Below are 72,089 nucleotides of genomic sequence, written 5' to 3'. Positions count from 1 at the left end.
GGATTGGTAAACTTGAAATAAAAGCTTCTTGAACTTTTAAGAGGGCTCTTGCTTAGGGTTCAAATGAATGCTTGAAGAACCTTTTCAAAACCTTATTTATTCACTCCTTTAAGTGCCTTTTATAACTTCAAATAATGGTGGAAAGTAATCTGGGCTGAAATAGAACCATTGGAGTACATTAAATGGGTATTAAATGCAGCCAAAATGAGCTGAAAACTAGCCGTTGCAGAATTTTTCCGTCACAGGGGTCGACTCATGCTCATGAGTCGACTCATAGGATCGACTTCTGTGGCACAGAATAAAAAATGACTGTTCTATAATTTTGGCCTACATAGTAGCAGAGGTCGACTCATAAGATTGACTCATGCTCAGGAGTCGACTCATGGGGTCGACTCATAGAGTGTGCCAGCCAAAGAATTCAGCATGTCGTTCAGCCCCTTTTGCCATGAGTCAACTCATGGGGTCGACTCAAATATATAAACATGATTTTCTTTCAAAATATATATTCAAAAATATTAAAATTATCTCCAATAGATTACAAATCTTGTGCTCTTGCTCTTGAGGCTTCTGAATCAGAACTTGATAAAATTATGATTTTGCCCCTGAAATATAATAAATTTTTTTCAAGCTAAAATCATTAGTAACCCCCTCAAATATTTTGTAATCATCAAAATCAATTCTAGGAGCAACAATCTTTTCCTTTTTGATGATGACAAAATATTTGAGCAAAAGAATATATAAAACATTGAACATGAAATTCAAATTTATGAAGATGCATCACTTCAATATCATAGCCAAGTATTTGAACGAAATGCATCATAAGCAGTTTGAAGATCAATTTGAAATTTACTTATAAGTTTATTTGCTTTGAAAATTATATAGAAAAGGAGCTGGCGATTTTGGTTCTTGATACATTTACTTAACAATTTTGCTTATTACTAATTTCTTTATTACTTATTGCTCATTTTTTTATTACTTATTGCTCAAATTCGATTTTGATTCTCTACTCTCCCTTTTTGACAGCATCAATTAAGATTCTCTACTCCTCCTTTTAAGGGAGCACAAAGACAAACATTAAACATAATATCTGATCTACTAGCAGTTAAATATAATAGAGAACCAATCATGCCTCTATAAAATTTTAAGTCTATATTTTTACCTCCTTCATCCTTGTCAAGCTTACATGATGGGCTCATAGGTGTATCAATTGCTTTGGAGTTCTCCATTCCAAATTTTTTGAGTAGTTCTCTTGTGTACTTGCTTTGGGTGATGGAGATTTCTTCTTTTATTTGTTTGATTTGGAGTCCGAAGAAGAATATAAGTTCTCCCATCATGCTCATCTCGAACTCCCCCTGCATGAGCTTAGCAAAATCTTGACAAAGAGTTGCATTAGTAGACCCAAAAATAATATCATCAACATATATTTGTATAACTAATATATCATTTTGATTTCTTTTAATGAAAAGGGTTGTGTCTATATTTTCTCTTAAAAAATTATTGTTAAGCAGAAATTTACTTAGCCTTTCATACCAACCCTAGGTGCTTATTTCAAACCATATAATACTTTATTTAATTTAAAAATATGATTAAGAAAAGTATGATTTTTAAAACTTGAAAGTTATTCTATATAAACTTCTTCAATAATATATCCATTTAGAAAAGCACTTTTGACATCTCTTTGGAATAACTTAAAATTCATAAAGCAAGCATATGCAAGTAGAAGTCTAATTGCTTTTAATCTAGCAACAGATGCAAAGATCTTATCAAAATCAATTTCTTCTTCTTGATTATAATCTTTTGCAACTAATCTCGCTTTATTTCTTATCACATTTCCATGTTCATCTAATTTATTCCTGTATATCCATTTTGTGCCAATTATTGAATAATTTTTAGGTCTTGAAACTAAAGTCCATATATTATTTCTTTCAAATTGATTAAGTTCTTCTTACATTATATTTATCCAATTATAATCTTTTTCAGCTTCATCTATGATTTTAGGTTCAAGATGAGAGATAAAAGTAAAATGATTGAATGCATCTCTAAGTGAAGAGCGAGTTCTTACACCATGTGTAGGATCACTAATGATTAGTTTCTTGGGGTGATTATGATCATACCTCCATTCTTTGGGTAGATCATTTATACCTAGAGGTTGTTCTTATTATTCTTCATCTTCCTTATCCTGTTTGTCTTCATATTCTTCATCATCTTGAATGGTTGAGTCTTTTAGAGTGATCTCCTTCATCACAAAAATTTTATCGTAATTTTTGTGATGAAAAAAAAATTTTATCATAATTTTTGTGATAAAAAAAAATTTCATCATAATTTTTGTGATGAAAAAAAATTTCATCACAATTTTTGTGATGAAAAAAAAATTATCACTAAAAGAAAAATAAAAAAAATAAAATTTATGATGAAAAAAATATTTTTAGTGATGAAAATTATTTTTGTCATAATTTTAGTGATAAAATAAAAAATTTCATTATAATATATAGCAAAATTTTGATTTTTTACAATCATCAAAATTTTTTAATTATTTTTTACTATAAAATTAATATTTCATCGCTAAACTAAATTATGGATAAAATAAAATATTTTTTATATTTTTAAAAAAGTATCTATTTTAATATAAATGTTCAAATCAAACATATTTAATATAAAAATATATTAATACAATAAAAATATTCAAATTCTTAATAGCAATTTCAAATAGCAATAAGTTTCATAGCCATCATTGTCATATACAAAAATATAAGTTCATACACCATTTAAAATTTAAAAAAACTACAAACTATGTATCATCAGAGTCGTTGGCCTCGTTCCCTCCTCCAGGCATCGATCCCTAGCCCGATGTGTCTCGATGGCTATGTAGAGGCGGCATCATGCGGCTGTAGAGGTGCTAACTTGGAGGCATCGATATCGAGCTGTCCTGCCATCGCAGCCACCATCCTCTCGAGCATCTGAGTATGATTCATCTAGTAAATAATTTGATCCTGCATCATGCTTATCGATGCCCTAACTTCCTTTGACATTGAGGCATCATCAGACCGATCGGATGACGAACTGTGGGATTTTTTTGATCTCATGCCATGCCCAAATCTTAGCTGCCGCCCGAGACGACATCCAGGATTGCATCATCTGTCATTGAATAAACTTGTTGCGATCCAACATCGCTGTTAGATCCAACCTCTCTCATCGCCTGCTCTCTCAAATTGTAATATTTTTTCTTCACAATAAATCAAATAAGACCATAAATTTATTTCAAAATCTTTAAAAGTATTCAAAATGTAGAGTAATGATACTTACATGACGTTGCCTCGTTTCCTCAGTCACAAACTCATCACTCTTGTTTTGATAGAATTTACCATAGGTGTCGACTTCGGATAGTCCCTATTCAAACAAAAGAAAAGAAAAAAAAAGATATCAAAGTAATATAAATATTTAATAAGAACAAATATTGGTTCATGCATGCTATCCTCGAATGAAAATTCTAAGATTTATAAATTTGTTATGCTACAATTAATATATTATTATTATAATTATTTTTATTTTTAAATTATGTTCAGATCATGAATGATGCTTCAGAGTAGAACAACAAATAATCATGCCTAACAACTAAAATAAATTAAAAAGGGAGAATAAAAATATAAAAAAAAATAAAAATAAAAAAAAAGTTTGGTCTGATCTTCAACTCTCCCATGAATCCCACACAAAGAGAGAGAGATGGGTACCGGCGACTGTGCAGCGATGGCAGGCCGGCGATAGCGACAGCGATGACGGTGCGGTGCAGTGACGGCAACGATCCTAGGGGAAGGAACAACTGTAAAAGAGGGAGAGAGGGGGAGAAATCGGGGAAGTAGACGCTGGTGATGGCAGAGGGAGGGCGGCGACGGTGGCGCGCTCGATCGAAGAGGGAGGATGATGGCACCGAGCTCGATCGAGAAGGGAGGAAGAGGATTGGTATGGTGGCGGCGATGTGAGAGAGCGACTGAGAGAGAGGGGCGACGGTTGGCGTGGTGGCATGGAGGGAGGACGTCGATCAAGAAGGGCTTCAACCCGACCAGTGGCATGCTTGATCGAGGAGGGAGGATGATGCCTGATGCCGAGCTTGATCGAGGAAGAAGGAACACGACCGACGGTGGCAGCATAAGAGAGCGAGAGAGAGACGGGCGATGGCTGGCACGGTGGCGTGGAGGGAGGACGGCAATTGGGGAGAGACCGGAGAGGGAGGATGACTGCCGGTGTCGAGCTCGATCGAGGAGAAAGCAAGGTGTCAGTGGCATGGGCAAGGAGAGGGATCATTTCTTGCATTTTGGGGCAAAATTTTGCCCTAAAACAACAAAACTTTTTTTTTTCAAGCTAAACAATCTTTAGCAATGAAATAATTTCATCGCTAAATATAAAAATTTTATTTCAAAAAATTATATTTTTGTAATAAAAATTTTTTCATCGCAAATAATTAATTTTTAGCAATGAAAAATCTATTTCATTGCAAATAATTTTTTTGGAGACGACGGTGGTAGCGGAAGAAGGATGATGGTGGTGGCCTCGATTAGGGAGGGCTTCAACCCGGCCAGTGGCATGCTCGATCGGGAAGGGAGGACGACGGCCGACATGATGGTGTGAAGAAAGGACGATAGCCAGCATAGTGGCATCGAGGGAGGACACCGATCGAGGAGGGTTTCAAGTCGGTCGGTGGCGCTTTCGACTGAAGAGGGAGGACGATGGCCGGCATCGAGCTCAATCGAAGAGGGAGGAAGAGGACCGGTGGCGGCAGCGTGAGAAAGTGAGAGAGACCCGCATGGTTGCATGGAGGGAGGATGCCGACTAGGGAGGGTTTCAATCCAATCGATGGCGCACTCGATCGGAGAGGGAGGACGATAGCCGGCGTCGAGCTCGACCAGAGAGGGAGGGAGGAAGAGGATTGATGGCGGCAGCGAGAGAGAGCGAGAGGGCGACTCAGCCGGCATGATGACGTGGAGGGAGGACACCGATCAGTCGGTATGGGAAAATGGGTTACCCATAGGTATCTCTGAATCTATTGGGTATGGAGATAGATATCTCTTTTCTTATCCGATCGGATATCGGGTAGGATTTGGGTATAGGATATTAAGTTCAGATTTGAGAATGAGTAGTATAATATCCGACCTAAATCCTATCCGTTGCCATCCCTTCCTCTAACCTCACGTCCTCTGGAGTCTTGCGTCCATCTAATAAATTCATCTATGAAGGCAACAATCTTCAAGACCAAGTGATCGGTGGTCGGCTGCAGCGATAGAGAAAGATGTTCTTCTACCGTCACAATTGCTCCTTCCTCTTCAGCAAATCCCTTCCTCACCATCTCTCCTCTACCGCCAATGATGATTGAGGGGACTTCCTCGATGAGGGCACGTGCAGGCCGTCCATCACCAACACACTCCGGTGCTACTCCTGGGATTGTGTCGTGGAGCCCCACTTCCGCTTTTGCCCATTCTGCAGGGCGGCCTTCTGAGTGAGGTGCCTCCAGCTGTGGTTTTGGGTATAGAGGTGGAGGTAAAGTGGAACTTTTGGCTTACTTTGCAAGATTTATGGCTTGCTGGGGTTAGGGTTTTAACTCCCTATGCTTTTCTTTTCCTTTTCTTTGATGCGGTTACTCCATATGTAAACTGAAGTTGCAGTATATATACAGAAGCCAGTCGAGTGTTAATGAAAATCCTTTTTTTCGTGTAATACAATGTAATCTATATTTTGTTGAAAAGAAAATAAGATTCCTCTAGTTTTCCTTTCCTTGACTCGATGAATCTTGGGTAGTTTTCCTTCGTATATTTCAAAGGGGAAAAAAAATTACGCTTAAATTTGGGCAAGTTTTTTATGGTAAACAGCTAGGTGATGATGGAGCATGTTATGGTACACCGGCACTCAAAAGCTGGTTATACATAAATAAATAAATGAAGTTGTGCCACTGGAACTGCTACTGATCTACTGTGGGTAAAAATTGTAAACTTTAATCCATACCATTGCAATCCAAATAACCATTCACTATTGACATGGAATGAAAGTGATTAAAGCTTGAAAAGTTTGTCAAATACTGACTAATTTTGACATGTACTTATCTCATCCACTATTTTGTGAAAAAAGAGTTCAAACAAAGGCTGATAAATCTGCTTCACCTCATTCCAGATCTTTTCATTGAATCTAAGAAAATTTAAAGGCCCAACGAGCGGACAATTAGGAAGAAGAGAAGGGGATAACTGGGAGAGGGAGACAACAAAAAAAAAAGGCTGAAACATCGAATGCAAAGCATCTTTGTGTGTTGCTTTTGCTGAGATCAATGGAAAAAGGAGGACTTTTCCTATCTCCAGAGGGTAATAAACCGGAAAAAAAAAGTCACGAATTCGGATCAGCAATTGAAGTCCAAAATCAGGATCAGAGCTGTACACAAAAAACAATCAAGGCATACTAGCATGCCCCAGCGTTCCGACCAACGTATGGTTTATTTTTACAGATATTTAGTTACCGATCTCTCAATTGATGCTGCTATAACAAATACTCTCCATTAACAAAAACTGTAACTCCCAATCCCTATTTACCGTGATCCAACAGTTTTAGCACAAGATGACTTTAAATAATACCCAAAATATCCTTTGAAACTCCAAACCCCATTAGGCAGAGAGAAAAAAAAAGAAGAAGAGACAAGACGAAGAAGACTCCCAGCGGGTGCTGTGCCCGAACTCTATCTTCCCCTTCCTGGCCGCCCTTCCCACCCTGGACTAACTGAATTTTTAATTCAGTGACGGAAGGCTTCTGGGCACAGTCAAATACTTGCGAAGTCAGAGTGTGATTGAGATGGGATTGACCACTTCAAGAGTTGGAGAAGAATGAGTCGTTGTATTTTAATTTAGCAAAACCTTGGCCAGGATAATCCATCAGATGGATTTGATATTTTGAAATACAATGTGGACAATCTGATCCGAGTTGACAATTGAACTCTGAGGTATCCTATGAGAATTTTGGTCAAGGGAATGAATTATATGAAAACTATATCCGCATGGGTTCTAAGGATGTTGTTCTACACATTCGACCTATCCGACTGTCAGATATTATTGCTAGATGGTCACTTCGATTGGCACAGAAATTTATTTCTATGCTACTAGCTTAGGTTCAGACCTATGAGATCACACACATTAGAGTTCATGATTCGATCGGATGGTTGATCAAAGATTAAGAATCGTTCTAGGGTTAAACGATCAATACGATTGACATTTAACCTAGTGCAAATGTTGCAGGAAGATCGATTAGCAATTTGATTGCTAATTGGCTTAATTTGATTAAGCCAATGGGCTGAGATTAAGTTTAATTGAATATGATTTAATTAGATTTAGTTTGGACTTGATTGGATCAAGTTCAATTAGTTTACTGGATAAGCCAAGTGCAAGAAAAAACTAGTCCTAGTTCAATTAGGACTTGGGTCAACCTAATTTTTAATTTGATTAAAAAATTAAATTAAATTTAAATCTAATTTAATCTGATTAAATTAGATTCTTAATTAGATTAAGACTTATTTTAATTGGGTTGATTTGGTTTGAGAAACCAAATTTGAACAAATCATATATTGAACTCCAGTAAAACTAGGATTCCACCTTGCGCCACCTTAGCCCCCCACGCCCACTCTCTCTTATTTTATGCGATAAAATCTTCTCTCTCAGGCCTTCACACACGTCCAAAGCTTTTCACTTTTTCTCTCTTACATGGAATGTGGTTGTGGACCAAGTCAAAGTAGGAATTAGTTTGGATTTCTAATTCTATGAGATAGAATTTTAGGAAACCAAAACTCTTTTCTTATGGCACTGATTTTATCCAGATTTTTTTTGATATTTTTATGGATTTTATGGAACATATTGTGCACCCTTTGTTGATGGTCCATGGCAGAAAAAGAAGGAGGGGGCGCCCAAGAGTTGGGTACCCCTTGTCTTGCCATGTTTGGATTTTTCTTGACTAGGTATTTGACCTAGACAAGGATTCTTCATATCTCTTTATTTAAGATAAATTTCTTCTTAAAATTTTTATGGATTATAGAGCATTGAGAGACCTTTGGGGCATGTGAAAATTAGAGAGAAAGAGTGTTGGGGCTTGGAGATATAATAGACATAAACCTAAGTATCTGGGTTAGAGCAAAGAAAAGAAGAAGAGGGTCTTCTTCTAGGGTTGCTGAGTTCACCTCTTTCCTTCCTCCATCTGTGAGTTTTCTGAGAGTGTCCTATATCTAAAACTCCTTCTCCTACTTCTCATCTTTGGAAGAGTCCAAATCAAGAAGAAGGAGGCATCTGATTAACCATTGAAGAAGGATCAGCACAGTACTAGCATACTGTGCTGATTTTCTGGACCAGGACTTCTGATCGTGATTTGTGGGCTCATATGGATGACTCCTAGAGGCCGGATGTGTGTGCGGCTTGCAACATCATCCTCAAGTCTGGATCAGCAAAGTTAGAACGTCTAACTTGTAAGGTAATAGATCTAATCTATTATATTTTACATACATTAGATGTAGTATAGAAACATGTTGATATGATCAACATGTAGTTCTTGCTCTTTATATTTTAATTTTTGATTTAATACCATATAATAATCATGTAATAGGATCTTAGATCTAGAAATTCTCTGATTTTATAAGATAAATTTTGATTTATTTTAATCTTCCGCTGTCTGATCTTGAAAATGTTTCAAGATCTAACCCTAAAACCCTCGATCTGGTTCCTTCAGTATGTTACTTGGAAGTCTTCCAGCAAATAGCTCTTCTATTCAGAATAAATATATAGCCTGATATGCTACTGCTATCATCACAAGCTGACTGAAAACTAAAATTAGTACATCCCACAAGTTTCAGATCAGTATCTCCATAGATAAGCCATTGGTCTTTAGTACTTCTCAAATACTTAAGAATTACTTTCACAGTCTTTCAATGCTTCTCATCCAAATCTGACTGGTACCTACTCACTATCCTTAGTGAATAGGCCACATCCGATCTCGTACATATCATAGCATATATGATAGATCCCACTATCGAAGCATATGATATTTTACTCATATGCTCTCTCTCTTCAGGAGTTATCGGACAATCCTTCTTAGAAAGAGTAATCCCATGGCCTATCTGAAGATAGTCTTTATTGTAATTATCTATGTTGAACCACTTCAACAAGATATCGATGTACATAGATTGGGACAATTCAAGCAACCTTCTAGATCTATCTCTATAGATCTTCATCCCTAGGATATAGGATGCTTCTCCCAAGTCTTTTATGGAGAACTATAATGATAGCCATAACTTCATACTCAGCAATGCTAAGATGTCATTTTTTAGTAACAGTATGTCATCTACATATAGCATAAGAAAGATGACTATAAAATTAGAAGCCCACTTGTAGACACAAGGATTTTCTCTGTTCCTAACGAAGCCATATGTTTTAATCATCTTATCAAAATGCATGTTCCAACTCCTAGACACCTGCTTAAGTCCATAAATAAACCTTTTCAGCTTACACATTTTTGACTCATCTGTGGATGTGAACCTTTCAGGTTGTATCATATACACCTCTTTTTCCATCTTTCCATTAAGAAAAGCGATTTTGACATCTATCTGCCTGATCTCATAATCTAAGTATGCAGCGATAGCAAGCATAATCTGGATGGACTTGAGCATTGCCACAGGAGAGAACATCTCGTCATAGTCAATACTATAACGTTGATGGTAACCCTTGGCAACTAGACGAGCTTTATAGGTCTCTACCTTTCCGTTCGCTCCTCTTTTTTTTTGAAAATCTATTTATACCCTATGGGTTTTATCTCTTCGGGTGGATCAACTAGTGTCCATACACCATTGATCTCAATGGACTCCATCTCAAACTTCATGGTCTTAAATCATTTCTGAGAGTCAAGCCTTTGCATGGCCTCCATATAGGTGATCAAATCCTCATCATTCTCATCAAGTTCGATGGAATCACCGTCTCGGACCAAAAAACTATAGATCTATTCGACTGATGTGGTACTCTACTAGATCTCCTTAATGGCACCTCTACTGACTCCAGATTTGATTCACCAATCAAATTTAATTCTATATGTGTCGGTCCTTCCACCTCATGAACTTCATCAACTTTAATTTTACAGGCATTAGCTCCTTCACTAAGGAACTCCTTTTTCAAAAAGACAGTCCGACTGTTGACAAACACCTTTTGCTCTGCAGTAAGATAGAAGTAGTATCTTTTAATTTTCTTTAGGTACCCTACGAACAAGCATCTATCGGACTTCGGTTCAAGCTTATCTATCTTTAAATGCTTGACATAAGCTAGACACCCTAGATCCTAAGGTGTGAGAGCACCGGCTTATGCACAGTTCATATCTCATACGGAGTTTTATCGACAGACTTGCTGGGCACTTTATTCAAAATATAGCAGACAGTTTCTAGAGCATATTTCCAAAAAGAGATTGGCAAACTCATAAAGCCCATCATGGATCGGTCCATGTCTAACATGGTTCGATTTCTCCTCTCGAACACACCATTATGCTGTGGTGTTCCAGAAGAGATCTACTATGAGAGAATCTCATTCTCTTCTAGATATGTTAGAAACTCACTATTGAGGTATTCACCATCTCGATCTGATCGAAGGATTTTAATACTCTTTTCAGTTTATTTTTCTATTTCAGCATGGAATCATTTAAACATTTCAAATAATTCTGACTTATGCTTCATAAGATAGACATACCCATACCTCGATAGATCATCTGTAAGCATAATAAAATAGTAGTATCCTCCTCTGATATTTATGTTCATAGATCCATATACATCAGTATGTATTAGACCTAGGATATCACTGGCTCTCTCACCTTTCTTTTGAAAGATGACTTAGTCATCTTACTAAGTAGATAGGACTCGCAGGTAGGTAATGATTCACAATCATCTATCCTAAAGATATGTTCCTTGATCAACTTGTTAATCCTACTCTTGTTTACATGATCAAGCCTACAATACCAAAGGTAGGATTCACTAACATTATCTAATTTAGGGCGTTTACTTACTGTGTACATTATACTAACAGACTGTGATATTATGTATATGCCATGTTTCAATTATCCATACATAATTATAGTATCATTCATAATGATATCATAAAAATCATCCTTTATTATAAACTTGAAATCAAGTTTGGTCCAAAGGCCTACAGAGATGATATTCATCATAAAGGAAGGACAATCATGATACTACTAGACTCAAAGATAAACTACAAAGTTCCTAAGGTCAGAACTGGAGTAAGACTTTTATCTCTAGCATTAAGGAACCACTTACCCTCTCGAAACTTTTTACTTACCTGTAGTCCCTACAACAAATTATATATATTAATAGAACTTCTGATATCTAATATCCAGATAATAGTATCATAAACAGAAAAATTATAAGGAGTTATCATATAAGTACCTTGTGCAGTAATCAAATGCTTCTTTTTCTTGTTCTTAGGCCTGTTTGGGTCAAGGGTAGCTATATAAGCAGGATAATTCTTTTTTCAATGATCCAACTTTTTATAGAAAAAGCATTCTATCTGGCTCTTGTCAACTTTTGACAATTTGCTCTGCTTGGGATCGACGACATGAGATTTATGCACTTTTTTCTTCTTTCTTCTCCTAGAGGATTGACGCCCTACAGATGAACCTCCTACTAAATTCACTGGCTCCTTTTGGAGCTGGTGATCCTTTTCAAAAGTCTGGAGTAATCCTAGCAAACTATGATAGTTTACCGCAGGCTTTGTCATTCTATAATGACTAAGAAAGGGTGGGTAGAATTTCGATAGTAAATTGAGGATAGCATCCTTGCCTAACTGTTCGTATAACAGAAAATTAAGTTTGCTAAGGCATTCAATCTGCTTAATCATGTACAATACATGATCGATGACTGAAGCTCCCTCTTGTATATGGACATTGAACACTGTGTAGGAGATTTTGTGTCTCTCCGCATCCTCAGGGATGCCGAAGAACTCATTCAATATTTGAATCATCTCCTCTGACTGCGCATCTTCGAACTTATGATTAAGTTTGTCATTCATAGTTGTCCTCATCATGCAACGTATAGTCGTGCGGTCATTGAGCCACTTCATGTAAGTATCTATCACAGCACGAGGAGCATTGACTGCAGGTTCTTCAGATGCCTGATCCTTAAGGACATACAAAATTCTCTCATTCTCTAAGACGATCTTCAACTTTCGATACCAGCTATCAAAGTTGGATTCGATGAGATTGTCGCTATCCAACAGCATACGAAGGGATAGTGTGTTGGCCATAACTGAAAAAAAAATATTAGCCTATTAGTATATGAATTACTTTTTAATCCTGAAGATATGAACTTTAGTCTAAAGATCCTCTCACTATTTTTATGAATTGGTGGCCTCTACCTCCAACTCAAAAAATTATACTAATTTCTTAGCGGATACTAGAACCCACACGGACTGCATTCGAGCCCGAATGTGGCTCGACCAACCCTAGTGCATATATGGATTGGTTCATAACCAATTGTTTCTCCAAACAAATTCTAGCAATTAAGTTTTTCCCCAGGCATCCCTTTAGCAGGCATGTGGCACCTCCACTGAAAATCCTGTTTAGGTCCAACCATTAACATGACACATCAAGTGCATCCAACAAATGGATGTCCAGACCCGAGTATGGCTCGACCAACCTGAGCATTGATCTGAAGGTACAATATGATGATCATATGATGAATGACCATTTCAATACGTAATAGACACCAAATGTGTGGCATCTCCAATGTCTATTTAGAATATTGGACTCTTTATCATGCACCTTATCTCATAACTTTATCACTTAATGGACCTAATAATTTAGAAGATTTGATTTTATTATTCTAAGAATAAGAAAAGAAGTCAATCTGCAAGTTGCAAATTCTCTCACTGACTTCACCAAGTCATGTAAAGGATTATACACAAGCTGATCTAAAGACAACTAAATTAGTCACACTAATTTACTTTAATGATATGGATTTACATGAATCGACTAATGATCTAATCAAAATATAATCTATCATATTAGCCAGGTAAGTGAGATCAGTGGGAGGGATGTATCCTTCACTCATCGTAAATGCATCTAGGTGAATAGCTCCCAATTAAAAATCACTTGATCAAATCTGCCAAACTTACCTTAGACATCAACTGGTTAATTAGTTTCAATATGGCACACCAAAAGATTCAGGCTCAACCACGAAGCCATGATCATAATCCATTTATTAGGATCAAACACATGGACTTAATCAAACTTCAAATATTGAGATTGATTTAAAGAAATACTGATTTGATCTAATTCAATACTTGATTAGATTTAATCAATTTTTCTACTTGATCCATATGTATTTTTAACCCTAGATTTAACCCATTAGAAGGACTTGATTTATGTTAACCCTTTGCCCATCGATTTATGTGGTGTCTTAATGATCTTCAATTCTTAAATCTAGATCATTCAAACTTAATTCATAATTAAGTATGTGAAACATGTATTTTAGACTGTAAAACTATTCAACAAAAATTTTTGGTGAAGCACACCATATGTTTTAATACATAAAAATAAATTTTTATAGTATGTTTAATAATTAAACATGCATAGGTATAATCTAAACATCATACATACATCTCATGCATCATGACATCTTTTAGATCAATATTGATTACATCATATGTAACATGTTATTCAGATTTAAAATAATTTTATATCTAAATTTTATCCTATTATAATGAATCATAAATCATTTTAGATCTAATCTAAATATATTTATGATCAAAATAATATATAAAAATTTATTTACTTTTTTTCTTCATGAAATAGGATCACGATGACACCCCTACATATCATAAGAGAACCCATCAAATAGGCAAAAGAGAGATTAATCTCTTCAATCTATTATGATCGGATGTTCTAATGATCTCATCAATCCGAGTACTAGGCTACTAAGATCTGAAATCTAATTTCATACATAATTACATCAACACATAATTATTGACAAAACTATTTTGTGTCATGAACATATCCTTGATCGTATCAATTATGTTCTTCATCTAATCTAATTAGATTTGATGCATCATATATATCATATCAGATTTAAAACACATCTTATATTAATTATAAAATATTAATTTTATATTTAATATTATATAAAAAATTAATTAGATACAAATATGAATGTATAAGAAATTAATTTTTGATAAAATCTATTTTCACGCAGTGCTGAATTTTGATAGGATTCAGATCTAAATATCCAATAAAATAGATCTAATTTAAATCTAAAATAAATCTTATTTTATAAAAAAATAATAATATTAAAATTTTATTGAAATAAATTTAAAATAAAATTTAATTCATATTGTTATTCCATCAAAAATTCAGCAACAGCAGAATTTTATTATAACAGACTTATAACAACCTTAATCAACCATTAATTAGGCATCTCTAATCTAATAAAAATTAGATCAAAAATTTTATATAAGTAGATTTAAATGAGATTTAATGTATTATTAAAAATCTTAATTATATCTTATGTAATTAATTTAAAAAAATTTAGTTATATATGTATATATTTCAGGTCTGTTCTGATACCAGTTGAAAGGAAAGAAAACTGTTTCTCTTCCAAAGCGCAGGTTGCATCTAAAATTTTTTTATTCTTCTATATGATTAAGGATCAAATTCTTACTTGATTTGTCATAGAACTAGAGATCAAATCTCAAATTATATTGATTAAACCTTCGCAGAGGCCTGGATGTGTAGACCCTCTACTTCGCATGCACGCTAGACGCCGCAGAAAAATAGGATGAACTCTAATCCAATTACCTTCGTAACTCAACCAAATAAAGGAGGAGATATACTAGTGTGATACCTCACACTAGTAGGTGGGATGCCCAAGAAAGATCCACGCCCAAAAAAGAAGGGGCGGCAACAAAGGGAGAGATCAAAGAGAAGATGAAGGACCTCTCTCTTCACATGCCTCTCTCTCTCTTCTCTCTTCTCTCAATCTGATTTTTTTGCTATGCATCCATAGCTAGAGACCCTCTCTATTTATGGATAATTTTTATGACCCAATAAGTGTAGGAGTCCTAACTCAAATCTAATTTAAATTGATCCAATACTCATGAAAGAAAGATTCCTACATGAGATATGATTGTCATCACTTATGACAACAACTTTGCACCCACTCCCTCACCCACATGGGATGCCCCAAACCAACACCATTCTAGGTGTTGGTTGGCCCACATGAGAGGGTATTCTTAATGCAAGTAGGAATATTTATATCTCATCAAAACAGATCCGATTCGAATCCAATTCGAAGCTGGTTCGAAATAATTTCGAAAGACTGTCAATCCCAAACTCTTTAAGATTTTTGTATCAAGTCTAACTTAGATTTTAGATTTATTTAAATTTAATTAATTCAGATCTAATCTAAAATTAATTAGTACTTAAATTTGATCTCTCACATGCTCTATAGATCATAGATCAGAAACTATTCATCTTCGAGATCGAACATGAATCTCATATGTAGTGCTAGCTAGACATAGTCAACTCTTCAATTCTGTTTGATCCATAACTTAATTTTCAATCAAATTAGCTTATATGTTCAATCAAATTAAGTACTTCTAAATTGAATATATAAACATAGGTCAATTTCTTCCTACTTTGTCTAACTTGTGTATGTGACTCCATAGCTTCAAACACTAAGTCGGTAGCACAGGAACCAATTTCTGCACTAATCGAGATACCATCTAGCAAAAATTTTTGATGTCCAGATAGATTGAATTATCATAAAGAAATATTTCAGAACTCATACACATGGTTACCATATAATTCATCCTTTTAACCCTGGATGCTCTAGGATGGTCTCAGGTTAACTGTCAACCGAGATTGCTTCATCTACATTGTATTTCAATCTTTCAAATCTATCTCATGGATTATCTTGGTCAAGACTTTGCTTAATTAAAATACAGTGATACATCAACTTTAATAATCTGGAGGAATCAATCCCATCTTAATCCACACACAGATTTTGCAAGTACTTGACCTATGTGAATTGCTTACAAATCACTATAGTGATCTCAGGTCTGAAGGATACTTATACCCATGTATTTTGTGAGTAGCTCTTGATTACAGAATGCTCGACAGGTGAGTCACTTGTTCAGTGATGATTTACTTCTACATCTCATCTATATGCCATACCAGTGTCATCATACTCTTTGGTTAAGAACACAACCAACCCATATGGTACACAACAATCTCCACTCAATAAATGTCATTATCTTATAATGATGTATCATTTGGTTGGAAACATATTTAAGAACTATACGATAAATCCTCTCTTTATCGTACACTAACATAGTTCTAGAGACTTCATCACAGCACAAGAGTTTAAGAAAGATGTTATTTTGTGATGAAAAATATCAGAATAACTATTATTCAATAATCAATAATTCATATACAAAGAAAAACTCAATCATCACATGATAGATTTTAGGATACAATTCCTAACAATAGCTTCTTTCACAACATCGGATGCTGCGATATATTCTACTTCACATGTAGAGTCGGCCATGGTGTGCTGCTTGAAACTCTTCCAACAGACCGCTTCACCGTTCAGGGTGTAAATATATCCCGACATGCTCTTGCTATCATCATGATCCAACTGAAAATTAGAGTTGGTAAATCCTATAAGTTTTAAGTCGATTTTTTCAAAATGAGCCACTGTTTCTTAGTATTTCTCAAATACTTAAAGATGATCTTTACAACCTTCTAGTGGTTCTCATTTGAATCGGACTAGTATCTGCTTACTGTCCCTTATGAGTATACCACATCTGATCTTGTATATGTCATGGCGTACATAATAGATTTCACTGTCGAAGTATATAGAATTCTACTCGTACGCTCACTCTCTTGAAGAGTTGTCGGACAATCACTTTTCGAGAGAAAAATTTTCTAACCTATCGAAAGATAGTCTTTCTTGAAATTCTCTATGTTAAACTATTTTAGCATAGTATATCAATGTACGTAGACTGGGATAATCCAAGTAATCTTTTAGATCTATCTCGATAGATCTTTATCTCAATGATGTAGGATGCTTCTCTCAAATCTTTCATGGAGAACTATGATGACAGCCAAATCTTTATTCCCTGTAATATAGGAATGTCATTTTCGATTAAGAAAATATCATCCACATACAAAATAAGAAATACTATCATAGAGTTATTAACCCACTTGTATATGCAAGATTCTTCTCCATTCTTAATGAAGTCATATGTTCTAATCATTTTATCAAAATGCATGTTCTAACTCTGTAATACCTACTTAAGTCCATAAATAGACCTTTGAAGCTTATACACTTTAGACTCATCTACGGATATGAAATCTTTAGGTTGTATTATATATATCTTTTCTGCCAACTCTTCATTTAGGAAGGCTATTTTCATATTCATTTATCATATTTCATAGTCTAGACATGCTGCTATTACAAGTATAATCCGAATAAATTTGAGCATTGCCATAGAAGAAAATATTTTGTCATAGTCAATACTATAACATTGATGATAATCTCTGACAACCAGATGGGCTTTATAAATCTTCACCTTTTCATCTGTACCCCTCTTCCTTTTGAAGATCTACTTACACTCTATGGGTTTACCCCTTCAGGCGGATCAATTAATATCCATATATTATTGACCTTCATAGATTTTATTTCGAATTTCATAGATTTTAACCACTTATCAAAGTTAGACCTTTGCATCGCACTATGTAGGTGATTAGATCCTCGTTGTTCTCATCGAATCCAATTGGATCATCATCTCAGGCTAAGAAACCATCGTATCTGTTCGGTTGAAGTGATACTCTACTGAATCTCTTTAAAGATATTTCTACAATAGATTTCAAATTTGATCTAATCAAATCTAACTCTATAGGTTTATTAGATTATATCAATTCTTCTACAGATCGAACTTCATCAAATTCAATTTTTGAGATATTAGTTCCTTCGTCCAAGAATTTTTTTTCTAAAAAGATTGCCCTATTGCTGATGAACACTTTTTGTTCATCGACAAGGTAGAAATAATATCCTTTGATCTCTTTTAGGTATCCTACAAACAGACACTTATCAGACCTAAGTCTAAGCTTGTCAGTTTTTAAATATTTGACATAAGTCGGATACCCTTAAATCCTAAGATGAGAGAGTACTGGCTTATGTCCTTATTCACATCTCATGTGGTATTTTACTTACGAACTAACTCAAAATTTTATTTAAAATATAACAAACCGACTTGAGTTCATATCCCCAAAAGAAGATCGACGGACTTGCAAAGCCCATCATGGATCGAATCATATCTAATAGGGTTCAATTCTTTCTTTTCGACACACCATTATATTGTAGTATTCCAAGAGCAATCCACTACGAGAGAATCTCATTCTATTCTAAGTATATTAAAAACTCACTGGAGAGGTATTTACCTCTTCGATCAGATCGAAGAGTTTTAATACTCTTTCCAGTTTGTTTCTCTACTTCATTACAGAATAGTTTGAATATTTTAAATAATTTTAACTTATGTGTCATTAAATAGATGTGCCCATACCTTGATAGATCATCTATAAACATAATAAAATAATAATATCCATCTCTAACACTCATGTTCATGGATCCACATGCATCAGTATATATCAGGCCTAAAACTTCATTGGCTTGCTCACCTTTTTCAATAAAAGGTGAGTTGATCATTTTTCCAAGTAAACAGAACTCATAGGTTGGAAGTGATTCACAATCACTAATTTCGAAGATTTTCTCTTGAGTCAACCTGATTATTTTATTCTTATTAACATGATCTAATCTACAGTGCCAAAGATAGATGTTGGTGATATCATCAATTTTAGGGCATTCATCGGACGTGTACATTATATTAACAGGTTGTGATAATATATAAATTCTTTTATTCAGCTATCCATTCATCACATTAATACCATTCATAATGATATTAAAAATATTTTTTTTATTAAAATTTTATAACCGTACATAGCTAAAAGACCTACAAAAATAATATTCAATAAAAAAAAGACAAAAGTGATGTCATTAAAAATAATTATATTTGACTTAAATACAAGCTTAATAATCTCTAACACTAGGATTAGAACTGATCTTCCATCTCTAACATAAAAAAATCTTTTACCTTTTTCAAATCTCTTACTAACCTGCAAACCCTGCAATGAATTGTAAATATTAAAAGGACTTTCGATATCTAATACTCAAGTAGTAGAATCATAAATTATGAAATTATAAGGTATTATAATATAATTATCTTGTTCAGCAATAGCTTATTCTTTTTTCGATCTGTTCGAATTTAAGGAGGCAATATATTAAGGATAGTTCCTCTTCCAGTGTCCCTGCTTCTTATAGTAGAAGCTTTTGCTTGACTCTGGTCAGACTTAGATTTCTTGGTCTGACTGGGTTTGGGTGCTCCAGCACTTTGCACCTTTTTTTAATTCTTCTTGTTCTTCTTCACTTTTTTAAAGGGTCAATGCCCAGAAGAAGACTCTCTCACTACATTCATCGACTCCTTATGGAGCTAGTGATCCTTCTCAAAGTTCTACAGCAATTCCAACAAATCATGATAGTTGACTGTAGGTTTTGTCATTTGATAATGAGTAAAAAAAGGGAGGTAGAATTTAGGCAGAGAGTTCAGTATGGCATCCTTCCCTAGCTGCTCATATAGAAAAAATCGAGCTTGATCAAGGCTCAATCATCTCGATTATGTATAGTATATGATCAGTGACTGATGTTTCTTTCCTCATTCAAGCATTGAAGATGGCACAACTAGTCTTGTGCCTCTCAACATCGTCAGGTGTGTCAAAAGACTCGTTCAACATTTGCAACATGCCCTATCGCTGAGCATTTTCAAAATAATGGCTAAACTCATCATTTATTACCGCCAGCATAATACAATGAACCGTAGTTCAGTCATTGAGCCACTTCTGATAAGTGTCTCGAACCGTACTGCGGATGTTCGGAACTGACTTCACGGATGTTGGATCTATCAGCATGCACAAGACCGTTTGTGCTCCAAATTTTTTTCAACTTTCGATACCAACTATCCAAATTGGATCCCATCAATTTATCACTATCTAGTAGTGATCAAAGCGACAAGGTAGTAGCCATAACTATAAAAGAAAAATCAAAATCTAATTAGTATATGAATTGATTAAGCTTAAAGATATGAACTTCAGTTTAAAGGTTCTCCTACTATTTTATTCGAATTGATAGTCTCTACCTCCAATTCAAGAAATTACACTAATCCCTTAGTGGATACTAGAATCCTTATAGACTGTACATGGATCCGAGTGTAACTCAACCAACCTCTGTGCACCTATGGGTAGGCTTTTAACTAATTATTTCATCAAATAATTTTCAGCATTCAATTTTGCCTCAAACTTCTCTTCAGCAGGTATGTGGCACCTCTATTAAAAATTTTGATTAGATCCAATCATTAACATGTCAGAATTTAGTGCATCTGACAAACGAATGATCAGACTCGAGTGTGGCTCGACCAAGCTGATCATCATTAAAGAGATACAACTAAATCAATATATTATGAATGATAATTCTAACAGTTAGATGAGCACCAAGCATGTGGTACCTCCAACTATCATCTAAATTATTGAACTCATTATCATCCAATTTAATGGAAGGCTATGATCTAGTTATCATCATAACTATTTCATTTTAGAGATCTAATAATTTTAGAGAATTTAATTAGATGAAATAAAAAATTAGAAAAGACTTGATCAGTTAATCTTAATCTTTTTACTGACTTCACCAAGTCAGATAAAAAAAGATAGGCTTAAGCTGATTCAACCAATCAGTCATAAATCTTTCCACTGACTTCACTAGGTCATAAAGAGGATTTTAGATAAGTTGAACTAAGGGCACCTAAATCAGTCATACTAATTTTCTAATTAGCATGGGTCAACCCTAATCATTAAGTATTTTAATCAAAATATGATTCATCATGTTGGCTAGATAAGTGAGATCAATAGGAGGAAGATACCATTAACTCAATATAGACTCAATCTATGCGAATAGCTTTCAATTAATGACCACTAATCAAAGCTGCCATGCTTACCTTAGACACCAACTGAATGGTCAGTTTCAATTTGATCAACTTATAGACTTAGATTCGATCATGGAGCTACGATCAAGGTCTATCTTAGTCTAATCAAAGATATAGAATTGATCAAGAGAAGAATTAACCCAATCAAAATAAATAATTAATTAAATTTGATTAATTACTAACATAGTCCATTATCAATAATTTCTAATCCTGAATCTAATCCAATTAAATGGATCTAACTCGAGCTAACTCATAAACTCATGATTTATAAAATTTATGCCTTAGATTTTTGATTTTCAAATCTAGATCACTTAATTCATAATTAAGTTTTGGACTAACATTGGTTGGGGTTCGGTGTTTAAAAATAGTTTCAAATTTTATAAAATATTTTCATAAACTATTATACAATCAAATAAACTTTAATTTTAGATCTAACATATAATATATCAGATCTAAAATAAAAAAAATTAACTCTTTTTATTGTTCATCTTTATGAAAAAGATAGCATAGCACTTCTACACGCCATAAGAAAATCCCATCAAATGAAAAGAGAGGGCCGTAAAATTTTACTTTCTCCTATGACCGGACAGCTATGAGGATCTATCCTATTTGATTACTATACTACTTAGATTTTAAATTAATTATTTAGATCTAATCTAAATAATTAGAATCAGATTAAAATCATATTATATGCAAAATATTTATGTTAAGAGCAACGAAGCTCTGATACCATTTAAAGGAGAAACAGGCTGTTCAAAGCATATAATTTTAAAATTTTTATAGCAAAAGATAATAGATTAAATACTTTAATATTCTATATATACTTTAGATCAAATTTAAGCTATCTTTAAGGATCTATGATATAAAATATTTATATATAAAAATTTGATGTAAATAAAAAATTGTATTGATCACATCGATATGTTGAATCAAATCTAACTATTAAATCTCATCGATTGAGTTCAGAACTCATTACCTTTGCATAGATCGATAATTTTCACTACTAATAGGTATGGTATGAGGCTCTTTCTGATATCGAATAGCCACATAGATCATCTGACCTCTATAGATCATCCACTCAAAGTCCTGATCGGATTGTCCTTCTCGAGAGTACTAGCTTGCATCGAAGAATTTGGATAGCTGATTCAAGCTCTTTTCTTTGGATCATCTGACTCTTTTAGATCAGAAAATAGAGCTTTACAAGGAGGAGATGGAAGAAAGGAACAAGACTCTCTTATAATTTTCTCGCACAAAAATCTAAAGATAAAAAACCCTAGAAACCCACCCTAGACCTCACATCCAAGAGGAAGTTTTCTTCCTCAATTTCTTATACACAGAAGCCCGCCCGCTCTCTAAATTTTCATGCACACTCTCTGATGTTTCTCATGCTAGAAACCTCTCTCTTGAGGTGTACAAAAACAACCCTTCTTAAGGTGGCGTCCCATGAAAGATAAGGATAAGTTTGGATAGTTTGGTTCAAGTTCAAACATTGGTTGATCCTTATCATCTGTTCACATCAAATTTAAATCAAACATAAGCCAAACTTTATCCTCATCTTACAAACTCAGAGAGTGGATGACAACCATCAGAATGGCATAAAAAAATCATGCAAAACTCATTTGTGCATGAGAAGAGGTGGTCGGTGGTAAGGGAAGAGTCCAACTTGTTTTGAATTCTAGGTTTAAATCCGAATTCAAACATTTTAAACTCAAAATTTAAGCCAACCAAATCCTAATCTAAAAGGGATCAGAAGTGGATGTTAAACATCTTCTGAGCAAGGGAAAAAGTTCACATGAAAACTTTTCTTACATGATGAAAGGAATGGTGCAGAGAAAGGATGGCGCAAGGGGTTATCCAATTCGAATTTGAATTCTTATCCAATTAGGTTCTTGACTCAACCAAATTAGGTTAGACCTAATTAGATCATCTAATCTAATTAGATAATAAATGGTCTCAATTAAATTCTAATTAAATTAAAAATTAATCAAGCTTAAGTTTCAATCAAATCAGAAATTGAACACCCTTAGCGATTAGGTCATCTCATAACCTAATCAGATCAAATCAAATTGAATCTAATTCAATTAGATTTAGTTCAAACCTCAATGTCCAATTAAATTGAGCTAATTAGCAATCTAATTGCTAATCAATCTTCCTACAATTCACTAACAATTAGCGAATGAATTTATTACAACTTTGGCACAAGGTTAATCATCAATCGAATGGACTATTATATCCCAGAATAATTCTTAATTATCAATCAGCCATATGATCAGTCAGAAACTTCTTTTGAGTATGATCCTATAGATTCGAACCTAAGCTGATAGTATAGAAATAATCTTTCTATACTAATCAAACTGACCATCTAGTAATGGTACCCGATATCCGGATAGATCAAAAGATTGTAAAGCAATATTCAAGAACCTATTGACATATGATTATCATATAATTCATCTCTTTGATCCAAATGCTCAAGGTGACCTAGAGTTAAACTATCAATCTTGATATGGTCATCCACATTATATTTTAATTTTTTAAATCCATCTTATGGATTATCCCAATCGAGATTTTATTGAATTAAAATATATTATACATTAACTCTTACTTATTCAGAGGGGTCAATTCCATCTTAACCTACAAATTGACTTCGTAAGTACTTAATTATATCCAAAAATCTTTTATTACTAAATTAAAAATTTAGGTAGTCCAATACCAAAGTATCATGAGTTACTTACAAGTCACCATGGTAATCTTAGATTGAAGAAACATTTATACCCATATCCTTTGTAAGCTACTCTTGATAGTAGAGTGTTCAGTAGTTGGTCACGTTCAGTGAGATGTACCCCTACATCTTACTTGTATGCCATGCTAGTATCTTCACACTCCTTGGTTAAGAGGACAACCAATGCACATGACATACTATAACCTACACTCGATATAGCTATCATCCTAATAATAGCATATCATTTGACCGTGAACAACATTTAAGGACTAAATTATATATCCTCCTATATCGATTCAAATAGTCCTAAGAACTTTATTACAAAATATAAGTTTAAATAAGATGTACACAGAGTGATGAGAAAATTAAATAATATTTATTAATTTAATAATTCATATATAATTATAATGATTCGCACAGTCATCAATAGACTGACGATTGGCTTTGGACTATAATTTTCAATAATAATGGGATGCCTATTTAAGGAAGGGAATAGGGGATGGTAAAATTAGTTTTTCAGATCAGGTCACATGCTAAAAGAGGGACTTGGGGCGTGAGGTTTAGGGCATTAGAACTTTTGGGCATTGGGTTTTTAAGAAAAGAGAATAAGACAGGGAAGAGTTCTCATCTAGTTCTCCCCCTTCTTTCTCCTTTCTTCTTCTTCCATCTTGAGAATGTCTTGGACATTGAAGGAGACCCTCTTCAACCATCAAGGAGGTATTTTCTGCAAGAGAGCTAGCTTTCCAGAAAGAACAAAGAGCCTCTGATCAGATCAATCCTTATGTGGATATCCGTAGAGGCTATGTACGTGCATGGCTACATCAGAACTTGAAGGCATCCACGGATCTGAATTCAAAAAAAAGTTCTACAATTCAGGTATGTGATTTAATCATAATTAAATTTATATTCTCTAAAATCAGATACTTAATATGTTATTTATTATTATATGAAGTAGATCCATAGGTATTTAATTTAGATCTATGCATGCGTAGGATTAAATCTAATTTAATCTTATCATTCTGCTGTTTGTATTCAAAATTATTTTACAATCTACATGTAAAATATCTAAAATCCAACCCCTCCAATATTGATGTCAGACATATAGGAAAAGTGTAGCCAAAACTATTCATGATGTGTTAATCAGACATTAGCCTAGAATTCCCTATCTGCTCTGCGAAATTAGGTTCTTGTCCTCTTTCCTTCCCTCTCTCTTTCCATGCCTTATTTATGGATGTCCTTTCTGATGAAAATTTGAATATTCTTTTTATGGTCATTTTAATTTTGCATGCTCCATTACTAGCAAAATATTAGCTACTTAATGAAGTGCTCCTAATTTCATTCGTGATGCCGAGATAACTATGTCCAAAATTTCTTGGACACAATTTTTGAAAGAAATGAAATACATAAGCAATGCTACAATTTCCAAAAATCTATATTTTTAAATATTAGAGAGATAAATGAGGGAAACTCATAGATTTTATGTGCAATGCCCATAACCAATTTTGCATTTATCAACAGGTAGCCCTTAAGTAAAATGTATTTAAAATATCGAGATGAAACTTAACTTGATGAAGAGTAACCAAGAACAGAATTTAATTCCCATTCCATGCGCTAGAACCTTCGCACAACCACATTACAGCCATCAGCTAGCTAACTTCCAAACACAGCAACCATGATACATTACAGAAAATTAATTATTTTTTACAAGGCCAATAACAAAGCCCAACCGCATTTATTTTACGCTACCTATAAACCACTTTTAACCATCTATTTTCATGTCTTCCCAGATAACCGAAAAAATTCTCCAATATCCATGTTTGTAAGGAATCCTTTCTTATCCACCATCTTCTTTCCGTCTCATGATCCATGGTTGCACAGGATAGCAAGCTAATAACACCTATGAAGAGTGATGATAGGATAAAGCAGCAAATACTGACTGCTCAATGGTCAGCAATAGAAAAATGAATGCGGCGAAAACTGAAATTATAGCCCATGGGTTGCCAAGATAATCTCGCCTCAATGCAGCAAGCCATTTGTGCCATCTGGAGTCGCAAAAATTGTTTATTTTCGTAATCTGATTTGTAAGGTAATTCTTTTCCCAAGTAAAGTATATTTGACAGCCCAACTTATTGAAGAGTTCTGCCACTGCTTTATCACTGCTCAGTTTGTGTTCCAATATGCCTTCCAAATGAAGCAACCGCACATCCTCAGCTTGGTCGATGATGCAATCCATGAAGAGTGCATATACTGTGATATACATCTCAGTGTCGAAATAGCACTGTTCAAAAGCTATGCAATTTCGGAAGAGTGTGCCGGTATAGTCATAGATTTGCAGTGGTGGTATCTCCATCCGTCCACTCTTAAACATCCAATACAACTTCAAGAGGCAGAACAATGGCGTGACCTTTATCTTCCTCCGCTTGAATGTTATGTCCAAGAAATTGTTTGCCGGTTCCTTCTTCTTGAACTCCACCCCACACCTTTCGAGCTCTATCGCACTAGGAATCCACTTGGGTGTAGATGTTGGAGTCCCTCGGGTTGATCCCTGCGAAGAAGCAACTTCTGCCTTTTTCCACTTGGATGTCACTAGCTTTTCTGAAGGGATCCGAGATGAATGAAATAGATGAAGCAAATGATGGTATTCACTGGGGGACTTTTTCTTGAATGATTTGGATTCATTGGGATGGATGTCCTTGAAGAGTTGGAGGCCAAGGTCGACAAGATCAATCATTTCATCCTCACATGGTTTGAGCTCATCGAATAGCAATTGGATGATGAAGAAAGGAATTTGGTTCTCAAGCTTCAATAGATCATGAAACACTAAATCAAGAGTGAATAGCCCTGCCACAGTTGGGTACTCTGGTAGTTTTTTCTTCCCCTCAATATTTAAAACCACCTCCCCTTCCCTTGTCTGATCAGTAGATTCCTTCATTTTTAGCATGAGATAAATGATGAAGCACCCATCAAGCAACATGATCAATGCCAATTGTTGCGCACGCAGCCATGGATGGAGTTCCTTGGAGTAGCAGCTCCGGACCTCGGCATCCCGTTCCTCCAACTTGAACAAGCACTCATCCAACAATTTATTTGCATACTCTTGACTCCCATGACGTGATAGAAGGTGTTGGACAGACCGCCACTTGTGGTCTTGCATGACAGAACTCTCATATGGGTACTGGTGATGAAATGGCCCCAAGAAAACAATCATAGGTTTGTAGGCTTCAGGTGCCAACTGCCGGATGTGCTCGGGGACCATGAAGATGGTGCATGGGCTGTCGGCATGGTCCATGGGGCATGCTGACTTTACATGATCTCTCACCGTATTGATCCACGCCTCATCCATTTTGCTGCCAGTGGAAGGCATTCCTCTTTTCACATAAGATGGTTCTCCTTGTTGGTAGATGGAGAAATTGGCACAAGGGGTTAGCTCCAGGCTGGGTGATTCGTCCATGTCATGACCTGATTTATAGAGCACGTGACCAAGTTACTATAACTTCTAAGAGAGATTATCTAACAGACATTTAGTTCAAAAGTTAAAATAATTGATTTGCCATGAGAAAATTCCACAGTTGCTACTAGCAAGCTACTTTTATTATATGATATCTTGAAAATGGGTTGAACAATTTTGACAAGATGCACAAACAAGCATAAATTTCCAAATTACACAAGTGACGGTGTGAAAGTAATCTCCAGGATTTAATTATTTCTCATGCACAAACAAACAAATATTTCAAATTTAAGATATCTAGACATTAACTAGGAGTGAGGATTTCTTGTGGTTTATTCAAAGCCATATCACATTCATGATCTAAGAACCACACGAGAAATTTCCTAGAAAGCAAGCTTTTAAAAGCAAAAAGGGTTGACAACATCTTACCACAATTTGAAAAGGATAAATGAAAGATAAATCTTGAGACCTAGAAAGTAAAATGAAATAAGTAAGAGTAAAGAAATGAAATTTGAATTACTTATTTTACATGTGTACCCTTATAAATTACTTATTTTACATGTAAACCCTTATAAAAATTACTTCCTTTTATGTGCATGTCCTTAACTTAATAATGGTAGATGCACAAAAAAAAAAAAAAAAAAAAAAACATTATAAGGGTATACATATAAAAATAATCTTGTAATGGTATATGCATAAAAAAAAGAGTTCATAAGTATTTATATGGAAATAGTAAATTTGCAAGGCTATTCATGTAATTTCATGTATTTATAAGGGTATACATGCAAGAAAAAGTGATTTAAATATAATGGTATATATGAAAATTGTAAATTTGCTAGGCTACACATGCAATTTCAAGTATTTATAAGGGCATATAAAAATCTTTTTTTCTTTGACCAAAGGTTTAGTTATAAGGATGTATATGAAAATAGTAAATTTATGAGGGTATGTACATAATTTCAGATATTTACTAGAGTATACACTTAAAACACCCTTATAAAAAAAAAAATTTATTTAATCAAAAAATCATGTTACCCTCAATTTTAAATTCAAATCTATGCTAGCATCAAGAATATTAGGTCTTTTGGCATTATTAAAAATTAAAATGCATAAAGGCAAACTTAGCCCTTCTCATTACCAATTCCCTTCTCTTCTCTACTTTCTTTTTAATGATCTCTTTGATGTGAGTGGAGGCTGTATCAATGGCCTCTCCAGCAATACCCCTCCTTATCTTTCTCTCTCCCTCTCCCTCAGTTTGATGAAATGTAGAGGACCATATATTTGCCATGTTTCCAAAGTTGAGATAAAATTAAAACAAAGGATGGTTCAAAGTCTCAAAAGAGATCTTATAATGTGATAGAAAATCAGTACAAAAAACTCAAAAAGATGGCATAGCAACATCATAAGATATGTTTGCACCATCTTGAAGACCAATTTGTTGTTATTTATAACTATCCACCAAAAAGAACATAGACAAGCATTGCATCATAAAGTAGTCCGATCGATGGGGGATAAGGAGATATTCAATTGTATTGTCAGAATAGATAAATCGAGGTACACCGTGCCATGAGGGGTGAAAGGAGAGCACCGTACTATATGAATGAAGGCAATATAGCTACCAATGCCATCTAGTAGAGCCCCAACGACTAACCTCAATCTATACTAAATAATGCTCATATATAAGAACCACTCATTTAGTCTTGGCTATACAAGCAGTAGTATAAGCAACTATAAGTAAACTGATTTCGCACACCATATCATCAAAAAAGGTCGGAGTACATATAACTGAAAAAGTGGGACAGAACAAATTGAGGAAGAAAGTAGGAGTTCCTTCCATTTGAAAGAACTTCCTTATGTTAACAAAGTGGAAGGCAAGTGCTTCATTTGATGGAAGTACGAGGTGAGCTTCAATATGCAAAGATCTACTAATAGGATAGAACAAATTAGAAACACTTCTTTAAGGAAGAGTTCAAGGTGCCACTTGAACCAAAGTTTTCCAATAAGCTTAATTTTGGAAGGTTAAACTAAACTGTAGTGAAAAGAGCAATGCTTTTACATTATTTAAAATGAGTCTTCACTAGCATTGTCATAGATGGATGAACATGGGCTATGATCTCCATTACATGTGCTATCAAGTTAGCAATGCAACACCTTCAATCACCTAAAGTGGAGATTAAATGATGGAAATATGGCAAATTTATTGAAGATTTGCTGGTGCTAATGAAGTTTTAGACACTAATCAAATTGCTATCCATGAACCATTGATTAATTAAGAACTATTTTCTTTTATTTTAACTGATTTTATTGTTTATTTTGTCTAGAAACTTTTGTTAGAAGAGCCAGAAGCATAATACCACATAGGATATTATTTTCTACAATTGTTTGATATTTTTTTTCCTTCAAAAATTTATATCCTAAGAAAATTGAAGAAACTCACTGGCTTTAGAAGATCCCTCCTATAAGTACATTACTTATATCTACTTAGTTTTGATGATAGAAATTAACTTGTTTCTAAAGATTTTTCTCAATTTTCTTGAGCAGTAAGAGACCATTTGAGAGCCCTTGCAGCAATATCGTGGTTTGAAAGGTAGCTTTTATGAGAGACTGAGATTCTTCTTTTGAAATTTTTTCAAGATCGGAGATGTAAGACTAAAGGTTGAACAAGAATGAAAGGTGTTAGTCCTTCTGGCTATCCTTATGCCTTTAGATTATAGCTTCTAATTCTATTTTTCCTAGTTTTTCTCTCCATAATTTTGCTTCTAGTTTAATCATTCTTGCTTCTAGTTATATTTTTTTTTAGGTTTTTTAAAACCTTTACTTTCTTCAAATCTGCATCACTTTCTCTTCGCTTTCTCAACTTATTTCTCCCATTTTCTCCTCCCTCCTTCCCAACCTCTCCTATTAATTAAGTAGCCAGTCACAGAGGCCTCCTAGCCTCTCTATGCCTCTCTTTATGCCTCCCATTCTTCCAAGTCATAGAGGCCTCCTGGCCTCTCTATCCTCTTTTTATGCCTCACATTCTTCCCCTTCCCATCACTCTCCTCTTTGGATATGTTTAGCCTCAATGGCTATAGTAGTTAGCAACATAAGCCACCCCCACACCTCTTTTGATTCCACTTTTTCTTCAAACTTCTAGAGATGGCAAAATATGATCCAACCCACATTCTACCCATTATAAACAAGTTTGGATTTAACCTAAATGGGTTCAGATCATAAACAGATTGACCTGTTTAACCCATTTACCATTCGGATCGGGTTTAGGTTTTGGGTGTCTGACATGTATAACCGATTTAATTTTTGGATTAGGTCAGATCGGATCAAGTTAGATAATCTGTTTAATATGTGTATGATTTTTTGGACGAATAAACCTAGGGGAAGCCCATTTAAAATTCAAAACCACACAAATTATGACCAAAAAGGTGAAAATGCTTGATATTCTACCACATGGGCCACTATTTCAACCCATCCACTAATCAGCCACGAATCATGGTTGATTAGGTGCTTTCCTTCTCTAACCTTAAGCACCCTTCTCTCAATTCTTTGATTCTCTTCCTGTTGCTCTTGGCCAATCGGAGGTGGTAGTATCCCATTTCCTCATTGATCAAGCGATCAGGCAATGACCTCTTCTTTAACTCTCGGTGTCTCCGACAATTCTAATGCTCCGTTCCTCCCCTCCCACTCTCTAATAGTCAGAACCCATCCAATCCTAGCCTTAATCCACTCTCTAATCTCCATCAATCTCCTGGAGATCAAGAACCATTGGAGATATAAAAAATTCATTCTCTCTCTCTTCTCTTCTCCATTTTGATCTAGGTATCATTTTTTTCTAATTATTTTGATCATTTTTTTGGATCATTTTCTTCACTTTAGGATTTTTTTTGAAGCTTGGTTAATCCTTACATCAAAGATTAGCATTAGTTCCTATGATTTTTTGCTAATATATTTGATTTTGTTTTCCTTTTTCGGGGTTGTTGCTTTGGAGGGTGAATGTGTGCGGGTTTCTAATAGATTTTTAAGTACATTTTTTATTATTTTATATCGGCATCTTTTCAGATGCTCTTGTAATTTTTAGAGTAGTTATCTCATTATAGCTTTGGATCATCCACTCTTTAGCTTCTTCTTAGCTATAGATAGTGTTAGCTATTCTATTTCTCTGTGTTCTTCCTAGAAATCATAAAGGCTGTTGTGGTTCTGTAGGTTTCTAAGCATCACAACATCAAATAATTACAAAGCTTCTGCTTTCGTTTAACTGTGTCACTAATATACTTCTTAAACTTTAATTGTGTAATGCTGCAGAGATCAATCTTTTCTTCAGTAGGGCAATGCCAGGCTATAACTGAATAATGACATGCATAGGAGACTTTTCATGATTTATGATGATCATGTTGGACAGAAAAGGTACAAGGTATTAGAGATCCTCACATAGTCATTCATGATAATAAATTAGAAATGATTTATGAATGTGATTTGTCAAATATTAAATAGAGAGACAATGTTCTAGTCATATTTCACCCGAAAAGAATATTCTCGCATAACCATTATAACGTTTTGGTAAAAGTTCTGACTAACAGGATATATGTTCATAAGTCCCGATGTTGTTTCATGAATTAGCTTGCTTTTTTAAGTCTCTCTTAGTCCTTAAAGTATCATAATTCCGCACTCTATAGTAATATCAACAAAACAGTTTGCCACTCTCTGCTACTTTTTGGAGATTACATGAAAAAAGTTTCATTTATCTACCAAATTTCATTTCTAGTGCTCATGTGATATCACTCATTTTTGCTTCTCCAAAGTACCTTATGTTAAAAAAATTTGATTTCTTGTTATAACCTTTATGGCATTTAGCATTTTCCAAATTTTATTTTGCATATACTATATATACAAGACATGATTTGAAAATTCATTAGAACACATCCATGCCATATATGATGCACTATCTTTGTGAAAGTTAACATGTTAATATATGGTTATAATAGTGGAACCAGCTTGTTTAATTTTCTAGAAAAAATGTATAATGTAAAATTTGCTCAATCTTTACTCAAATTCAGAAATAGATATGTTTATGTAAAGTATTTTCAATGAAGCCTAATATACTACAATAACATTTTTGTAAAATTTTGATATTTGTATAATTTATTACTATAAAATTATTTTAGAATACTAATTGTTTGTTATATTTGACATTCTTTCTTATTAGATCTAGGGTGATTCTATTAAAATTAGGATTATTTGTTATTGTGTTGACTTATTACATCTACTTATATTGGGATTGACTTTCAACCATAAATGAAATTGCTTTAGGGTTGTATGAAGAGATTATGATGATTTTAGGTTGAGATTTTTCTGGTTTAGCTATCTCTAATAGCAACAATTTTGGATGGTCTGCTTGTAGCTGTTTTGATTTAGCTGTAGATTAAATAATAAATTTGAACCTCCTCTTTATCTTCTCTTCTTTATTGTTCTAATTGTTTAGTAATTATGTATACTATAATTAGTAATTATTTGTAGAAGATGTGATGAACTCAGGTTTCATCAATATTGAATCGCCTAATCAACTCAATGTTCAACCAATATTGATGCCAACCCATAAATCATAACGAGATGAATTATGGTCATGGATACTTGTTTGTATTGTGTTGCTTATATTTGTTGGATATATTATCTTATTATGTTATATTTTATTTGGAACTCCTTTTTATTTTTTGTTTAAATATGGCTATTGTCAAAAACTCATTGTTTGGGACTCTTTTTTGTTTGACTATGGATGCTATCAATCAATTTATGGAGTTATGATGGTGGTTAATTTTATAGTGTTTATAGTTTAGGTTCTTGTTTCATGATGAAATTAATTTTCAGGTATATGTATTTGATAATTTTATATGGTACTTTCATTCTATTATCTATATACTTTATTTAATTTCAGGTATATGCATTTTTCTTTAATTATTCTTAAATTGATAATTTTTTATTGCAATAAGGCATGGTAAAACTCTCATCAAGTATTCAACTTGTGGAATGTTGTTTTATGGAACGAGCACAATTGACAATTTATGGAATGCAGTTTTATTTCATTCATCTATATAAAATAAGCTGCTGGAATATAGACTCTCTAATCTCTAGCAACACTTTGTTTTACGATCAAAAAAATATTCTGAGGGCTGTGGTTTGGCTCCTCAAGTTTTGTATATTGCTAGATACATTGGCATATTATTATATAATTTATTATATTGTATTTCTATTTATTGTGACATCAAATAGTATGCTTTTTGGGTTGGCCAGTTGAATTTTGTTTACCATATTAATCTTGAATGTAAATGCTATATAAGATTCTTGAAATATTTTTAATATTTATTTTTTTCTAAAGATTGAATGTAAATTGTAACCCCCCAAAAAAGATTGAATGTAAATGCCATCTAAAAAAATTTATTGTAATTTTTTCTATTTTTAGATTTCTATTTTTGTTTATTATTTGATGTATTAAACAAGTTGGGTTGGGTTGGGCTAATAGGTGTTGTTTTAAATAGGTTAAATAGATTGGGTCGAGTTGCACTAGTAAGTTACCCATTTATTAAACAGATTAAATAGATTGGATCGGGTTGGATTAATAAATTATCTATTTAATAAATAGGTTAAATAGTTCGGACCAGGTTTTCTATTTATTAAACATGTCAGGTTCAGGCTGTAAATTTTCTCCTATTTAATAAAAAGTATGGGTTCAAATTTAAGATTTTCTGATCCCACCCATTTATGGCCGACCTGACCCGATTGCGACTCCTACTAACTTCCTCTTTCCTCATTTAATCAGAAAAAGTTTGATATATGATAACTAAATATTCATTTAACTAGTGATTTTATAATATTTTCACAAATTATTATAGAAATAAATAATAACTATTCCTATTTTTGTTCATAAAACAGGAATACCGATCGTTGAAAAATTATTTAAGGTTTTATAACTTAGATAATTTATCACTTGTCATATATATGTTTCGATATTTTTAAAAGTTATTTTAATATACATGTGATTTAACCAATCGAGCTAGCTATTGGACTACTAACCGGTGACCTAACCCGTTCGTTGGATAAGTCTCCAACCTAGGTTTAATAACTACCATTTCAATGACCATAACCGATCTAAGCATGGGCAATATGACCAACGTATGCATCCGGGACATAAAGTGGAATTCAATGCATCTATGAATGCACAGCGTGGTTTACTAGTAGACATACTCAAACTGACAAATTATGGATATCTTGCATTGGAAAGTTAGAAGACATGCTTCATTGAACCAAAAGAAGACCCAAATTGGAAATGTCTCACATGCTAATTTGTACTCAAGAGGTAAAATAGCAAGGATCGATGTGAATCTAGAGATCACCTGCATACCAACTGTGGTTGTTGGTGGAAGTTGTCATGATGCTTGTGAATCTCGCTCTTCTGCACTTTTTCCTCGCCTGCACTCTTCACTTCTTTTTTGGGTAGAAACCTCCGCCCCTCTTTGTTTCTCCTTCATACATCCATCAGTATAAATATGCGGCGATGGACACCCCGTCTGCATTTATTTTAATTCACCAGCCTGGACTGGACCCAAATGTCGTGCCGGAAAAAATGGCCGTTATTTCTCTTGGGTCAGACTCGCATGTGTTTCAATTTTAAAAGTATTTGGGACTTTAATTATATCTTTGAATTCGTTCCACAACCACTCCAGCCGCGTGTACAGGCCATCCCACAAATCTGTTGTTGAGATGGGCGCAGTTATTGTCTTCCATTTCTCTGTGTCGGCAGCAAGGCAGATATCAATAAACAGAGACAACTGAAGTGAGATTCTATTTTTAAATTCAATAAAAAAAGACTCAATCCAATGGACATCAATCCAAATAAAAAGTCGTAAATCTTTTCCTATTTTTTTAAATTCCTATCTATCTTCATGGAATCTCGCAAAGTGGCAAAACTTGGCTGGAACTAACCAAAACTAACTCAAATTTAGCTTAAAATAGGATTAGGCTGATTTGTGTCTAGAGTTCTCTATATTCGGCGCAATCAGCTTGACTTGCAGTCTTATAAAAAATTTAAAAATGAAAAATCTTTTATGTGATGTGACACATGAAACCCCTCTGCCCCCCGGCCCCCATGCCACCCACCGCCACCCCAAGAAAGCCCCTCCGCCCTCCAACCCCTCGGCCCCCCCGCAACCCCCTCCACTCTCCGGCCACTAGGCCCCATGGCCCCCTGCGCCGCTGTCCCCCCAATCCCATGGCACCCAAACCTCCTCTGAGCCGCCGCCGTCCCCCCAACCCCTGCCGCTATCCCCCAACCCCCGATTCCTGCACCTGCACCCCATCGTCACCTGGCGGAACCCAGCGACCCACCCTCTCCCTCCTCCCCGCCCGACGAACCCCACGCACGCCCCCACCCCGATCGGCGTCACTCCTTCACACCCCACGGCCCCCCTTCCCCACGATCGAACCCCCTCCCCACCCCCTCCCCTCCCACTAGCGGCTCTATGCTATGGCACTGGACATCGCTTGCTGGTGGTCCGATCAATCAAAAAAAAAAAGATGATTGCAGATCGTACCTGAGGGGGAAGCGACGGCGAGCGATGGTGGAGCCAAAGAGGCATCATCTATGACAGCCGGTGGAAGTGACGATGGAGCCCAGAAAGCAACAGCAAAGCCGGAGAGGGAGAGGGGGGAGAGCTCGAAGGGAGCGGGAGGATAGGAAGGTTTCACAGAAAAAAAGGGGGGGAGAGCTCGTAGAAAGAGGGAGAGGAGGGTTTCACGGTTGCTGACGATGGAAGCTACGTTGAATTGATATTTATTAACGAGAAACTATTAGCGACAAAAATTTTCATCACTAATACTCTTATTCATGATGGAAATTGATCTTCATCACTAATAATTCTCGTTAAAAATATTTTCACTAAAAAAAATTTCTTCTAAAAAAATTTTGTCCACAAAATTTATGAAATAAATTACTGACGATGAAAATCAAAATATTTATCATTAATAAGGGTATTAGTGATGAAAAAATAGTTTCCATCACTAATAAATACTGTCAAAAAAAAAATTTCTCTAACAACTTTTTCTTCAAAAAATAAAAAAATTTATTTTTAAAATGATTTTATCAATAAAATTTTTTTTAATCGCTAATAAAAATTTTTTTATTAACAATTTTTTTTCATAAAAATTGATTAAAATAATATTTTTAAAATATGGTTGCCAATGAAAAATTAATTTACATCATAAATAAATTTTCTTAAAAAAATAAAAAAAATTAAAGACTATTTGCAACAAAAGTTTACATCATTAATAATTAAAAAAAATTTCTCCAAATTTTTTTAGTCTAAAAAAATCTTCTCAATAATAATTTCATAAAAAATTAATTTTAAATTTTTTTCATCAAAAAATTTTTTTATCTAAAAAATTTAATAAAAAAATTCAATTTATGTCGCTAATAATTATTATAAGAACAGCTCTTCGGCTTTTACAATGGAATGGGCACTATAGAAGATCGATAGCTTTAAGGTCTTTGATCTTTAAAGAACTCATCTTCTTCTTGGAGTCCTCATTCTAGAAGTTAGAGTACAAGAATATCGTGGTGATTCTGAGATCACAAGAGAAATCCATCAAGATTGAGATTTGGAGGATAGGATAGGGACAGAAAGTTAGAGGTCCCGAAGCTCGTATATTGCATGCATGTGATAGAATCGAGCTTGAGAAATTCAAGAAGAATTATGTGAGCATTAAAGATCTAACAATTAACTAGAATCAAAGCAGACTTGTGGATAGTAAAAGTCATATTATAAAGTACAAGCTCATATTTATGCTTATTGCTAGGAAGATGAGTACTCGTGTTATTTGTCTTTTAAATATTGAAACTCCTACAGAGATACATTTGAACATCGATCGATGTGAAAAGCATGGTATCTTTTGAGATCATGAAAGTTATGCTAGAATGCGCTACTTAACTATATAGTTTTTGTATGAAAAGAGACTCCTTTCATGCAGCTTACGGCAGATACTTCATCAAAAAAATTTATTGATATCACTAGTAATAGTGACAACGATGAACAGATAAATTTTACATTAAAATAAATATATAGCTCATTTCATTCAAAAAGATCTATTCATTCTAATTTACAAATATAATCTACTTTCATATGATTTTTTCATACAAAAAGTTTGGTCTGGATCATAACTCATATTTACTTTTTTTTCATGTAAAAGGACAAAAGATGTATACAGCTGCTACAAAAAATAGATGCAGTTGTCTTACATAAAATCAAAATTTTAAATTTTATAATTTTTTAAAATTTTTAATTTTTTACATATTGGTGATGAAAATATTTTCGTTGTAAATAATTAAGTATTTACGATGTAATTTTTTTCATTATAAATACTTAATTATTTATGATGAAAAATTTTCATCCTAAATAATTAATAATTTTTAATTTTTTAATTTTTTATTTTTTTAACTATTGATGATGAAAATATTTTCATCATAAATAATGAAGTATTTATAATGAAATTTTTTATATCAAATATTTAATTATTTATGATAGAATATTTTCATCATAAATATTTGAAATTTTTGAAATTTTTAAATTTTTTATTTTTTTAAAATATTGGTGATGATAATATTTGTATTGAAAATAATCTTATTGATGATGAAAAATATTTTTTCATCATAAATACTTAAATTATTTATGATAACAATATTTTTATCATTAATATTTAAAAATTTAAAATTAAAATAAATAAGATATTATTTATGATAAAAATATTCATCATAAATAATATATATTTACAATAGAAAAATTTTTCTGTCACTGATACTCGACTATTTATGATGAAAAATTATTTTCATCGTAAATATTAAATTATTTATAATGAATATTTTTATCATTGTAAATAGCTTTAGTTGTGATGAAAATATTTTTATCGTAAATAATTTTATTGCAAAAATACTCTTTTCTTGTAGTGGGAGTCTCTTTAATCATATGATACATGAAACAAATATCTCTACTGAAAAGAAAATCAAATCTATCCATTTTTGGGAAGAACACTCGATTTGTCATATGATGAAGGAGATGCATCTCAGTACTCAACTGGCTTGCTTTCACCTCTTCTATCTCATTTTCAACTTCTCTTCCCAAAATAAGTGTAAGCTTAGTAGACTTTTTATCTAATTTGTCATCTTTAGATCCTTCAGCTCTTATTCTCAAAATCCTTGCCAGATACTCAATATTAAAGCAAATTTGAACATTTTTCACTTTACTCCCAATTACTCCATGTGCAAATTTTAGATTAGCAAAGAATTCCCTAACCAGGTTGGGGTATGTTAGAACCTTGAGAGAACATAGATATTCCCAACCTAGATTTTTAATTTTCTGCCCAAATCCAGATCCTTCTGCCTCCAAAAATTCAAACTCAATGTTTCTCCCTATGCACACAACCTGAGATGAAGAGGTGGATCATGAACGAGTTATCCATGGTGGAGGAGCTGCTGGAGGTGGAGAAGGGACTATAACCGGCTGAGATGCCTATCCGAGCTCATTATGCTGCTTGCTCTGGTGTTCACGGATGGGAAGAGGACTTGGAGAATGGCTAGAGCTTGAAGAATAGCTAGGGCTCAATGGTTCCACGTAAGGATGCCTCAATCTCCGAGTGGTTCACTTCATGGGAGCCATGGAGATCCAAACCACAAAAATCTGATAAGAAATCGAAGAGGAATGGTCATTTTGTAGAGAAAAGAAGTTTCGAGAGGGTTCCAGTTCAAAAGAAAATGAAACAGAGGAATACAGAAATGAGACGGCTCGATTTATAAAATTCTTTTCCAAAAAAGGGGTCAACTCATCTCAAATTCAAGTCGACTCCTCGAAATAGAAAACAATTCAAGGAGTTTCAAAAATTGAAGATTTGATCAAATTGAGAAATAAATCAATTGGTAATCAAAATAGAGATTAATAATGATGTTCAAATTAAATCGGGGTGGGGGGGATTAGAATTGATCAATTGGAGGTATAATAATCAAGTGAATTCAAGAGAGAAATTAGATAAAGGCTCTATAGTGAAGTTTTGACTAGGGGGATGTTTAATCCTTAAGGGTTGAACTAAAATGCAATGCAAAACATTAAGCACACAATCCTTTTATGAATTGATGTCATATCTTCAAGTACTTAGGTCATGCAATTTTTTTTTAGGATAGTTTCAATAATTAAGTATTTTATGGGAGAATGTCAAGATTTAGTTCAATTTATCATTTTTGCAATCAAATAGATCCATGTACAATCATGCATATTTTAATTTAATTTTTTAAGAAATGAAGAGATATGACAAGGCTAAAAGATCATGCTAAAATTTGAAAAGAATTTAAGCCTATGTCAATTAAATACTATGCATAGAAGAGAGCTGGCTAAAAGATCATGCTGAAATTTCAAAAGAATTTAAGCCCATGTCAATTAAATACTTTGCATAGAAGAGAGCATATGGATTTTAAGTTTAATATAAAATCAATAAATTCAAGTATTCAAATTATAAGCAATGATAAATCATCAAAATCAATCACTTACTCTAAACAAATTCAGAAAATATTGATGGCATAATGCAAGAAAAGTTTAGATTTTATCAAGCATCATTGGTCATCCAATTTTATTTCCAAGACATCCATCCAAAAAAAAATTTCTCTTTTTATTCCATTGGATCCTTGGTATACTTGAAAAATCACTTCTTGATTTTTGGTACTGAAGCTTTTTTGAGTCCATGGGAGTTAGTGTATATGGTTCCTTTTGGAACCCAAATTTGTTTGATTAATGTTTATCCAATTCTTTTAAAATTACATTTTAAATTTTTTTGGCCCACTTTGTTGCATCTAAAATAAATAATGTGATGATTTTCATATGAAGCTTTTGTAATTATATTTTTAATTGGTTGCTGTTTTCTTAAAGAATTAGAAATGATTTCAATTTTATTGAAAATAGCTTTTTTATTATTTAACATTGATTGAAGATTTTAAAAACTAAGGATAAACTTTTTTGCTATAGATTTCAAAATTTCAATATCTTTCCTAAGTTTGTTTTTTCTTCCAAAAAAGATTTTTTTTAATTTTAAAAGTCTTTCTTTTTCATCAATCAAAGATTTTTTAGATTTTATTAAATTCATTTTTTTTTAGCTAATGTTTCCCTTTCCTTCAAAATATCTTCCTTTTCAATTAATACTTTATTTTTCTCTTCATTCAAAGATTGATTAGATCTTCTAAGTTCTTTATTTTTCAGTATTAATTTTTTGAATTCATCCATTAAGTCATTAAAGACTTTATATAGTTCATCAAATATAAATTTGGAAGAATCATCTAAGATTACCTCATCATCATTGGCCATGAGGCAAAGATTTGCTACTCCACCTTCCATTTATTCTTCATCAGAGCTTGAAGTATCACTATCTCACTAAATACCCATCATTGCTATCTTTTTGCTCTTTCTGGAGTTCCTTTTGAGTAGGGGACAATTCGATTTATGGTGTCTCCTTTTGTTACATTTATAACATATGGCACTTCCTTTACTTTTTTCTCCATCTTCCTTTTTCTTTAGGCTTTTCTTCAAGAGAAACTTCTTGAATTTTCTTGTTAACGGCTCCATGTCCTCATCTTCTTCACCTTCAACCTCCGATCCATTGCTTTCTTCACATTTGGTAGTTGATTTGAAAGCGATAGTTTTCTTTTTTGGCTCTTCTTCTTTTTTCTTTTGATGCATGTTCAACTCATGAGTCATGAGTGAACCAATTAGCTCTTCCAAGAGCAGCTTGCTAAGGTCTTTATCTTCTTGTATGGCTATCATTTTGGCTTCCCAAGTTTTAGGCAAACTTCTCAAGTCCTTGCAAATAAGTTCATGGTTAGTATATATTTTGTCAAGACCATTTAAAGCATTAATAATATCCATAAATCTTGAAAATATATCAGAAATAGACTCATATAGTTTCATTTTGAATATTTTATATTTGTGAACAAGCAAATTAATTTTAGATTTCTTAACTTGACTTGTTCCCTCATGAGTTATTTCTAATCTGTTTCAAATCTCTTTAGTCGATGTGCAAATTGATATTCTATTAAATTTATATACATCTAACAAACAATAAAGTACTTTGATGGCTTTAGCATTTAATTGAATCAATTTCATATCAAGCTCATCCCAATTCTCTTCGGATTTGAAAATATCATTACCATCTACTTTAATTATGGATATGTATGGACCTTTGATTATAACTCTCCATAGTTGATAATCAAATACTTGAATATCAATACGCATGCGTGCTTTTTAATACGTATAATTTGTTCCATTAAATAAAGGTGAACTGTTGGTCGATTGCCCTTTGGTAAGAGATGCACTCATTTGGGTTGCCATTTATCTTAGCTCTTAATTGTTAGATTAAATATAAGTGAGTACTGGACTTTGATATCACTTATTACTTAGAGATAGCAACCTAAGAGAGGAGATAAATTAGGTTCTTATAAAAATTTTAGCCAAATTAAGTTTAAAGCAAAAATGTGCTTCTATTTAAGCTAAGTGGTGTGTTTGAGATGTGTATGATGTATACAACAGCAGAATTAAGATAAAATCAAGCAAAACTTAAATTAAAATGATGCAAGACAAATATAAAAGTAAATAGAGCAAGCATACCACAAAGATAAAGAAATTTATAGTGGTTCAATGTAATCCTGCACCTACATCTACTCTCTAAAATTTTTTTGAAAATTTCACTATAATCATCCGACTGTAGTGTGTTTATTTTAACCTGAGATCATAAATAAATCTAGTTGGTTTTCAAAATTACCAATCACAACCTTACATTGATAGTTTTTTAGACTCACTATCAATCCAATTAATTTTACAGGCTCACCAACCAAAATCTTACAACATCTAATTATGGGCTTGGATGGACCTTAATCTTAAGTTTCTTTTTCTCAAAGAAACTTGTAAAGAAAATAAAATACAAGGATGAAAAAAATTCAGCACAAAGTAAAAATAAAAAGAACTCTTTTTGATGTACGAAGAAGAGGTTGAATGATCGTGCTCTTTTGAAGCTTAAATACTCTTTTTTGAAAATTGAGAGGATGCTTGAGAAGTTATGGAAAATCTCTTTTGAATGCTCTCTGAATTTGAAGCTAAAACTCCTCTCTTTTCTCTTTCTCTTGGTTATTTAATAAAACTCTCTTTATTTGAATGATTTTCTCCTTTGATTCACTTTCCATCTTTTTTTTTTGATTCTCCACTTTTAAATAAGCTTCACAATAGCTGGAGATGGAGATTAACCATTGGAGGAGTTGAACTAGCCATTAGAGTGAAAAAATACTCGTTGGAGAAGTATAGAAGACTAACTGTTATAGCCTGTCCCGTTCTTCGAGTCGACTTGATTTTCTTTGGAGTTGGCTCCATTTATCCACAAGTCGACTCAATCTTCTCACAAGTCGACTTGGCCATAGGGTCTAAAAAATTATTCTTTATTTTCTAAGATCAAGTCGACTCACCTGCATGCCATCGCATTTTCAGTGTGCCAAAGTCGACTCTTTTTGTCTTAAGGTCGACTCCAATCATTCTGAAACTTGAAATTATTTATTTTGGCACTTGTTTTAGTGAAGAGGTCGGCTCTACTAAATCAGAAATTTAAAAATCCTTCTTTAATTCCTTTGACTTAGTGAATTTTGAGGAGATATTTTTCATAGATTATTTCTTCAATTAGAACATCTAAAAAAGACTTATATTCATTCTTGAAATATATGATTAGTCTACAATTACTCAAAGTTTGACAATCATCAAAATCAATCATAGGATCAACAAATTTTTTTGTCGAGAGGAAGGAAGATGGATCTGTCGAGAGATTGATGCTTGCAACTTGAACTAGTAGAGGAAGAGGGAACTAGATCCCTACAAGAATGACTGGAGTGCCTGATTCTCTTACACTGAAGGCAAACAAGGGCATTTCTACAAGCATTTTTGAGGTGTCCCATGTCCCCAACATGGAAACATGACCCTTTTCTAAAAGGTTTGAGAGAAGATGACCGAGGAAAGCTCTTCACAAGCCTAGCATTTAAGTGCAAGTTAGAGGTAGGTAAGGGACCATTATGAGCAGCAAGAGTGGGAGGCTTACCCAAGATGCTGGTGGACAAAGGCAAGGGTGCAGAGGTTTGGACTTTTGTCCCAAGGGGATCGCATTTGCCCCATTGAGGGGAACACCAGATGAAGGAGATCTGGAGCATTTCTTCGACCCAAGGGGAAGGAGCCAACGGGGCCTTTCGATTCTTCTCCCCAATTGCACTCTCAATTTTAGAAGAGAATATGAAAATATATAGAGAGAGAGAGAGAGAGGGGGTTGAACTAGGTCCACCATGCCATTTGCGGACCAGTTCAACCAAGAGGTGACACATCTCAAGGTTGAGGGGTCAAAAGAAGAAATCACCAAGTTCCAAAGAATCAATTGCTATTTTTGGTTGATAACCTAATATGTTACATAACATTATAACAATTTAAATTATCTTATATATTACAATATTTTATTTCAGTATAGTTTATAATATTATGATATACAACAAAAATATATGATACATAATAAAAGAATTTCTCAAAAAATAATATTAAAAGAATAATAATATAATAAGTTAATTATAATTATATTGCTACAAGAATGTTTCATTCCTCGTAAAAGGATCCAAACACCTTTTTTTACCCAATGGACCAAGGATAAAAAGTGAGCATTACGAGGACAGACTTGTCCCATTGCCTAAAAAAATCATATTTTTAATCCACATATCCTTAGGTGTCATCCAAACATCGTTTCTTACCCCTATCAATATCCAAACAGATAACAAGTACAACCGTTATTTGGGACGACAACATTTTTATCCAAAAGAAAACAAGGTTTATACCAGTATAAATTAGTGCCTCGCACATAACTTTCCCTTGTCCCCAAAGACCCAACCCAGACCCAAAAAACCTCCTGTTCATGCTAGCCACGAGATGCTTTATGCTCTTAATTTGTTTTTCATCCTGCTGTTCTGGTCTTTTGTCCTTAAGGCATTTCCTTTTGCTTTAATAGTACATGATGATTTTCTTTGCTTCTAAGCAACCCATTCGACCATTCGAAGCAACCAATGGTTCCAGCACTTTCTTCTATTAATTCAGCTATCTCCAATTTAACAATATATATGCTCAACTCATTCTCTGAGTAGCTCACATATACAGTTCCAGGACCAGGCTCTCTACACCTCTCTACACCTTTTAGCCGCAAGCAGTAAGTGTTGATGTGTGTGTGTGTGTGTGTGTGAAATGCTTATAAGGACTGCATCCATTGCAGAAAGAATGCAGATTCTTGGATTTATCTTTTAGGAATAGATCTAAATTATTATGGCTTTGTTTAGATGTTTGAAATTTCAAAAAGTCATTATAACTTTCTCAAAAAAATTCAAAACATTATTTTAAGGACTGTTTGGCATTGTTTCTTGTTTTCTATTTTGTTTTCATGAATCCAAGAAAAAAAATTAACTAGACCAAACATATATTTTATTTTTTGTAATTATTTGTAAAATCTGTAAAATTTTTGAAAGAACATAATTATTGCTTCCAAAAAAAAGTGAAATAAAAGATATGAATAATATAAGTTTTATACAAATACAATCTTCAACATCAATCTCCATATAATATTTCACTAATTTGCCAAGAAACAAAAAGACAAAAAAATCAATAATATCAAACTGGTCCTTACATATTTCCTTAATTCAAAAGTTTTAGATCTTAAAGCTAATTTTGTTAGTCAATGTTTTATTGTTAAAAAGATCAAAAGTTCAAATTGCAAAGATTTAGTTTTCAGAAAATTAGAAAACCTTGAAATTGAAAATTGTAATGTACTCCAATTGAATTTCTTTTAGATATGTGATCTAAGAAATGTTGTTAAATTTCATCACCAGTTGTCTAAAATCATAATTTTTAATTTCAAAAAATACAAAGTATGATGGAATTTATGGTAGGTACATCTAGATGCACCCAAGACATGTTCTCTTACCAAAGTATGTTGTGTTTGACCAAACATTTCTGCTACGTTCCTCCAGCCGTATCAACTTGCATCACGTAAAATGAATTTGAAAATTAAATTTCAGGTTATAGGAATTATTAGGTTGTAAGATGGAGAGAATATCCCGCCATCACATATCGCACGCACACCATCGTCGGATTCAAGGGAGTGCCTCGACGGAGTATACAACCTCCCATATCATCAAAAAAAACTCTTCCACCTCCGACGCTAATGAGGATGGAAGCCCCAATGACAGTGAGGTGGAGACCTCATGGATCAACAAGGCGACACAGAATGTGAATGAGGTACGTCCCGATAACCAATATCACTCATGCACCATCTTCAGGGTCCCCGAGCACATTCGGTGTTGCGACGTGCAGGCCTATGTGCCGCTGGTCGTCCCCATTGGTTGCTACCACCACGACCCGTCCCAAAAATCTGCCATACAAGATCACAAGTGGAGGTGCGTACGGTACCTCCTCTCACGCCATAGAAGCCCAGAGCACGCAAGGCAGTTATTGGATGATTGCTTGTCAGAGTTAAAGGCATGGGATGCCGAGGTCCGGAGCTGCTACGCGGACGACTTCCCTAAACTGAAAGCCCACGAGATGGCGGAACTTATGCTACTTGATGGGTGCTTCATCATCCATCTCTTGCTCAAGCATTCAAAGAGGGGGAAAGAAGATGGGAAGAGTGGGGAAGTGGTGCTGGAGGTGAATAAGGAGACAAAGGAGGAAGGACAAACGATGACGGCGAAGGAGAACAGGGAAGAGGAACGAGGAGGTGGTCTTGGTAGTGAAAAAGGAGTGAGAAGAGCGCAGAGCGATAGGAAAGAGAAGAGGAAAGAGCATGAGCGGCGGATACATGGTTATGAGTTGGCAGAGCTGGAATTACAGATGGACAAAGAGGTAGAAGAAATCAACGGCCCATTTGTAGCAGGGTTGTTCACAGTTCATCTCGTACTATATGACCTATTGAAATGTGAAAACCAAATCCCTTTCTTCGTCGTTGAAAAGCTATTTGATATACTCAAGACTCCAGAAGACCAAGGCATCGATCTTCCAATGTGGGCACTCCAACTCTTTTGCGACATGCATCCCAACGCATCGAAATCATTTCGGACATCATCCATGGATCAGATCCATCATCTGCTCCATTTGTTCCATTCATCTCGCATCCTTCAACCACAACCACCGCAGCAAGAAAAAGCACCGGATACAACTGTTCTCAGGTGGATTCCTTGTGCAACAAAGCTTAGGCAGGCTATTGTGAAGTTCAGGAAGAAGAAGGAGAAAGGATCGGATACAACTGGTTGTGAGTGGATTCCTAGTGCAACAGAGCTCAGACGGGCTGGTGTCAAGTTCAGGAAGAACAAGAAGGAAATCAACTTCTTGGACATAACGTTCAAGAAGGGACGGATGGAGATACCACCATTGCGGGTCACTGACCGCACTTGCTCCCTTTTTCGCAACCTCATAGCTTTCGAGCAATGCTATGCAAAGGCCATGACCTACGTCACAATCTATGCAGTCTTCATGGACTGCATCATCGACGAGGCCAAGGATGCGCGGTTGCTCCACTTGAGAGGTATCGTGGTAAACAGACTTAGTACCGATAAGGCTCTGGCAGATCTCTTCAACAAGTTGTGCAATCAGATATATTATTCTCCTGATAAGAACTACCTTGGAAAACTGTTTGCAGAGGTAAACATATATTATAACTCCAAATTTCATAGATGGAGGGCCGGTTTAATGCGGGACTATTTTAGCAGTCCATGGAGTATTATTTCGGTTATAGCAGCAATCTTGCTCCTCTTGTTGACAATTGAGCAAGCGATGTTTTCTGGCTTTACCTATTTTCACCCTCTTAGTGGGTCATAAGGATGGAGGCCGACCATTTCTTTGCCTCAATGCGAAATAAATTGGTGTATGCGGCTTTGACTGAGGGAGGTAAGTCTTTATGTGTGTGTTAGATACATGAATTGATGTGGTTGTGAATGTGATGGTTCTACCTCTCGGCATTAGCATTCAATTTGTGGTCCAAATCATTCGTTGTAAACAGTTTTGTATTTTAAAATGCACACCGCCTGGATTTCTCAAACGATATAAATAGCTCTAAGTTTGAAATTTAGGTGCGTTTGTCCCACCATAAAAAAACACCCATCAGTAGTTATATTACTTTTTCTTTTGGGTGACAAGTTATATTACGTATATAATAGATATCATGTTCCAGGTATTTTCACTTATGATTGTTTTCTGATCGCATCTAGCAATTTTTTGTATATGAGGTGATAAACAATATGGGAAACAATGCATGAAATAATCGTGCATGGAATCTCTACAATTGAAGCGTCAAAAAAGTGGGTAATCATTTAATTGATCTAACTCATAGTCGACCATGACAGAATATTAATGTGCAAAAGGCAATCAAGAGCTATTGTTTGGTGCTTTTATAAAGAATTTGGAATGATAAGTGTAATGGCGCAGAATCAAGTCATATGGCGGCTACTTTGTTCAAAAGATACCAAAGAGTGAACATGTACCCTCCGAACATCCTAGATCGCAAGGGCCACTAACTAGGCAACAGAAGGCGAGAAAAGCATCTCAATCTACATACTGGTCGTAGGCTTGGTTAGAACATAATTTAGATTTACTGTTTGGCAGCAATAAAGAGTTTAGACATGATAAACTTTGCTTGGTGTTGCGTGCATGGGCTTGAGCATGCATGTAGCTGTTGCACCGACGGGTTTATATGAAATCTGCATTGGGTTTCTTAATTTGTTCACTTCAACTTGTTGTTATACAATTGACCAGACAAGGAAAATTCATTTTTTATTGCTTACAGTTGTGCCCACTACATATGCTATTGTGGTTGCTATCCTTGACCTTTTCGTCCCTTCACCAACTCGCAATATTTAAATACCCTATCTGAACACATGCATCCCACATGTCACATACTAGTCAATTATAAAATGAGTTTCTACAATTAATTACATAATACTAGAATCTTGCGCGTACAGTGCACAGGCTTTCTTTATTTGTTTCGTAATTGTTAGGGCCGGTGAGAAGAGGATGGGGCAGGCTGCTTTGCGGTTACTTTATTCTTCTCTCTCATCTCATCGTGTGAGTGACTGGACAAACTAACGTGGTGAAGTAGATGGAGGCTTACTTTTAATATTCTGACCTAAAGTGGAACATGGCTTTAGGCTTCGAAGCCCGCTATAGATATGCCATATGTTAGCATTCAAATTCAAATCTCACCATCATGCGAATTTATTTTAAGCCCGGTCTGGTGCCCAAGTTCAAATCTAGCACAACCAACCTCAAAATGGGCCTGTGAACATGCCCTCAATACTCCACTTACCATCCAAGACACCAAAGCGTAACTAGGTTTCAAGGGTGCAAAATCAAATCAGACTGGAGCCTAATTTTGAGAAAATGTTCTGGTCTAAGCCTGGCCTATTTCTCAAAAAAGTTTGGGCTGACGTCTGATTCCAAAAATAATTATTAAGTACAATAATTTTACTATATAAGGCGGTAGACAAAGTCAGTAATAATTTCACACGTCAGTTGATTCCTCATTAATTGCTAATTATGATTAATCATAATTGACTTTCAGATGAAGAGTAGCCAATTAAAGCTTTCAAACATTGAATTAGGATTAATTATAGTTAGCAATTAATAAGGTACATCTTATCTAATATAGTGGCTCTATCTAATAATTTTTCCTATTCCAATCCTTAATTGCAAGGAGATCTCTAGAAAGCTCCATACCATCCCTCTCACCTCGCCTCCTCCGGAGCCCACCTCCTCTTTTAATTGGTGGGTCCCTCGGACACCAAACGATCGATCATCGGCCAAAGCGAAAGAGAAAGATGTTCTTCTTCTTCAAGGGAGGGTTGGAGCAGCAGACAGGGCAGGTGCTGAAAGAGAATGCCAGCCACTGCATCTGGTGCGACTCCTATGCCGACTTGGTGAAGTACGAGAAAGTGCTAAAGCTCTTCTTCATCCTCGTTTGGTGCTGGCCCAGCAAGGAGCCTGCTTTCTACTACTGCGACTGCTCCTTTCTCTTCCCCAAATCCCTCCCTCCTGGTTCCCCCCCCGCCCCTGTGCTGCTGATGATGGTTGAGGGGGCTTCCTCAATGATGACCGCATGGGACATCCATCTACGACGCACCCTGATGCTACTCTTTCGATCATGTCGTCGAGCCCCACATTTGCTTCTGCCCCTTCTGCGGGACCGCTTTCTGAGTGTCAATCTTCATTATAACATGTCTAAGTAACCTGTGTGTTAATGGTTATACCCTTCTTCTTATGAATGAGAGGCCATGATTGTCACGCCCCGAACCCAACACCCGGGTCGGATACGTGATGGCCGCACACTCCTTAGAGCAAGCCCTAAAGAATATGCAAGGCCAAATTAAATCATTACAATCTTATCAACCATAATATTTAATTTCAACAGTAATTCATAAAACTTGCATGATTACAATTAACATTCCTTCAATCCTCTGATCAAGTATCAACGGTACTCTATCTATGCATCCGCTCATTCACAAATCCATACCATAGCCAACCATGGACATCTTGTAACTCTGAGAAGAAAAAGAAAGATGAAGGGGTGTGAGCTTTACAGCCCAGTAAGAATTCCCATATCACACTGATATAGTAATATAGTCTGAAAATAAAGAATAGCAATAAAATATAAAATCTCATGTTCAATGTCCAGAATAATGCAAACATTCATAAATTTGCTGTCTTGTCAAAATAGATGCATCATCATATGTTAACAAGTGAAACACTTTTGTTCAACAATTGTTTCATGCCTTATCTTTCATTTCTCTTTTCATAATCACATGATTTTTAACATTTTCTTTCTGGCTCTGGACTATCCAAGTCTATACCTCAGTCATCATCCGGATCGAATCCATTTAAAAAGTCTTTCAAGACTGTCCCAGGATGAGCTCCTGGCCGGCTGTCCCACGTACCAAAGCCCGTGAGAGGCTGTCCCAGGCATAAGCTCCTGGCGGGCTGTCCCAGGCATGAGCTCCTGGCCGGCTGATCCACCTGTAAGCCAGTGGGGGCTGTCCCAGGCATAAGCTCCTGGCGGGCTGTCCCAGGCATAAGCTCCTGGCCGGCTGTTCCACATGACAAGGCTAGTCCATACCATATATCTCTTTCTTTTCATTTAATCATTATGTGTTGATTTCATCAATCAATTCTGTCTTGCATTATGATCAATTCAGATATGTCATATCCATATAATCATGCCATCAATCTCTGATACATATATATTGACATAACATACTCATGCTCAAAATCAAATAACAGTATCTCAGATATAATAAATTCATCGATCTCAAATCCGATAATGCAAAACCAACGATGCAAGACCAATAGTAAAATAGCATATATAATAGTGATCATGTACAGGGATTCTTACCTTTACCGGTGACTGATCCAAACACAGAAGTCAATGTTCTTCTTTGATTTATGAATTTCTCTAACAAGATATTCCACTCGATATCATATGCAGACAATCATCTCTTCATAACCCTGATCAATATAAAAATCACATATATGGAGAAAATTATCGATAATCGATCTGATAACACAAATCTAGGATCTCTCTTAGGATTAACCAAAATTAGGATTTACCTAAGTATCTGGATCCTCCACTGATCCATAAGACTTCTAGAGAGAGAAAATCCATGAAGAGAGAGAAAATTCTAGAGAGAGAAAGTAGAGAGAGAAAGTGGAGAGAGAAACCTTCGTATCCTTCCGATGAGGCACTCATGATCGAGATCATTAGAGGTCCTATCAGGGTAACTCAATATGAATCAAGTGTTACAAATTTCGAATAGGATCGAACTGGGATCAGATCTACTGCACGAATTTCGGAGCAACCTAAGATCATCTTATTTTCATCTTCAAGTTTATTCTAGGATTCATGATGCAATCAGAGAGGAAGAAAAGATCCTAGAGAGACAAAATCCGTAAAGAGAGAGAAAAGTCTAGAGAGAGAATCTAGAGAGAGAAAATGTAGAGAGAAGGTAGAGAGAGGAGAGAGAAAAGAGAGAGAAAGAAGAGAGAAAGGAGAGAGAAAGGAGGGAAAAAGGAGAGAGAGGAAAATTCTCTCTCTTCTTCTTCTTCTTATTTTATTTTTTTTTCTTTTCTTTTTCTTTTTTTTTTTTCTTTTCTTTTTCTTTTTCCTTTTTTCTTTTCTTTTCTTTTTCTTTTCTTCTTCTTCTTCCTTTCTTCTTTTCCCGTGGTTTCCTTTGGGGCAAAACAGGGCATCGTGCCCCTCCATCTCCTCTCACCCTCAAGCGGCCAAGGAGGGCCGACTCTGGCCACCCTCCGACAGTAGCCGACGGTGACGTATCCACAACCCCGGTGACAGCCCCAACGGTGGCTGTTGCCGGTGGCACACGGGGAGAAAAAAAATAAAACGGAAACAGAGGTGTCCCTGTTTGAGCCCAAACCGGCATCTCACCGGCTTCCAAGCACCCAAAGGCCGGAGAGATTAATCCGAAAGGGAGGAAGAAGGAACGTACCTTATTCCGACGGCCAAAAACAGCTCCGGCGGCCCTTCTCTTCCGATCAACCCTCACGGCGCTCTCTTTTGCCAAAAATCTTTCAAATCCCTTTAATTTCTTTGAAGTTTTGTTGTAAGATTCTAAGGGAGGAGAGGGGGATCTTTATAGAAAAGATTTCCTATCCTAGTCGGACTCTTTGAGTCCGATTCCACAGGCAACGGAGAGGAAGAAGACTCCGGTTAGGAGTCTTCCTCCTCCTCTGTTTTGTTTTTTTTTTTTTTTTTTTTTTTTTTTTTTTTTTTTTTTATCTGGGTCGTTACAATGATTTCGAGTCTTCAAGGTCTCACCCTGAGTAATTATAAGATGAGGGACCATTAATTGGTCATTTATGTATGTGGAGGACTCCCTGGATGGACCTCCTTGCTATTCTAAAACGAACAGAGGGGGCAAGACTCAAGTTTTTGTACTTTGCTTGGCCTATTTGTAAGCTGATTTTTCAAATGTGCTTTGGACTTGGTTTATTTCCTAGCCCAACCAAGTCCAAACAAACATAAAATCGTAGTTCATTCAACGGAATAGAAAATTTTTAAGATCTTTAAATATAGAAGGTCACAATTTTGTGCCCTCCGCCCTTCTCATGGATAAAGTGGGCTTTTTTGAGACCAATAGTATAGTTTGTCTTGCTAGGTGTAGGTTCAAGTCCCAGAGGAAATAACGTCCTACTCTTATTATTTACAATCATTAAGTTAGCAACTTGAATAGACCATTAATGCAAAGCAAGAGAAAAGTGAGGAATGACAGCAAGTTATTGAGACTAATGTTTATAAGGAGGGGCAGCTCTTTATAGGGCTTCAACTGGTATTTTACTTGGTTGCAATGGTGATACCATGATAAATTTGTAACAAACCAATCAAAAGTTGAAAATAGATGGAGTAATATAGAGTATCATCATGAAAATCGGTGAAATACATGGCAATCAATGAAATACGAGTATTCTCACTGGGTTGTGATAAATTTGACATGATATCAATGTTACAATGAAGTTTTCTCCTTCGACTGAGGCTAGTTGGGTTGCATAAAGGCACTCTAGACCCCAACCAATCTCATCCTATTTTAAGTTAAATTTGAGTTGGGCTGGGTTAATTAGTTAGTTCTAGTCAATCTATGCCACATTAAGAGATTATATGAACTAGGAACTCAAAAATAAGAAAGATCGTACCTTGGACTATCCCCCATTTAGCTAGCAAACTTATACATAATTTAACAATATTAAAAAATAAATATATAAATATATAAGTAATTTATATGAAACATAAATATGATCAAAAATATAAATACAAGTATTATTTATATATTTATTGCAATCCCTTATTCATCCAACATATAGAAATTGAAGATAATAATTGAGCCCATTTCAACCACACAGAACGAAATAAAAGGCCGGCTTTCAATTAGGAAGCGCCTTCGCTCGCTGCCATGGAAGAAAGTCGTCCCTCCCTTTTCCAGGAGGTCACTGAGTGGTTGCGGGAAAGACTTTCTCACCATTTTTTTCACGTTTTGTCATTTTGTCCTGGAGGGGCTTTTGGACTCTATCCCAATCACCAAACCCGCTTTTTTCCCTTGTGCCGTGACTGGGACAGGACCAGGATAACGACTTCTCATCATCCACGCAATTACGCTCGAGGGCCTTACCAAAAAAAAAAAAAAAACTCCCAGGGTGGGTTTCATCATTTTAAAAAAAATCAAGGCTAAGTTGAAAGACAAAAATATTTTTGTGACTGAATCACTGGTTGATATTTCAATGAAAGAACAACTAAATGACATAATAGTGATAGGAGCAAAAGGAATCAGCGTCCTGATCTCTGTTACGTGTGTGACTCATGTGTGGAGCCTAATGTGCAAACGAGTCAAATTGCTCATGAGCCACTCGAGCTCGATTAATTCAAATTCATATCCAATTTAACTTGCCTACCATCGAGCTTGAGTAGCTCGAATAATTTTTTTGAATTAAACTCAAGTAGCTAGATACTCGGTTCACAGACTCACGAATCTATTTGAATTTATATATATATTTAATAATATTATTTTTATTATATATGTTGTAGTGAATCTCTGGCAAGATAGTCGATCGAGAGCCGAGGTATTGTATCTAGTTATTGAATGACGGAAAACTTGTAAGATCAAGTCTGTTTGTGAAAAATTGTTTGATGGAAGATCCTTCGATACTTAAGTTAGTTCGAGATTCGGAACAGTAGAAAAAAATAATAGTACGAGAGCTAAGAATTAAGTGAAAAAGATCTCATCTCTGTCCTCTCACTTACTTCTCTTTATATAGGATGGAGAATATCGTTATTATGTAACTCCTGCCCTTTAAAACTCAGGACATTGAAGTTATTGCATTTAATAGGTGGTTACCTCATTAACCATCATTAAAACTAAATAATGGGTTATTAGTGGATGATCATTATGCCCCACGACCTCATGACCATGGATAATTAACATCCATATCGAGTAACTATCGCTCGATTCCTATTCTTTTGGGATCAAGATATTCAGTAAGACACAAAGAAAACTTTCAGCTGAATAACATTTAAGATCGTCGGTCGCACGTTGAACTTAGTCGACTAAACCCTGAATTAGATTGTCGGCTCACATCGAAGTTGGTGTGGTCCCCTTGGTCCGTCGGCTGCTTAGTCGATTGTGAGCCGAGGATTTACCTCAACTCCCAAGTCTAATGTGACAGCGGTATTGGACAAAAGGAGTTAGACGATATTTTGGATTTCATAGCTTATTCCAAGTTCCTCCCTTTGACGAACTTCATTTATTGTTATCTCAGAGAAAGATGCTTGATTGTTTTGTCATCTTATGGAGTATGCAGCTATTTTGTCGTATCACGAGATGTGCGATGGCTCCATCGTTTCACAGGACGTGCGGTAGCTATTGCCCTGGGTTGTCTAAAAAGATTTTTCATAATGATTACAAAAAATCGTGCGATAGAATAATGATTCTCAAGTGATTTGAGTCAGCCATGTATTAACTGGTTATTTGTTCGATTGGTTCCCACGTGGATCTGGCTGTCTTGGCAAGATCGCAGCGATGGTGGTTCGAAAGGTTGGATAAGTTGATGGCCGAGATCGCTGCGATGCGTCGAAATCTCAGGTGATAGTGAGATTCTCTATATTGATCGTAGCACCGTCAGACACCCTTATAAATAGAAGGCCCTCTTCCTTTTGAATCTTCTTCTAGTTTTAGGCTTCTTTGCTGCCAATCCCATTTTTGCTCAGGTTTTCTTTGCTCCAGCTCTTAGTTGAGCGTAGAGTTCATCTTCATCCTCCTTGGTATTCTAGGCTCCATCATTGTCGTCTCCTTTGTCATCATCGGTTCACTCTTGAGGTCAATCCCTTCCTTCTCTCTCTTTTTTTTTTCTAGTTTTGTAGTGTTTCTTTAAAAGTTTTTAGTAGAAATATCTTCATCCAAAAGAGAGTCTAGAGATGAGAACATTGTGGGAGATCAAGATTCTCGAGATCCAACTATCCAGAAGGAGATAGAGGATATTCCTCGGAATGTTTTTGAGGATGTCACTTCTTCTCGACAGGACCACTCTGGTTCTTATGAGTTGAATGATCAGCTTGCTATCGAGAATCTTTTTGGACCTCTTTATGAGAGGTCCGAGTTATCTGAGGTCGATGTTCAGCGGCTAAGAGATCATTATCAGATCTTGAGTTGTTACAGACTGTTGGTCATCGGCCAAGATGGTTAGGTTGTTCATCCTCTGGATGGTTATATTGCTATTTATGAGGAATTTCTTCGGTCAAGGTTTTGATTTTCTTTACATCCTTAATTTCTTTGTCACTATTTTCAATTTGTATGATATTGTCCTGCCCAACTTACTCCAAACTCCATTTGATTTTTTTGTTCTTTTATCGTCCTATGTCATCTCCTCCGCTTTGAGCTAAGGATCTCTCTTTTTCATGCCCTCTTTATGTTGAAGAAACATCCTCGGAAAAGAGAATGGTGGTTCTTCAGCCCCCGGTATCATCGCTAATTCATTACTGGGCTTCCTTCTTCTATCCATGAGTGGAAGAACAAGTTCTTCTACATCACCGCCAACCATCTGTAGAGATTCAATTGGTTTTGGACTGCTCTCGACCTTTTTTCGAATAAGAATGAAGTAGTCCTCGACAATGATAGGAAGGATTACAAGTTACTACTCGGCATCAAGGTTCCTCTTCAAGGGAATTACTTGCAGAGTAGTCTTTATATGACATCGAATTAAGTCTGGTTAACTCCTTAGGGAGAATCTTCTTTCCTTTTAAAATTTTCAAACTTTTCCATTTATTTGCTTTTCACTTGGAAGCTAACTCTCTTTGTCGGCTTATAGGCATCAAGATCTCGGTGGAGTCCATCCGATAGGCCGTTAAGAAGAGGTCGGGCATCGATCAGGGTGGACCTTTTCGGGGACCACCGAAGAAATCTCGAGAAGGATCTTCTTCATGGGTGCTGAGAAGCACTCGGCCATCGTCGCCGCCTCGAGGATCTTCGTCGAAATAGATGTCGCCCCCATTGCCGATGTCAGTGGTGTCCACCAGTCTATACGATGATATCGTCATTGTTGGCAAGGCACCGACTAGCCCTGCCATCGTGGTTTAGGCCCTGTCAGTGTAAGGTGACTCTTGTTGGATGTATATTCTAGAAGTCAATATGGCTAATATATTGTAATAATTCTAAAACATAATTTTATACTTAAAATATTGATTTGATCAATAAAAGGATAAAATTTTATTTTTTCATTCAAGTGTGAAGTGTCCTTGAATCGTTTATGAAATTAATACTTATGATACATATTCTCAAGATGTTGAGAATTAGAAGCATATATAATTAATTTTTAAATTACTTTCGATCATAGTATTATCATGAAGATGGTGATCGATCTGAATAGATAGGCACACAGATCATTTTTTTGGGATAGATGAGTCTCTAGTCTACAGTGTAAAGATACTGAGTGATAAGTGTGGATAGTTGTTAGAGAACAACTAGTACTGAGTATGATCATACGAGAGATTATATGGATTTCTACTCAATCATTAGTGATCGTCTTGATGTTGTAGTTGCGTGAATGGTCCTTTAACCTACACTGGTAGATTGCTCACAGTGAGGCTGCTGGAATTCGACTGCATAGAAACATGATCTCTTTGAGTCCTTGTAGTGTATGTTGGTAACAGTTAGTCTACTATAGGAGCAGGATACGCATCTAGATAGAATCTATTGATCTTGTAGAAAAGAGTAGTTCTATAAAATTTAAGAGACAGTCCGTAAGTTTGTGGTCATAGCAGTATGATTGATAGAAAAAAATTTTCATGAGAATCATAATTGGATTTGAGCTAATGAAATCTATTATATGACTGATGATGAGGTTTGACGATTTATCCATGACCTGCCATCTAGTCAGAACTCATGATAGAGAGACTGAATCATACAGAAACTATACCTTGAGGTTCTTTTTCAGTTCTGCTGGATTGCCACTACATACTGCTAGATATCACTGATGGATTGTGAGAGCTCACTAGGATTGTTCAGGATCGACAATCCTTGTTGAGTTAGAGTAAATTGTTCTGACCCATTGAAAAGAATTTCAATGATGCTATGACAGAAATCATAATATATCTTACTACCAGATAAAATTGAATCTATGGGATGACATAACAAAGAGATTAGATCTGGATTAAGCAATTGGGCTTATGAAGTCTCAATTGGGTTAGAAAAAATCTTATTGGATTTAGAATGACCTTGCTAGCATAAGATTGAACCTAATTTCTTATTTATCTTGAATTGCTTATTTGATAAGAATAAATTTGAGTTAATTACCCACATTGAACCTAATTGGATTAGATTCAATGGGCTCCATATGATGGTTGCCTAAAAGTCTTGGGTCAAATAATTATGGAGTTCAATCACCTAGATTATTCCTTGATTGTTTGGATTAACTCAATTGGGGTGCCACTTGATTTGATCAAGTTGGCATGCCCACATGATGATGGCATGAAAATAAGGGAGGAGCTCACCTCTTCTTTCCTATGGCATGTGAGAGAGTGGGCTAGAGGATGCCAAGTGTTGGCACCCCCTTGGTTCACCTAGGCATAGTCAAAGAGTGGGGATTATAAGGAGTCCTAATGCGATTAGGACTCATATAAGGTGGCTGATTTGATTTTGATTAGGAGTCCAATTGCTCCTCTATTTAAAGGGCCCTCCCTTAAGAGTTTATCATCAGAATTTCAAATTGCTTCAAGCCACAAAATAGCCCTCACGCCTCCGTCTCTTCCTCCCTTTTGCTTCACACATCCAAACCCTTAGACGCCCTATCATCACAATGCCCAAAAGGAGTTTGGGCATCCCTCTTCCTTGCTAGTTTCAAGCTCTTGGTTACTTCTAAATCAAGAGAAAAAGATCAAAAAAGAGAAGAGAAAAGAAAGATCAATGATTTATCAAAGAGTTGATCAAAGAATCTAGGCTTCGTTCAGATTTACGAAAAGATTTTCTTGGAGAAGAAAGATTTACATCAAAGAGGACTGATCTAGACTGATTCTGAGTAGATACCCGTAGAGATCATATGCTTGTGTGGCTAAGAGAGAACCCACCTTCTTTCAAATCCAGATTCAAAGAAAGAATTAGCAAAGTAGATATGTAATCCGATCGATCATATATTTAATTTCAGCATAAAATCACATGTGTTAATTTCAGCATATGAAGTAAATTCTTATATACTTTATTCTTATGCATGCATGTTTTAGATTAAAAAAATTTTTAATCTTTAATTTTGCTGCGTTGTTTTGAAAAAAAAATGAAATACATATGCACGCATTCCTATAAAAATCCAACAACTTGGACATTGGCCGAGTTGCTTTGCACCGAACTTCTTCAGCCACTGTAAGCGTCGATCGAGGAAAGGCACCGATGGCCCCCACTTTCACAGTCGAGTATGTCTCTTCAAGGCAATTGATGTGGCACTCCGAGACCATCACCTTATCGAAGAGTTGATGAAGATGGTGATGCTCCTTATCGATTGGGAAGAAAGGAAGGCCTACCCAGTAGAGGAACTCATATCAGGCTCCAGTGCATTGTTGTTGTTGGTAAGTCTAGACGTTTACCTTTTTGGTGTTCAGTCATTAATTTTTTTTTGAATTGTTAACTTAGAAAAAGTTTCTTCCTTGCAGCTGGCACACAACGCAAGAATTTTCTATGAGGGGTTGACTGCTTTCGGTAGGCTCAACCATCAAATAGAGGATCCGGCCCAAACAACCAATGCTCGGGTCGAAGTAGCTGAAGAACTTCTCCACACTGTTGAAGAGCAGAAGAAGAAATACCAAGATATTCTTTTGTATTGGGTGTGCATCGAATCACTATATTTGTATGGTGTATTTATTTCTTCTTACTTTATATTCTTGTTTAGCTTATATTTATTTATTTCTGCTGCTATTCACTATATTTACTGTACATATATAGCTTTTACTTAGATTGTTTTGAAAAATAGTATATATTTTTTTGAAATCTTTGAAAATCCAATTTATCCTTCTCCCTCTTGGGATGTCTAACTGGGCAACACATCTTAAAGAAGAAACCAAAAAATCAAATTTCTATTAACAGAGTTATTAGTCTCGTAATTATAAGAACAACTATGGCATTTTTTTTATTGTTTTCAGAATATGCACAATTTTTAGCGATACATACTACATCGACAAATGATGTACACCGAACAAATTAATCATTCAAATAAGTTAATACGCATGTTTAGATAAATTAAAATATTTTTCAGATTATGGAGTTTGCCAATATACGATACATATCCAGATGATACATATTTAGTAAACTAATTATTTAATAACATAATATATATCTTCAAGCAAATTAATACATAGTTTTTGGAATATCATATTCACTAGTGTGTATTATATGGCTAGATGATATATGCTTATCAAATTCTTTATACACACCAACAAAATTTTTAGTACACACCTGATAATGGTTTAATACACACCTCTAAGTTAAATGTATATTCTCAAAACTATGTATCGGTGTACCTAAAAATATTTATTGAGTCACTATTAGATATGTATCAAACAAGCTTACAATATATACCAGAAAGTCAATATATATATTTTTTACTCCACTATGTAATATGTATTGGTGAATATAATGCTTTGAAAATTTTGTATCAATTTTATTTGAAGATATATATTGAGTTGTTAAATAACTAATTTACTAAGTGCATATTATTTGGCCATATACTATATATATACTGATGAATCCTATATTCTTAAAACTATGTATCAATTTATCTAAATATATTTATTAACTTACTTGATGATTAATTTTCTTGGTATATGCATCACCTAGCTAGCTATACTGATAAAAAGTGTGTTCTAAAAATAAGGAAGAAAAAGGATGTGACGTATGATTTCTTTTTTTTATTTTTTTAAAACTACAAAAAAATGATCAATTAGTGATAAAATAATTTGCTACAAATTATAATTTATTACTAATAACTACCATAAGGCACCGAAATAAAAGGTTCATCATGAGATATTATTTAAATAATATTTTTGGCAACAAAATTATATTTCATCTTTAATTTTTGTTATTAAATTTATGGTGACAAATACTCTCACTTTGATTTTTGGTGAAAAATTTTTGACAATAGTTTATGATGTTTTTGTAATGAAAAATTATGGTCATGAATATCATGAATTTTAGTAATGATATATTTTTTTGTCATGAATTGATTATCAATTTTGATCATGATGTTAAAATCATTTCTAAATATATACTTATAAATATATGAAATAAAAAAATAGAAGTAATTTTTTATAATAAATTTATTTTGTCACTATGTTTTTTATATTTCATAATAAAATTATATTTCATCATAGATAGATCACTATTTTTGATGAGGGTAGTATTTCATCGATGAATATTTATTTTTTAGTGACACTTATAGTTTTATCACATAATATAGATTATTTAGTAAAAAATAGTATTTCATTATATATTTTAATATTTAAATTTATAACATAAATTGTTTTTGTTAATAATTTAACTAATTAACTTTTAGCGGTACCAATATTCATAGTTAAATATATCTTTGTTGGCAATATATATAGTTTTGTTATAAAATAATAATAATTTAATGGTGAAATAGATTTTATCACCTATATATCATTTATAGATTTTATAACATAATAGTTTTTATTGTAAATTATTTATATGATTAACAATCATAATGCTTCATCATTAGATATGTATTTATTGGCAATATATATAGTGGTTGTAGAATATTAACTATATGACCAAATGCATCCCTATATTATTTTATAGCTAATAATTATCGATGCTAACTTTTATATTTTTTTATCATTACAGATTGTAAACAAAATCAACTACGTAACTAAATAATAGTCTAAGACATAATTATGAAGGTTGTAGGAAAACTGATTTAACCAAAGATTTGTATTATTTATCCAACCTAACCTATATTAAAAATATATTAAAAACTAAAATTATTTATATAAATAAAGTATTAAAACTTTTCTATATTAAGTACTACTAATTTTTTAAGTATAGATTGAATAAAAAGAATCATTGATTATCTATTTTGGAAAGATTTTAGATAACGTTTACATGATTATAAAAAATACTGAAATTATTTTAAATATTTTAAATAAAATATTTTTAAAATATTATAAATAATAAAATAAATTTATTTATATTTTAATTGTTATAAAAAAAGAAGATCAAACTTTTTATAAAAATAATTAATTACTAAAATATAAAATATCATAATATATTTGAAGTGAGTATATTTTATAATGCAAATATGTCTTAAATAAATATAATAAAGTATAACCTTGTAGCATAAGGTAATATTATTATAGTGGTTGCATGGTAGATAATAAACCAAGAGGTCTTAGTTTTGAAACTTGTATAATATAATATGGAAGCAAATTTCGTTGTATGATATTTTACTATTTTCAATCATAATTTGAAATGAAAATATTATGCCTCCAATATCTAATTTTGAGTGATGAAATAATATTATTACTAATAGAAATCATTATAATAAAAAAATTCATCATTAAAATATTTTATGATGAAAGTACTTTCATTATGAAAAATAATTTTTGTAGCAAAAAATAATATATTTAACCTCGAGAGGTGACTTTTCACGATAAAATAGATGTTTAAGCAACTTTGTGTGCTCACTTTTAATGATAAATTATTTTTATCATGAATTATATATATATTTAAAAAAATTTATTTCATCATAAAATAGTGAATATTTTGTGATAAATTATTATTTTCATCATTGATGGCATCTAGCGACACAGCATTAGCTATGAACCTAGCAACAAAATTTTTTATCACCGAGTACTTTAGGCGACATACATTTTTAGCAACAAAATTTTATCAGGCTAAACATATAAATTCTTATAGTGTAATCATGAAACTGACGACTCCATTAGGAAGAGAAGTCTCTAGCTTTTAGGTTTTCTACTTTAAGATAGGAACAAAGGATAATGTGACAAAATTAGAAGCCCATCCTATATTTCATATGATTTTTGTTTGATTCATTGGGTAGAAGAATTTCACCCTAGTTGTCTTCATTTATTTAAATCTGCCATGCGTACAACACATAAATGGAAGATAATAATTAAGCCGATTTCAATGCCCCAACCAACCAGAAAAAAAAAAAACAACTACTAAATGACCATCTAATAGTGATGGGCTCGTGGGAGCGATGGAAGTCAGCACATAGCCGAATATGAGCTTTTCTTGCTTGGTATAGGTTTAAATCTCCCGGGAAATGATTATTTATGATTATAAATTAGCAACATGAGCTGACCATTATTAAAATGCAATATGAGAATGATAGCAAGTCATTATTTTATTGAGCTTGAGATTGAGATTGTGGTTAATTTAGGTAGGTCAAATCCTTGCCCGGCCAGTTCTCTATCGTCTTGACATCAACTTGATCTTATTTTAAGCTAAATTCGAGTTTGATTAGATTGGTTAGCTCTAGAGTTGTGCTACATTAAGAGATTACACAAAGTTACATAGGAATTTCAAACATAGATAAAGATTTAGGACTTTTTGTTTGGATTAATATCTATTGGATTGAGTCTTTATTTATTGAATTTAAAAATAGAGTCTCACCCCATTTGTCCATTTTTTATTGAAAGCCGCCTTTTTTCCAATAATAACTGACCCATTTCAACGACCGATTTGTGGGATGGTGTGCATACGTGGCCGGAGTGGTTGCTGAACAAATTCAAGGATATAATTAAAGATCTAAATATTTTAAAAATGAAACACATGCGAGTCTTACCCAAGAAAAATAATGGTTATATTTTCTGGCACGAAATTTGGATCCAGTCTAGGCTGGTGAATTAAAACAAAAGTAGATGGGGTGTCAACCGCGCTTTATTTACACTGATTGATCTCAGAGAATGCCGGAGAAACATAGAGGTGCGGAGGATTCTATCCGGAAAGAAGAGAAGAGTGCAGGTGACGGGGAAGCGTAGAAGAAAGATATATTCACAAACTTTGCGATAACTTCCACTAAGAGCCAACCGTTGGTGCATAGGTGATTTTTCGATTCCCGTGCTTGCTATGTTAATTCTGAGTGCACATGCATGCGCGACAACTCTCTTTTGGTTCGATGAGGCATGTCTGTTGACTTCCCAAGATGTCCATAACTTGTCGGTTTTGAGTATGTCTACTGGGAAACAATGCATGCCGTGCATTTATAGATATGCTGAATTCCACTTCATGTCCCAGAGGTATACCTTAGTCATAATCACCCTGCTTAGATTGTTTTTGGTGATTGAAATGGTAATTATTAGACATACGTTGGAGACTGATCCAACATAGGGGTCTGGTTATTGGGTTAGTAGTCCATCTGCCAGCTTAATCAGCTAGATTGCATGTATATTAACATATTTAAAAGATTTTAAACATATCAAAACATATATATGACTAGTGGTAAATTATCTAAATTATAAAAACTTAAATATAATTCTTCAGCAATATTCATATTTTACGAATAAAAAGTCACATGATATCTCAAGTTACAAATAATATAATTATCATATCTTAATATACAAAATAATAACTACAAAGCTAGTGAATAGTGACCATTAGTATCAATTTTTTTGAGAACATATAATCATAAAGATCATGAAAAGAAAAAATATGGAAGATCAGAGATATGCATATCAGATTTCAATAATCCATCATATGTGGATCTATATTTTATACATTTTTTAGAATCCTAGAATAAATATAAAATAGTGTTATTTATTTCTATAATAATTTGCAAAAATATTCTAAATTCACTAGTAAAATGAATATTTAGTTAGCATATATCAAAACTTTCCTGATTAAATGAGGGAGGAGGAAGTTGGAAGAGAGGTGGAATCAAAATTAAGAGGGGGGGAGGGGTGGGTGGGGGGAGGTGGAGGATGTGGCTCATGTTGCTAGCTGCTAGCAATTGAGGCTAGCCATACCCAGAGAGGAGAGTGGTGTGAGGGGGAAGAGAGGGAGTTATAAAGAGGGACATAGGAGGGAGGCCAAGGAGGCCTGTATGATTGGCTACTCAGCAGGAGAAGTTGGCAAGAGGGGGGGAGGGAGAAATAAGTTGAGAAAGAGAAGAGAAAGTGATGTACATATGAAGAAAAAAAAAATTTAAAACAAAATTAGAAGAAAAAATAAAACTAGAAGCAAGAAAGATCAAATTGCAAGCAAAATTATGAAGAAAAGAACTCAAAAAAAAAAAGAATTAGAAATTCAAAGGTGCAAGGATAACTAAAAGGACTAACCCCTTCAATTTCTATCATCCTTGCATCTCCAGTCTTGACAAAATTTTGAAAGAAGAACTTTGGTTTCTCATAAGGGCTACCTTTGAACCCACGATCTTTCTCCATAGGCTACTACTAAAGAAAATTGAGAAGAATCTTAAGAAAGAAGTTAATTTTTATCATCAAAACTGAGTATATAAGTGATGTACTTACTGAATTGTCAATGGCATGAGACCATTTCCTTGAAATTACTATCAGAGTTGGAAATATCCATCTCATTAGTACAACATACAAGTAGTCTTCTAACTTTCGGATATACTACCTACTATAATTTTGATTCGATAGATCTTGAAGTCAGACCTATGTAATAACAATGATATCTTGAATTTTATCCTTGATAGGGAGCACACTATTTTATTGTGCTTTGTCAATAGTAAGGGTATTGTTCTAACAAAGAATCCTTTTATAGCATTTCATCTATATTAGAATAGATACATAGTAGGCACAAGAGACAGGGCAATCGACATTGTTTTAATTGAATTATTTTTGTAATATATTGTTATTTATTTTAAGTATAACAAAATATATTCAAAATGATATTCTAATGGGCCATGAAATTGGTTGCTATAGGTTTGAAAATGATAATTTTACTTGCATGTCAATTACATTATTTAATCACATGCTAGAAAATTTTTAAGGGATTAATCGACTAACTCAAGATCCACATGATCTGATTAGGGAGAAGAAAGTTTTCCTTCAATCCACTCAACTCAAATCTTATAGGAAAAAGATAGAAGATAAGGAGAATTTTTGAAACTGGAGATCAAGTGTTCTTCACTTTCTTTTTTATTGTTTTCATTTATTAAAAATAAGATACATATTTTTTATTTATAATAACAATTAAGGCCTGTCTTTACACAAATTGAGTCGAGTTTCTCTTCTAGTTCTAATAGAAATCTTTTATCTAAAATAGATGTGTCTAGTAGAAATAATCTAAAAATAGCTAAAACTCTTCTAGATGAGATTTTGACTTCTATATCAACTCTTTCTTCAATCACTCTATCGAATTCTTCTCAAATTAGAAGCTATGCTCGATCAAAATATTATGCAAAAAAATAAATTTATCTATCTGTTTTGAAGCCCAAAAAAAAATGTTATCCTGATCACTTAGGGCATCGTCCCCTTAATGCGGGCACCATGTCATAAATATCAAAAATTTATCCAATGTAAAAAAAAAGTCATCAAGATCAGACGTGGTATGATCAAGTTTTGATCTCTGAAAGTTTGGCTTGTGATTTGACTTTTTGATGTGGTAGATTTTACTTTACCCTATCTAACTCTATCTGTATAACTAAAGTAGTCCACATTGAGTTTGGTGATCTTCTTGGACTAGGACTCCCCTTATTTAGGAGATTTAGTTTCTGCTAAATCAAAATAGAAGATGGATAAATGCTTGCTTCCCCGTCTCACCATTGAACTACCTACCTTCATTCAAAAGTTGACCTTATCGACTAATTCGAAAAGATTCAATTGTACCGCATCTAATTTCTGTAACCTTCCTCTCAATGATGCAATGTTCTTCTAATGATCTTTCCTACTCTACCAATAAGTCATCCATAGTTGGTAGTAATTTCTTGATCTTCATCTAAAATAGAAGGCTCAAATAACTTCAAATTTGATCATCATTGGCCATTGAATGCATTTTCATAGGTAGATCAAGTTCGAAGACGTTCTCCTCTATCTTCTTTAGAATTTTGAAGGGACCACATTGAATTGCCTTTAGTTTTCTTCCTTCACCTTTTAACCTGTCTTTCCCCAGATGGAGCCAAACTAGCTCCCCCTCTTGGAAATTACACTCCACCCGATGTTCATCATGGCGATCCTTGTAATGTTGTTGTGATTTATATAGTTGCTTGGTCTCCTTTTTCCTTCCAATCTTTTGATGTAGAACCAACAGTAAATTGGAGGTCGAAGGGACTCTATGTGTAGAACTATGGATAGCTTAATTACAAGCAAAGTAGAGGTATGGCAAGCTATTATCCTAAGTCTTCAGATGTTTGGAATTGTAGCCCTCAAGGAAATGCATTATGGTACGATTCACAATCTCAATCTGACCATCTATATGTGGGTGGAAGACAATGCTCCACTTTAGTTTAGTATCCATCATCCCCTATAAGGATCTTCAAAAATTACTTAGAAAATGCCTATCTCGATCTAAAATTATTGAAGAAGGTAGCCCAAATTTTTTCATAGCTATTGGAAGAACAATCAAGCTGCTTCTTTTCTAGTCACCATCTTCCTGCAAGGGATTAGATATACCATCTTACTGAATCGACGAAGCACCACAAACAAGTAGTCATGACTGTGCCTTATCCTTGGTAAACGGACCCCCAGGAAATCCATCAAAATGCTCTCTTGAGGTTTGCTAGATACTGGTAGAGGCATATAAAGTCCTTGCTTCCTATTGAAGGGCTTCGATGTGTTGCATAGTACACAACCTTTAATTAGTTGTGCCACATCTTGCTGCATCTTCGGCTAATAGACATACCTTTTTAAATTCAATATGGTCTTCTCCACTCCAAAGTATCCTACAACCTTTGAAGTGTGAGCCTCTTGAATCCAATGAACTCTATCAACAGCACGAGGGATACATAAACATCCTCCCCTATATAGCAATCCCTCTTTCAAAGTGAATTATGTTAGCACACCTTTTGTCAATTTCTCCAACTCTTCTTGGAAGTCTGGATCTGATGTATAGAAATCTTTGTACTCCTCATGATAAAGTGGCTGAATTTGTATTGCAATCAATATATTGGAGGCCATTGTCATTGGAGGTCAGGATAATAGATAAGCTAACTTGTTCATATAGCCCTTTTCTTGTATTTGATCACCAAGTTGAATTGCTACTAATAAGACATCCACTTCATATGTTAAGCCTCCTACAGCTTTGAATGATACGAAGAAATTGAAGTGGCATGTGATCTATATGCACAATTATTTCTTTGTCCAATAGTTGGCTACAATCCCTTGAACATCTCGAGTGGTGTTTTACTAGTTTCCCATCTTGCATGAGAACTGCTCCCAATGCATAAGCTGATGCATGAACCTCGATCTTGAACGATCTTTGCAGATTTAGGTGTACATATTCTCTATTTATAGTAAAGAAGTCTGCCTTTTCACAATTGGGTCGGATTCCTATTCTAGCTCTAATAGGACCTTTTACCTAAAATAAATGTATCTAATAGAAATAATCTAAAAAAAATTAAAACACTTTAGATGATAAATCTCGATTTTTATATTAACTCTACCTTCTATCACTTTATCTTACCCAAAAGATAAATTTTTGGATTGATTGGCCTATTTTAGGATCAAACGAAGGAATTTTTGTCTTGATCGCTAGAAGTGCCGTCCCCTTAATGGGGGGCATGATATTGTAGATCTCAAAAAAAAATTAATTAAGAAAAAAAAAATCATAAAAATCAGACATTGTATGATCAAATTATGGCCTTTAAAAATTTTGCTTACGACTTGGCTTCCCAATAAGATAGATCAGATCCTACCTAGCCCTATCTGTAGTAATCAAAGTGATCTATATCCAGTTTGGTGATCCTCTTGGATCAACAGTTCATTTTTTTTCTTAAAGAAAGGTTCCCTTCAAATTGTGAAGTTGCCTACTAAAGATGACCCATGAGGAATTTGTGAATATCCAATTTGATTCCAGTGCCAGTAGCCATCAAAAATCTATACAAGGGAATGCTTGTCAAATATGAAATTTTCTGAAAAAGTTTACCCATCTTTCAAGCTATTAATTATGTTTGTGTATAATATGCAATGCAATATTTATGTAAATGAAAATCTTTATTCCCCATTTTAATTCTATAGGATATGAACTATTTATAACAAGATTTGCATGATAATAGGATGTTTTTCATCTAGCGAATGGATTTACATTTATCATAGGTAAAGTTGTAAACAATCATTTCTCCTCTAGCCACACTTCGTAAGCTTGTGCAATGACATTTCATGCCTGACATGGTATATGCAGGCTTACAAAGCAAATGTTCATGTTCCAAATCATATTAGTCCAACAACTATATTCATTTCAAGTCTAACAAAAAAACCTTTGCTTCTAAGACGAGCCATCAAACCTTTGAGCGCATATAGACAATATACTCAAGACTTTGATATTGTCTTCCAACAATGATGTACCCAGAAGTCCTGCAGAATTTGGAAATTAAAATGAGCATACAAACTTCAACATCTTTAAACCTGATGAAATTAACTTGGATTTCTTTCCCTTCCACTCTTCAACATGCTCGAAGTTTGTTTGGACAATTAATAATTTTCCATTCCCTGTATCAATGATGTGCAATATCCCGAGTCTGACACAATAGCTTACCTATAGAACGAGGAGGACATAACCTACGTTAAAGTTTCGTGTCATGACAGAGAGCAACAAGCCATGCACATGCAACATACACAAAGTTTGTCAACTGCCAACTTTTAACATGCTCAAACTGATTCTGAATTTGCACAATATTTGTAGCAAGTCTGATATATATATATCATGCATAAATCAAATGACGAAAGTATCAATAATATTAGAATTATTAATATTATTATAATACAATCATCTTTAGTACTTATTGCAGTCAATCCTCGAGTGCGTCTGACTCCAGTGAAGAGCAACTTACAAAAAAAATCCACTGGCTGGAATTATATCCGGTGAGGACTCTCCGATGCCTAAGTTAGCAGGGAGTAGTGAACAAGATATTTAGTATAGAATTCAGCAGAGTTTTAGCCCAGATGTATCTTACCATTGCTGTTCCCTAACCTTCCCTTTATAGGCAATTCGAGTGTAACCGCTGAACACGTGGAGTCCCACTTTTTATAGCACTAAAAGGTAGTTAACCCCTATTATCAAGCCATAATCAAGGAGTTAGTGGAAAATTTATATCCACTAATAGTTGTGGCATGTAGTTATTATCCATGATTGCAGTATCGTGATTGTAGATTAGGCAGTTGGTCATATCAGTTGCCATATCAGTTGGCCATGGTGGTCAGTCGGCTATTAGGCAGTTAGCCATTATAATGTTGGTTCGGTCATGAAGATGTTGCTTTAGTCATGATGGTCAGTTGGCCATTAGGCAGTCGGCCATTATGATGCTGGCTCGATCATAAAGATGCTGCTTCAGCCATGATGGTTAGTTGGCCATGATGGCTCTGCTTCGGCCATAATGACTCTGCTTCGACCATGATGGTTAGTCGGCCATGATCATCGGCTGTATTAGTCGGTCATGGCAGTCGGTCATGGCAGTCGATTGTGGCAGTCGGCTGTATCAGTCGGTCATGGCAGTCGACCATGTCAATCGATCATGACAGTCAGCCATATCAGTTGGCCGTGGCAGTTAGCCATGTTAGTCGGCCGTAATGATTCTGCTTCAGCCATGATGACTCTAGTTCGACCATAACTTGCATACTTAGAAAAAAAATAGAATAATTGGTGAAGGTGTTAAAACCTACCTCATGAGAGTTGAATCGTGGAAGTTTGTTCTCTTCCAGAGTCTCCCCTCCTGGGATCTCTTAGCTCTTCTTATATAGGTGTGGAGCAAGGAGCCGATCTTGAATCGGGGAGAGCAGATCCGATTATTCCAATAGTCACCCTTCACTCCCAAGTCCAAAGTGGCCTGACACGTTGGATGATGAGAGTCAGCATATCTTCTGTCATGACTTCGATCCCGATTCTGTGGTTGTTTTGACTGTAGACATTAATGATTCTCTCGAAAACAGACTCTCCAGCCATTTCATCATTTCTTTCTCAGCTCTTTTGTTTTTTTGGTTATCGAACCTTAGTTCGACTATTATCTGTCACCGAACCTTTAGTCTGATTTTTGTAGCTTTCAGTCGATAATGAAAGGAGTTTTCTAAAGTGTTGGGTCTCGTAGATGGCTGTTGCTGATTTAGATGAATAACAATCTGTAATTCATCAATCGATGTTATAAGTTTGCCTTTTAGTCAGGTGTTAACCAACTAATACTTGGGCATAATTTTTATAGATATTTGATATATGGAGATCAACTGGAGTCGAGTCGATGTATTTTTTGATCGATTGGAGTCAGATCGACATATTTTTCATCCGATCGGAGCTGAGTCAGCATATCTTCTGCCCCATCGGAGTCGAGTCGGCACATGTTCCGTCTGACTAGATTTGAGTCGGCATACTGTTTCATCTGATCATATTCGAGTCAGTATACTGTTCTGTCCAACTGTAGTCGAGTAGGCATTTTGGTCCTCTTGGGACTCATCTCGATTTGGAGATTAGAATTTTTCTATTTTGGCCCCTTGGAGCTTGAGTCGGAGCTCATATTTGTCATCGAATTGCATAGTCATCAGATGAGCTGTGGACTCATTATTTTTCTTTCGAGATATGGATCTCTTAGTCAATCAAATAAGAGCCGACTAAATAATTGAAGATATTTGTAGATTGTCGGCATTGCATGTTCGAGGGACAGTCATTCCATTATAGAGAAATATTGTCATATATTGTGCCATTCAATCGGGACATTATCGTAGGTCATTCCGTTATAGAGGAACATAGTCATCGTTTGGAAAGAGCTTTCTGAATTGTAAATCATGATCGATTCATCATTTGGAAAAACTTTTCAAATCGTAGATCACTATCGATTCGTCATTTGGAGAAGCTTTTTGAATTATAGATCATGATTGATTCATCATTTGAAAAAATTTTCTGAATCGTTTGCCCCCCAAAGTCTCGTTGCTTAGTCATTTTGTAGCTTTTTAATTTGACGATCTAACTTCTGGAGCTTCCGCTCATAATTTCCATGTGCTGAAAATCCTCTCAGAAAAAGCATCAAAGAGTAAAACTTTCGTTGGACAAGGAAAAAAAGAATATTGTCATTTCCTTTTATCAGCTTTATGGGGGGAAAGTAGGTGGCGATCGACGTATTGAGAGTGATGGATTGAGTGGTATGGCTCATCTCGTCGATAAGACTGTTATCGAGGTTGCATCATCATCGATTGTTGGCTATATTTACTAGAGGCTATGAGCTACCTCCGTCAGTATCTTTTCCTACTGTACTAAGGTTGTGAATTGCTGAGCGTCCGCAATGATGACCGGATGTGAGGATCTGGGCTCTACCAGTGGAGGTGGAAGATCTTCCTGATGGAAAGATTGTCGGAAGGAGCCGATGAAAATATTCTGGACTCTCATTTTTGCCATAACGATTGGATTTTCTTCCTCTACCTGATGCATCAATCTGTTGTGGCTAATCTCTGAGTGCATCTGACTCCGATGAAGAGAAACTTGGAAAAGAAG

General features: G+C 34.7%; 2 protein-coding genes across 2 annotated transcripts; one reads left to right on the top strand and one right to left on the bottom strand.

Moving 5' to 3' along the window:
• Positions 1–25,460: 25,460 nt before the first annotated feature.
• Positions 25,461–34,798, bottom strand: LOC105037957 (UPF0481 protein At3g47200-like). The gene is made up of 2 exons (XM_019848148.3): positions 34,690–34,798; positions 25,461–27,321 (listed from the first exon to the last, which is right to left on the bottom strand). The coding sequence occupies exons 1-2, from the start codon at positions 34,724–34,726 to the stop codon at positions 25,760–25,762; spliced, it is 1,599 nt and encodes a 532-aa protein (XP_019703707.3). The 5' UTR covers positions 34,727–34,798; the 3' UTR covers positions 25,461–25,759.
• A 10,682-nt stretch (positions 34,799–45,480) lies between these two features.
• On the top strand, positions 45,481–47,475 carry LOC140855653 (UPF0481 protein At3g47200-like). Its single transcript, XM_073251946.1, has one exon. The coding sequence runs from the start codon at positions 45,481–45,483 to the stop codon at positions 47,248–47,250; it is 1,770 nt and encodes a 589-aa protein (XP_073108047.1). The 3' UTR covers positions 47,251–47,475.
• The last annotated feature ends 24,614 nt before the right edge of the window (positions 47,476–72,089 follow it).

The sequence above is a fragment of the Elaeis guineensis genome, chromosome 1, assembly GCF_000442705.2.
Source record: "Elaeis guineensis isolate ETL-2024a chromosome 1, EG11, whole genome shotgun sequence".
Classification (NCBI taxonomy): domain Eukaryota; kingdom Viridiplantae; phylum Streptophyta; class Magnoliopsida; order Arecales; family Arecaceae; genus Elaeis; species Elaeis guineensis.
The sequence above is the reverse complement of the archived record's forward strand: the minus strand, read 5'-3'. Positions and strand labels throughout refer to the sequence as shown.

Coding starts and splice junctions, on each gene's coding strand:
- LOC105037957 (XM_019848148.3), bottom strand. CDS start 34,726: ATGACAACTTCCACCAACAACCACAGTTGGTATGCAG. Junction 27,322..34,689: donor CAACCACAGTTGGTATGCAG/GTGATCTCTAGA, acceptor TCTATAAATCAG/GTCATGACATGGACGAATCA.
- LOC140855653 (XM_073251946.1), top strand. CDS start 45,481: ATGGAGAGAATATCCCGCCATCACATATCGCACGCACACCATCGTCGG.